This window comes from Prosopis cineraria, unplaced genomic scaffold (assembly GCF_029017545.1).
Source record: "Prosopis cineraria cultivar Desert tree isolate PC_DT_omini unplaced genomic scaffold, ASM2901754v1 PC2, whole genome shotgun sequence".
NCBI lineage: Eukaryota > Viridiplantae > Streptophyta > Magnoliopsida > Fabales > Fabaceae > Prosopis > Prosopis cineraria.
The window spans coordinates 44933169-45005257 of record NW_026555333.1 but is presented as its reverse complement, the minus strand read 5'-3'; the positions used below and the strand labels follow the sequence as shown (position 1 = coordinate 45005257).

Below are 72089 nucleotides of genomic sequence, written 5' to 3'. Positions count from 1 at the left end.
TAATGGGTTCCACAGTCCACGCTCATAATTATTTATCACGTGCCTTGTAAATGAAAGTTGACAAATAATTCATATTATACATATATAGTTTGTGGATATAATTGTATATTCTTATTTTTTTTTTATCAGAATTTGACTATGTCAAATTTTAACATTGTCAAATTTAATTAAAATAACTCTTCATGTTTTCTAAATATACATGGACTCAAACTTAAAATATCATGTTTAAGCCACCATATTCCCTTTATTAAACTAAAACCATCTATATTAGTTTAATTTAATAAGCTGGCCAGTGAACACAATGATTTGTTATGAAAACATGCCAATAGCGTGTAAGAATGTTCTGTGATGCTTTATCAAATATTAATATTATATAAACAAAACGAAACAAAAGGAATCTCGCATCTCTGACAAGAACATCACATTTTTAGTTTGGCCAACAATAGAAAGCTTGTTGACCGTACAGTGGGGCATACATGGCATCATCGCACTTGAGTAAAACGGCGGCGTATTGGATTCTCTCGGAGGCATCTCTTCTTGAGAAGATCATTCAGAATTTCAGAACCTTATAGGAAGGACACTGTGTGTGTGTTCGTTGTTGAGCAAAACAGAGAGAGGAAAGCAAAGCAAGAGAAGAGAAGAGAACAATGGGCAGAAAGAAGTACAAAGACCGAAGATTTGCCCTTATACAAACCGAGAACGACCGCAGTGCCGACTCCACTTCAATCACCATTGCTCCGCCGCTTTCATCGGATAATTGACGGATCTTGGGAGTACTCTTCCTCGGATCCTTCATCATCCGTTTTCCTTCATCCTCGGCACCGACATTGATCGCAACCTAGTAATAAGCAAGAATTAACGTCGACCATGGTAATATGCAGGAAGGGAAAGAAAACATTAGGGCATTACTTATTATTACTTACAGATTCATTGAGATTTATCCGGCGAACCTTTGATGGATCAGTAACTGAGCAATCACCGGTGAGTAGTGGGTCCAGGATTTGATGGAGTTGGGTGATGGTGTGGAACCAGAGGGACCTGAAACTGGCCACTCCGATCATGTCGTTCACTCTGCTCACGAACTCTCTCTTGGATCCCTCCGTCACTCCCAGTTGGTCCAGGTACTCATAGATCACTTGGTTCATCTTCACCACGTCCCACTTCAGAGCCATACTATATAGCTGCAAACTAGAAAAAGCAATCGATGCTGCTCTATAGAAACAAAGTTTGATATATTCTCTCTTCACTTCACAGCCCTTTTTATGGGCGCTCTCCATCCGGCAGGAGACAAATAAATCCAAATAATAATTGGAGTTTGAATCCTCGACAGACCAGATTCTCACATACAGTAGGGCCAGTAATCAGGTTGTCTTAATAAACCTTAACATGCCTTACTTTTTCTGACGTAGCTAGTACTATATCAAGTAAGACATACTTCATGTCAATTGATCACCAGAGCCATCAACTTACAAGGTTGAGAAATTCTTGCATGTGTACCCAGTACTTCATGTTATCTATAGCCTGTCCATGTCATGTGACTGTAAATATAAATTGGTTTTTCTATTGATGATGATAGAAAGACAAAAAAAATTAAAGAAACTGCAAACATTTTTTCAAGAGGTTATATAAATTTATACTCTTTCTATTAAAAAATATAAGATATTTTTTAAAGAATTGAATATTAAAAAATATAAAGTATTTTTAATTTTTTAAATGTAATTATTACCTTTTATTAAAAGTATCCCTATTAATAAATGACTTTATATTTATTGTAGAGTGTTTAATAAGAATAAATATAAATAGATAGGGATAGTTTAAGGGTGTGTTTGGTTGGGGGGAGGGGAGCCCCTCCCCTTCCCTCCTCTCTTTTGGTTAGGAGGAAGTGAGGGAAAATTTTAAAAATTTCCCCTCCCCTCCCCTCTCTCTAAATTGGGGGGGGGGGGGAGTTCCCCTCCCCTCCTTTGGTTAGGAGGAGAGGACTCCCCTCTCCTCCCCTTAAACCAAATAGATCTTAAAAGTAGTTAACTACTTCATTGAGGATAAAATTTAATTAAAAATGTCTTACATTTTTTAACGAAGAAAGTACATACAATAAGTTTATTTTTAGTAATTGAGTAAGTTTTTATAAATACTGTTAATTTTTTCTTCACTTGTAACTTTTAATAGGTTCAACAGCTTAGAATAAAAGAGCTCTTTAAGACCACGAGAGTTGATCAATGGTCTATTGAAAGGAAAAAAAATTTAAGTGGCTCTTGAATCCCACAAATACATACATACTATATGAATTTGTAGAAAATTAAATACTCTCTCTCTCTCTCTCTCTCTCTCTACGTATTGATCATGCACGGATAAGTAAATTAAATTGTGTTTCTTTCTTCATGTTTATAGCTATAGCGCATGAGATGACATTTAAGTTTAGCTTTTATAACTAAACTATAGTTAGAACCATGCATTTGCATGAAATTCGATATATATATATATATATATATAAACAGCACAACTTGCAACATCTTTTTATAGACATACTATGAGTTGCCATTTTTAATACTCTTTTGCTCTTAATTTTCATTGAGTTGATAACTTTAATTTCCCGAATTGGTTTAAATTCGACCATATAACTGCGGCCAGCATGTTTCTTTGTTGGTTTTCTTAATTCATTATTGGGTTTTGACGTTATTAATGGATCTTCTAAAGTGTGAATTATATTGTTTATTTACTTGAGATATATCAATAAAACTAATCAATATACGTAAAAAAATTGATGTCAGCATTAGGACATTCAATCACGTTCAACTCGCATGTCAATTTGTAAACTATTATATTGCATGGCGGTGGAGCAAGAGACAGGAAAGGGACTAAAGGTCTACGTTTAAAAGTGAAAGCTAAAGGTTTAGATCAAACGTCTTCCAACTTTTCTTAATTTTTTTTAATTGTGTACAGATATCCTCTTATTAAAATGTAAAATAAGATCTTTACAAATTTAAAAGAGTGAAAGAGTAAATTGACCATTAAATTATACATCTAGTAATATTAGGTTTCTAAATTTATTGTTTTATGGAATATTTCTCTTCAACTTTTAAAAATAATACAATCTAATTTTTATCATTAATAAAAATTAATTTTAATCATTAATTGATTAAAAAATGATAAAAAACTTTAAAAATTACAAAAAGTAATAAAAAATTACAATAAAAGACCCACAAACTAAAAACAGAGACCCAAAAAGCATGATAGTCTTTGAATAAATGACGAAGCATCAGTCCTCCCCTGTTCTCGTTGGTTATATTTTTTATAATACTCTCTCCATTCAAAAATATAAGGCATTTTTAATCAAATTTCACCTCTCAATAAAGTAATTATCTACTTTCAAACTAACCTTATCTTTTCATATTTATTCTATTAAACACCCTATGATAAATATAAAGTCACTATCAATAGAGACATTTTTGAAACAAAGGCAATAATTACACCTCAAAAGACTAAAAATACCTTACATTTTTTAACATCTAACTCTTTAAAAAATATTTTATATTTTTAAATGGAGGGAGTAATCTTTATTTTTTTAATTAATAAAATTATAATAAATAATTTTTTAATACATATGAAAAATATTTCAAACACGAAAGTAGGGATAAATTTCTCATAATATTAGTTTGACAAAAATGATCACACGCTTTGGGGAAAATGGCGCGCTGAGATGTAAAGTCGCTAAGATCACACTGCTTTCTTATGCTTTGTCGGTGATTTATAATTATATTACGTGATTATGGTTTACAGCTAAAACATGTTTCAAACTGTGATCATGAATGCTGAATTTTAAACATTATAAATAACTTAAAACAGATGCTTAGCCACCAACTGCCACTAGCAGCATAATATGATGAATCAAAATTTAGATTTATGTTAAAAATGTTTATATTTAATACCTGACTGCATGCCTTAGGTTAGACTACCTCTAATAAAAAAAAATATGTAAGCAATTATGATTCATCATATTAAATACTTGAATGTCTATACCATCTAAACTATTAAAATCTAAATTAATGATTATGAATTTGTACTTCACTTAAGATTAATAAATAAGTGAATTTATTTGAATCATTGATTTATATTTTAATAATTTAGATAATATAAATACTCAATGTCTATAATTCAAGCAAATTATATATATGTGCTTAGCCTTAATTTGCCTTACTAGCGTGCGCGCGCGCTTTCCTCGGATCCTATGTATGTCATTTATTATGAGAAATATATAATCTTTTCATGGGTCACTTTGTATGAAAAGGAATATTATTAATTATCTCATTTTAATTTTATTCTTTCACAATTTTTCATTAGTAAGGCAAGGGAGTTTATTCTAAAAAAGAAAAAGGCAAGGGGTTGCATATATATACTTTCTTCATTTAAAAATATAAGACATTTTGTTAAGAGTTGGATGTTCAAAAATGCCTTAATTTTTTAAGGTGTAATCATTATTTTTTAAAAGTGCCCCTATTGATGAATGACTTTATATTTATTGTAAGGTATTTAATAGAAAATAAATATGAAAAGATACGGTTAGTTTGAAAATAGGCAACTACACTATTGGGAGATGAGATTTGATTAAAAATACCTTATATTTTTAAATGGAGAGAGTATATATATGAGGGATGAATGTTTTAAAATATGATACATCTAATAAAAGCCAAATGATATAATTTTTTTTCAAACAATATCAATGATTTACCTACTTCTCTTAGACTTTGGTAAGTATTTTCAAGTGATATATATAGCTAGGCAAGACTTATATATTTAATCTTATATATTCAATATATTTTTATCCAATCAAGTTAAAATATATGGATCTTAATATGTTAACAATATTGATACCAAGAATTTATTACAAAATACATGATCTATAAAAAAACATACCTGTTTTAATTTAATTTAAAATATAAATTTTTCTTATATACATATGATCAGCTGTAATGCTTTCGACCTTTCCGGCTTCGTGCAAATTAAGAGCATGTTTGGATTACATCTCAACCTAAGTTGAGATGTCTTTAACCAAGGTTGAGATGTCAAAAGCCTTAAAAGTTATGTTTGGATTAAAAAAAAAATCCAACTAACGTTAGGTCCCAATGAGCGTTTTTGTGAAAGCCAACTGCTCAAGCTTTTGCAGTCGCGTTTCTGAAAGCCAACGCTCAATGCTTTTCTCTTTTTTATTATCTTCACCTTACTGATTCTCTTCTTGTTCTGCTTCTCACCTTCTTTCTTCATGTTGTCATCATCCCTTGCTTGCCCTTCACCTCCTTCTCCTCTATTGGATCTAACCAAAGGTCGCCACTGCCGCCGTCGCAGTCGCCCAATCTCGACTATGTGTTGCTTGCGTTCATGGCCATTGGTAACAATCTTGAGCACGCAACTAGTGAATGCAAGCAAGCCTTTGTTGTTGTCATCATCTCTGCAATCGCCACTGTCATCGTCCATGAGGTTTGCCATCTTGCCAGTTCTGCAACTTGCCAGTTTGATGGTTCGAGGAAGAAGGGGATGACCGGGTAGGCAAGGAGGAATAATTACAAATATAAATATATTATAATATAATTATAATTATAATATTATAATAATTTATCCATTTCTAAATATTCTATTCCAAATTATAATATTATAAGATAATTATAATTATAGTATATAAATATAATGATCCAACAAATAAAATATCAATCAATTTTATAAAATTTAAAATATAAAATATCCTAAATATATGTGAAATTTATGAAAATAAGAAAGAATCTAAAATATCTAGAACAAATAAAGAAAAATCATAACTGAGTCATAGGCGAGTCATAGTTGAAGGATTGAGTCACAGCGAGTCATAATTGAGTGACTGAGTTACAAGTAAATTAAAAGTTGGAGGATTAAAAGATTAATTTTTTTAAAAAATATTTAATTAGTCATAAAAAATATATAACAAAACTTATGTCTATTTTTGTCATTATACATCTCAATTGACTTTTGAATCAAATCATCTAAACAAATTTTAATTTGCCCAACTGACTTTAAAAAAAAAAGTATCCAAACATAAATCACGTTGCATTCACTGATTTTTTTTCTAACCTCAGTTTGCTAACCTTAGTTGAATTCTAACTTCAGTTATAAATTTTTTAATCCAAACACACACTAAGAAAGAAAATTTGAATTGGCTTGTAGCTTTTCATTAGGCAACATCCCACCCTTTTCTTCTTACTGTTTACACAAATCAGACTTTAATGCTTCTTTTGGCCAAAGTAAAAGAAATCATTGTCTCTCTCCCAATTCATAGCATACTTCTGAGACAGATTTGACAATGCATAAGACATTTTAATAAAAATAAAATTTAATTAATGATATTTTTTAATATTATTTTTTGTTATATTCTTTCTCTTTAATATTATTTTATAAATAAATTATTAAATAAATAAAAATTTTTAATGTTTATATTTTTGTCTTAAAAAAATAAATTTATAAAATATATTTAATAAGTTTTATTAAAATATGTATTTTATTTAAGATTGTCTTATAAACTAGGATAGAGGGAATAGTAATTACTTCACAGTCTAAAAAAAATTAGGTCTCTGTCTTAATTTTCTTTTTACTTTTTTCAACTATATCCTCATTAACGGTAAAAAAAAAAAACTGTATCTTCATTAAATGTTTTGTATAAATATCTTAATAATGATCATTAAAATTACAATGCATTATTTTTTTAAGAAAACAAGTAATAAATGAAATAGAGGTATGGTTGGTATAATAATTATAAAAACTACCTGATATCTTATATATATTTTAAACTAAACAAGAGTTCTTGAAAATATCTTATATTGTGATCCTAAAAGAATATTTTATAATCTTTTCGGTTTTGTGCAAATTAAAGGATCGGAACGAGAGGTAACTCATATATGTCTAAGGAAATATATATTGTAGTGTCGGGACAACAAAATATAAAAATGTGAAATTCACATCTCAAAGTGAGTATATATTATACTACTCATAGATCCTCCGATAATTTTAAGAAGCAAAGAGCACTCCACCAGTTCAAGCAAAATAATTGAAATAACGCTAATAAAATTATAATGTCAAGTTGCTATATACTCCGTCAGGTTTCTAGACACCAATCTAACTACCTCGTTAAAATCAAAAGATAGATAGTTAAATTATTAATTTTATTCAAAGTGTAATAAACTTTTAATTTACCTGTATTTAAATAATTTTTTTAAGTTTGCATTATATTCTTTATTCAAAGTGTAATAAACTTGGAAGAGGTCCTGGATTTGAACCCAACATTGACAACTTGTATGTGTACATGGCTACATGTGTCTCCCTTCCTTATAAATAAAGGCTAAGTTAGAAATAATTTTTTTATACACAAAGATAAAATTTAAAACTAGAGGTAATATTGAAAAACTATAATATAATCATTAATACTTCATTAAGTGTCTTATATTAAAACTAAAATTTTTTTTAAAGGACGTCTTATAATGTGAACCAAAGTAAGCAATCATGATCATTGTACCATTGAAATATCATCACCCGAAGCCATTCTATTATTAGTCATCTACGATATCGTGCTGCGTCACGGAGATGATGTTTTAATTGCATTGTAGCATCAGCAAACAGTTTCATGTTAATACAACAGAGATTTTATTGGATATGATTAATATTACTCCTCCGAACTATGATATAAGTTATAATTAATTAATTAATTATTTATAAATAATGTTAATTGAAAATTTAAATTTTTAAAAAGTACACATCTTTTTATTTATATCCTCATTAAATATTCTATATAAGAGCTTTGATAATAGTAATTAAAATTTTAATGCATGATTTTTTTTTTAAATCTAATATCCTAATTTTAAATCAAATAAAATTAAAAAAAATATCTTATATTATAATTCGAAGTATACAGTTTGACTTCAATGTCCTTGTGGGGCCTGGCGGCGAGGGTGTGAAATGGACGACCCGAGTTGGAATTCTGGCAATCCAAAAAGTGACTCTTTTTCTAATTCTTTCTTGTCAGGAAAATTGACGTTGCTCCCAAAATCATCGTCCCTAAATTCGTTAGGTCCTCACATTAACGAACATCAATCAGATATTGTTGGCTCACAAGTGCGAATCTGCTGCTATAAAAGAGCGTACCCACATCTACATGATATTTTGCGTCTTGTGAGGAGATATATAGCTTATATATATAGCGCATATATATATATATATATGGCTCAGGAGAAGGAGGAGAGAGTGGGAGAGATGAATGAAGTGATAGTGGAGTACATGCAGCGTCTGGGAGTTTCTGATGCAGCCAAGACTGAGTTCTGCACCAAAGCCAATACCATGAAAGCAATGGCAGGTTACGAGTCCGTGTGGTTTCACAGACTCATCACCCAACTTCATAACACTCTTTCCAAAATAACAGCACAATCAAAGCCTTTTCACATTGATCTAAGCCTGCCTCTCACTGTAAGCAATCCAACTGCTTCTTGTTCCTCTAATTTCTGTTCTTCATTACGTTGTCCCAACCTCTGTGCCGTTGGATGCTTTTTTAGGAAGCAAGTGATGGTCATTGAGGATGAAGAGCAAGAAATTAGCAGCGAAGCTATGCTGATGATTCGTGTTCTCAACTCATCATCTCCATGATTGCTCACGATTCGCTTGTGTGGAATCAAAAAGTCGCGTGTTGTCTCTATTTGTATTTCGTGTGTCTTGTCAGTGTCCTTTCCATTAAAAGTCTGTGCAGACGAAACCAGATTAATGCATGTTGGTAAAGTTAGAATATATAGTACATCATGGCTTATTGGCTTGCCATTTGTGTTTGTGGGTGGAGAGCTTGTTGGTTTTTATGAATTATGAAGTTTTTTTTAGAAAACATCATTCAAAGACGATTGAGAATATTCGATATTAAAAAAGAACTAAAAGATTATAAAATATTATTGCAGGATTGAGAGACTAATTTGAAAATAATTCTAGATGGAGAAAGACTATGATACCCATATTTTTTTTTTAAGTAACAAATAGTCGTACATTAATTAATAGGTAACCATTCATATTTAATAAAAAGTTATTTATTAATTAATAAGTTTAAAAATATGAAAGAGCTTGGTTGTAGGAAGAAAAAAATGTAAATCATGTTTCAATAAATAATCATTTGATAATTAACAATTATCTATTTGCATTTAATAAGAAATCATTCACTGATTGACATGTTTAAAAATCTGAAAGACTTTGATTGTAGGAAACTAAGGACAAGTATATATTATATTTTAACAAATAGTCATTTATTAATTAATAAGTATTCATTCGCATTTAATAAAAAGTTATTCACTAATTGACAAATTAAAAAATCTGAAAGAAGTTGATTGTAGAAAAAGACAAATGTAGATTATATTTTAACAGTTAATCATTTGTTAATTATTAAATACCCATTTGCATTTAACAAGCTAAATCCATTTACTAATTGACAAGTTTAAAGTGAAAAGAGAAAAGCAAGGAACTCTGGCTTGTTGATAACAAGGAAGAGGTAGGCGATTATAAGACTAGACAGATTTAAAGCAATGAAGAGAGCTGGGATGAATGAGCAGAGACAATGAATGACAACTTGAGACGATGAATCTCGAATGACAAGCTAGGTTGGGACGATGATGAGGACGGTCGAACTTCAAGAAGAGGAAGGCTTAGCCGCAATCGCAAGAGGAGATGGAGATGAACCAATGAACAAAGAGAGCGGAGGCAAATTGAGGATGGGGTTTAGGTTTAGGAATTAGGGTACCTAAGTGTGAGATGTGTGCGATAGCCTCCCTTTTGGTCCCTCCGCATTCTTTAAAAAAAAAAAAAAAAAACACACAAAGCCACGTTGTATTTAGCAAATTGGGGAGAAGGAAAAATAAATAAATGTGAACTACAACCACGTGCCGCTTTTTCTGATTGTCCTCGGTTTAATGCCAGTTTGGATTGCTCACCAGCAATTCTTCCTCCCCCCACTTTTGCCTTGCTTCTAGACTAGCTACCTAGCTGATTCCTAGTTAAACCAATCGGTTTGGTTTTGATAACCTTATTTAAAACAAAAGATGGATGACACTCTACTCTTTGATTTCCAATTTTGCATAAGGCCATACCATAAACCCAACGTGATTCCATTGGTGTAATATTAAACATAATTAATAATCAAATCCCACCAAAAAAATCTCAACTCTCATTTCATTTTCCTAAACTTTTACTCAAATAATGGTCAAATCTATACTTCCTAAGCTTAATTGATCTTCTTAACAAAGCCTCTCATCATTCGCTTTACGAGGGATGGCAGATTGTTTTCCAGCATGCCAAAGCATAGATTATTCCCAACATAGAAAGGCATTTTGGGAAGAGATATTAAGAGCATTTATATTTGTATTCACACTGATTATTGCTACTAATTGAGTCAGATCTCCATTCATCGACCTTGTTATCAGCCATTTATTTTTCATATTCATTATAAATAATTATAGAAAATTTATGAGAGTAAGAGCCGTCTGTTTTTGCCAATTCAATCTCTTGCCATCTATTATCACTCTAGTAGTTTTTTAGTTAGCTGTTTAATTTTTAATAGTTCTCCATTTCTATTTCATTCTGTCTTTTTTATCCATATTACTCGATCTGATCCTGTCCATTACTAGTCCCAAATAAGATAAGAGATGAAACACAAGACGAAAATTTAGGGTTTGTTTGTTTTGCTTCAAAAGTCTATTCAAATTATATTTATGATGTACTTTAACTTTACCAATTCTAATGAATAGTTACTTCTTGAAAATAGATATTTGGCAAATGTAAATTGAAAACCAAATATATACTTAATATTGTTCTTTTTGAGACAAGACATAAAATAGGGTTCTGGCCTGATCCGGTTCCATTCTATCCCATTTCATGAACACCCCAAATTATGATCACATGAGAGAAAATAAAGAAAGAGAGTGGATGCTCTAGAAGATAGGTTAAAGATTTCAATTAGAGCTTTTGAATTTTTTTTTTTTTGGTGTAAGGAGAGCAAAAGCGCGTACATTGGAATAAATAAGGCTTTTTAAATTTATCATAGCATAATGGCAGGTATCTTTATTGGTTTTTTTCTTAATATTAAAAATACTATCAGATACAAGACTGATTTTAAAGAAACTCTAAGATAATTTGAAATATATTAAAATCTAACCATATTTTATTTTATTGTATATTTATATCGTTTTATTTTATCTTCTATTCTAAATGTATATATTTTTACCTAAATTTATGGATTTTATTTTCTATTTAATTTATCTTCAAATTTCTCCGTGTTTTCTCTCATCTTTCATCTGGTAAGGTAATTTAAGTTCTACTGACATAATATTTGGGTTTACAGGAATCAGTACACACTACGAGGAAAATGGCGCTGTGAAATGTAAATTAAAGTCGCAAAGATCACACGGTACTTTCTTTTGCTTTGTCGGTGATTATGGTACTTACTAAAACGTGTTTCAAACCGTAATCATGATCGTGAATAGTTTACTAAATATAATTAAGCTTCAGCTTGAGTGACATACATGCATGCATGTATAGGCAAAGCGATGAGTAATTGATATGACTCCATATGAAGTGAAGATCAATAGCGCCACCGCCAATAAAGTAATTAAGGAATTAATTAAGTAAGAAAATTTTGAATTGGTTTGTAGCTTTTAATGTGTTTGACCTATGTTCTTATCTGGCCACACATTTAGCACGTTGTCTTACTACTGTTTACACAAATCATACAAGTGTTCCTTGAAAGATAGGTTGCTAATATCATTCACACAATTACAAATCAATTATCGTCTGAAAGTTATACAATTTAAAAATTTAAATATCTTGTCTGCAATATAAATGGACCTATTATTATTCATTCAATATATCATTTGAGATTTAACAACGGTCCTTCTGACAAGAAAATAACAAGGAAATATAATATATACACACAGACACACACATGGTAGTGATCATCCAACAAAATATAAAAATCTTATACTCATAGCATGGTAATAAATAATACTCACAGATCATCCGATTATTTATATTTTGAAAAGTAAAGAGCACTCCAGTTCAAGCAAAGTAGGATCAAATGCTAATAAAATAATAAGGTCAAGCTACTATTTATATCACGCAATCATTATCTATCATCCCATTGCAATATCATCATTCGAATCAATTCTACTTTTAGTTATCTAAGACATATCGGATTGTGTCACCTGAACTTTTGGCTCTTTGTTCGAAAAGAAGATGGTAAAATGGATTGAAAATAAATAGATAATAAATATAAAAAGAAGATGAGTCAATCATGTTTACAAAAAAAAAAAATTTAATTTATAAGAATTGTTAAGAGTGTGATGATTCTCATATTTATAATATATGATATCAAATTTTATCATATTTATCACAAGTTAGATGATAATCTAGTTCATTTTTATTTGTATTTTTTAATTCATTTCATTTATTTTTTTTTAGCAACCAAATAATCCACAGCTGTATGCCTGCATTATGGCATTCACGCATCCGAGCACAGTTTATAATGCAAGGGACTAGCGAGTTTATAATAGTCTTGTGGTTGTGGGACCTGGCAGCGAGAGTGTGAAATGGACGATGTGAAGTTGGAATTATAACTCATGAAGTTACTTTTTTTGGATTCTTGTGTCAGAAAAATTGGCATTATTATATTATTCCCCCGACAGGCCATCATCTCTAAACTCAAAACGCTGCAAGCGTACGTTAGCAAACATCAATGAAGTCTGGTTGCCTCGGCTGCTATAAAAGGGGCACTCAAACTAACGTTAATCAAATCCTGAATGTAAGTTTCGCGTCTTGTGACCTCAGAAGCACCGACACGCCAAAATGGCTGGCGTGTCCGTGTCGGATACGTATCCGACACGGACACGCGTTCAGGACGGGGGAACGGCGTGTCCCTTTTCCTGGTTTCCGGCGGACGCGGGCAGATGCGGGTTGACACGGGCGAACGCGGGTCGGACACGGGCGGACGCGAAACTCTGCGTTTTTCACTTCTTTTAACTCAGTCCCAGCTCCAGAAATCCGATGCCCTAACATTTTCAGCTCCAATCGACCCCCTTCTCGTGTTTTCTGCTCTGTAACTTCACTGCCTATGTTGGTCGTTCTCGTTCTTCATCTCTCACGTTTATTCACGCTGCCTCGCCGTCTGCTCCGCCTCAGTCTTCATATTCGACTGTCTGCTCTGCCTCAGCGTCTTCGACCGTCTGCTCTGCCTCTGCCTCACCGTCGTTCTTCAGCTTCAATCTTGGTAATTTGTTCAGTTCTTCATGTATGGTCATTCTTCGATGCGCTGCCTCTCGTTCTTTATGTATCTATCAGATTTGGCTGCTGATTTCGAATTTCTTATTATTGCATTGTTGGATAATTTGCTCAATGCTGAACCGAGAGAGAGCCAGAGCAATTGATTAGTTTTCAAATTTAATACTGAATTACTAATTTAATTTTTTTTTATTTAGATAGATTATTTTGTTGAATTAAACATTGATTTATTTTAAATTTTTATTAGCTCTCTTTTTGTTAAAATTGCAGGATATTGTTTAAAATTAAACCTTCAATGGCTTCTAATTCTAGACCCGGTAGTAGTTCAGGAAGTGTGAATTCTCAATTTCAATCTAGTAATAAAAGACAGAAAGAGAGTACTCCTTTATGGGCTTATGTAACTTTGGTTTCTCAAGAAAATGGAGGGGATGGTGGAAATAGAAGTTGGAAGTGTAACTATTGTAATAACCAATATAATGGCTCTTATTCTAGAGTTAAATTTCATTTGTTGAGGATCTCTGGAAAGGGTATTGCTATATGCCCGAAAGTTGATGATAGTTGTTTAGGTGAAATGCGAAAAGCTCAAGAGGAGGCTGAGAATAGAACAAAACCAAGACATGTGCCATTGCCAACTCCAACTGAGAGCTTGTCTCCTTTATGTCAAAGGGGTTCTACCCCTATTCAAAGTGAACACAATCAGGGAAAAAGGAGGGCAATAAATACAATAGAAAGAGCTTTCCAACAAGGAGCTAGAGATAACTTAACTGCTGAAATTGCTAGAATGTTCTATTCGGCTGGTTTGTCTTTCAATTTGGCACGTAACCCATATTTTATTAGTGCATTTCAATATGCTGCCAACAATGTAATTCCTGGTTTTAAACCTCCTGGTTATAATGCACTAAGGTCTACTTTGTTGCAAAAAGAAAGGGCCAATGTTGAAAAGCAACTTGAATCAATTAAAGGGACTTGGAATCATAAGGGGGTAAGTATAGTTACAGATGGTTGGACAGATGTACAAAGAAGGCCATTAATTAATTTTATGGCTGTAAGTGATGGAAGTCCCATGTTTTTGAAGGCAATTGATGCAACTAGTGAGTATAAAGATAGATTTTACATGGCTGACTTGATAAAGAAAGTGGTTGAAGAAGTGGGGCCTCATAAAGTTGTTCAAGTAATTACTGATAATGCACCTGTTTGTAAATCTGCTGGTAAGATGGTGGAAGATGAATATCCTCACATCTTTTGGACACCATGTGTGGTGCATACACTTAATCTTGCCTTGAAAAATATATGTGCAGCAAAAAATACAGAGGCAAATGAAATTGTTTATGGAGAATGCTGTTGGATCACTGAGGTGAGGGATGATGCAGTCTTTATCCGAACATTTATCATGAATCATTCTATGAGATTGGCCATGTTTAATGAATTCGTGCCATTAAAATTGCTTGCAATAGCCGAAACAAGATTTGCATCAACAATTGTGATGTTGAAGAGATTCAAACTTATCAAAACTTCTCTTCGTACACTGGTTATTAGTGAAGAATGGAATGCTTATAGAGATGATGATGTTGGAAAGGCTGCTACTGTGAAGGACATAATTCTTAATGATCTTTGGTGGGAGAAGGTTGATTATATTCTCTCTTTCACTAAACCAAATTATGATATGTTGAGATTTGCTGACACAGATAGACCCACACTTCATTTGATTTATGAGATGTGGGATTCAATGATAGAGCAAATCAAGGAATCAATTTATAAGCATGAGAGAAAATCACTTTCTGAGTACTCTTCATTTTATGAAGTTGTTTATAACATCATCATTGATCGATGGACAAAGAGTGCCACTCCACTACATTGTCTTGCCCACTCACTGAATCCTAGGTGTGTTATTCTTATTTTTGATCATGAAATTCTTTTCTTTATCATTTTTACATCACAACTCCAATTAATGTTATTATATTATTGTAGGTATTATACAACACAATGGCTTGAAGGTGGACTAAATAGAGTCTCTCCACATAGAGATGCTGAAATATCAACTGAGAGGAAAAAGTGCATTAGAAGGATGTTTCCAGATGAAGAAGAGAGGAAATTGGTTATGAATGAATTTTCAAAATGTTCTGGATGTTCAGATGAGTTCTCTTTTGTTGATTCCATACAAGATAGATGGGTATTAGAGCCTAAGGCTTGGTGGAGCAATCATGGTGCTGATGCTCCTAAACTTCAAGGGACTGCATTGAAACTTCTCAATCAACCATGCTCATCATCTTGTTGTGAAAGAAATTGGAGCACTTATTCTTTTGTTCATTCACTAAAGAGAAATAAGATGCTTCCAAAAAGAACAGAGAACTTAGTTTTTGTTCATTCAAATCTTCGTCTTCTTTCAAGAAAGAGTGAGAAGTATTCTACTGGAGAAAGTAAATTGTGGGATATTAGTGGAGATTGTTGGGAAATAGATGATGTTGAAAATCTTGAAGTTGCAAGTTTATCTATAGATGAGCCAATTTTGGAGAGAGAACTTATAGGAGAAAGTGGTGGTGTCAATGAAGATGAGGAAGATTAGAATTACTTTAAGTTGATAATTATCTTTTGACACTTGATAGTGTTTAAGTGCTTGACTATTTATTGTATTATATTTTGTTATGGCATTAGACATCTTGAAATTGTGTTTTTAGACATCCAAATATTTAATATTTAATTATTTATATAGCCGTACCCGTATCCTAAAATTCTGGAAAATAGCCGTGTCCGCGTATCGTATCGTATCGTACCCGATACTCGTACCCGTATCGGTGCTTCTTAGCTTGTGACACACACACGAGCGCGCGCGCGCGCGGGGGGGGGTCATCAGGAGAGAGAGGAGAGAGTGGGAGAGATGGATGAAGTGATAGTGGAGTACATGCAGCGTCTGGGAGTTTCCGAAGCAGCCAAGACTGAGTTCTCCTGCAGAGCCAGTGCCATGAAAGCAATGGCAGGTTACGAGTCCGTGTGGTTTCACACACTCATCACCCAACTTCGTCACACTCTCTCCCAAATATTAATAACGCAATCAAAGCCTCTTCACATCGATCTCAACATCCCTCCTGTGACTGTAAGCAATCCAAACGCTTCTTGTTCCTTTAATTTCTTCTCTTAATTAATTAAGTACTCCAACCTACGCACTAAGCTTGATACATGTACTGTTTGATGCATGCTTATTAGGAAGCGAGTGATGACGCCATTGAGGATGAAGAGCAAGAACTCAACATGGGCGAAGCTGTGCTGATGATTCGTGTTCTCAACTCATTATCCCCATGATTCTTTTTCATGCAAGCCACGCACCCTTGAATCAAAAAGTCTGGTGGTGTCCCTATTGTTGATTCTTCTTCAAGCCGTACGCACAAGATTCATGTGTGTTCCCCCCCTTTTTCAGCTTTGTTTTCTCCAAATGATGAACTTGATCATTCTTTGATGCCATTCACCTGTAATCCAGGTCGTGTCGTGATTCCGTGTGGGGGCCCCAAGTTATCAAATTCTAGTCGTTTGTTCGCTCTTGCCTTTGAATGTCAACCACTAATTCCCCTGCCCTGGGTCCCATTTAATTAATTGGCGTCCGAATATAACATCTATTCACAATCTCTTTGATTGTAAGAGCGCATAACTGTACAAACTTTAGTGCTTCATAGGAGTGTTGGGATGTGCTTGGCCGGAATAAAGTAGGGTGGCAAGGATCCTAGAGGAGATACAGGCGGTTTGCGAATATTGTGTCTTGATAATATCTGCTATTTCAAGCTTGTTCTAGTCATCTAACACTTTTTTATATGTTACTTATCAACCTCTATTCATCATTCAAGCCTCTGAACTTCTCTATTGGATGAAGATTATGTAAGATGACACTGAGTTAAAAGGTTTTTTCTGTGTTGAATGGGCAGGCCAACCATTTTTATAGAGATAATTCAGAGAGTTGGGTGCATGCTGAAGGATGAGGAGGGGAAGGTATATCAAAAGGGTGGATGTGGAGGCTTTGGAAAAAGAAACTTCTCTGAACTGTTCAAGTCCATCGAAGAATATGAAAAGACACTTGAACTTAAAAAGAGTAGCAGAACAAACTCCTGCTTGAAAGCTCATAGTGATTTCAGGACGAGGTATTTCTTGAAGCTGTAATCACCCTGTTACTGTATAAACAATTGGCTTAAGGAAGAATAAATACTATATGAGCACTGTCTTCACTTCTAGAAATGATGAAATATGAATATATGATATTCTGTGTTAAGAGACAGTTATTGCATTTCTTGCAATGTTTATGAAGAAATATACGAACTGCCCACCTTACTATATTTATATATAAACAAGTACTGCAATTTGGACTGTATGATAGGAGTCACGAGAGATTGGGAAATAAATTAATCTGACGTGCTACTTAATTAGCACTAGTCCGCAAGTTGCTTAGAATAGTTGATGGGGTACATGCTGTTTGCCTTTGGAGTATATTCTGGTAGCACCATGTGAATTTTTTTTTTTTTTTTTGGGGTGGGGTACACACAATATGTAGAAGTTTTTACTTGTTCCATAGTGTTTCTAATCTTATTTCCGATAAACATAGCTAACGCATAACAGACCTTTTCCATCTTCCTTACAATCAACCGGAAAAAGTCTGAGCGGAATGCCTCAAGAGTCTTGAGATTTTACATTCATAAACTTCTAGCTTGTGAGGGAGACCAAAACATTATGGAAGAGTTTCTGGAACAAAATTGCGACATTGGAGTGAAAACACCAGAATCGGTAAAATTGCCAGAAAAATCGAAGAAAAGCAGTAACTTTGGGTTGCATTGATATGTTGTCCGTCAACAAGGAAATTATTTGAAAGTCAGCTTTGTCAATCAACATAATTTATAGCTGTTGATATTACAAGACTAGAATTTTACCTTAATGGTTTAAAATTTGCGAGTGAAAATAGTCCTTGACGTGGTCAAGAATTCAATCCTCACCAATCTCATTGAGTGTGGTGAGCTTGTTCTATTCACGTGTTTTAACAGATAAAGCTTGTGTTGAAAGTTGAAATTTTTTTATAAAAACATTCACGTGCCTTTACTCAACATATAAATTGTGTTGAATCTTAGAATGGTCATCAACAATGCCCTACCTAGAGTTTTATTTTCATCATTTGTATGCATCCCTAACCTTTTCTTCTGCTGACTACGGCTGCTTCTAAGATCACATCATATTCTCTAGCTTTTGCCTGCTCGGATCACCACATGTTAGTCCCCTTAAATCTGAACAGCAGCGTGTCTCTGCTTAACTGGTCCCTTTCTTTACTTAAGCCCACAATCTTTTCTTCAGACTCTTTTAGCTACCAAAATTATTGAAGACAAAATGGACACGTCAGAGAATTTCAGTGTCTGGCTGAGGGTTTGTCATCCATAATTTGTTACTGAAAATCGTTCAAGTTTACACCATTCAATACACTAAAAAATTTTACGCCATTCAATGCACTCACGGTGAAATCTTTAAGGTGCACCATGGTAGCATATCTTCTGCTTGGAAATCTGAAGTTGCATCTCTGATTCTCTTTTTTTTTCTCCACCAAAAAACGTTTTCCATTTCCACACATGCAATTTGCCTATGCTCATCCATGGTATGAGCCGCAGATGCTACTCTTCAGCAGTGTCAGATGGTTTCTCTGCTGTCTCTGTTACTGCAGAATCACATGCTCGAATGCCACAAGCCAAATTCTGCGGTTCCTCATCCTTAACCTTCCTGTACAAAGTGTAGCTCCATGAAAACCGAGTCCAATGCTATACAGAGCAACATAGACACAAGAAGAATAAGACGTCCATATGCACACTTAAACAACTTTTCTTGGTTTATATACCTAATCCCCCATTCTTCCTTACCATCTTCAGCACTAGGTTTGTTTTCCTTTCTAGTTACCTTGAGCAGCACAAATATACAGAGCCGTGTCTCAGACTACTTTAGCAAGTACAAAATTCTCAGGCATCATTTGGATTGATAGATTTGGATTTGAATTTTAAGTTTAAAATTTCACATTTCAAAAGAAGAAGAGAGATGAGTTGAGACTTGAAGTGAAAATGGAAAATTAAGAGTGATGGGTTTAACTCTAATTTTCAATTGGAAGAGAGACAAGAACATGAGCTAAGAGAAGGTGGAAGCACCAACAATGAGAATACAAAGAAAACAATATATTTGAAATGACTGAAATTTTGGTATTAAAAAAAATTAAAATTACAAATAAATTTTAATAAGAAATGGATTTGAACGGAGGGAGGGAATGTAGGCTAAGAAACAGCAATAGTCAGAGAAGGAACTGATCAGGGCCTCACTGTATAACGTGAATGATGATGAATGACTCAGTATAACAGAGGGAAAGAGGGAAAGAAAAACAGGACTCAATTATAATTTATACCTTTATGACCGATAAATCATCCATAGGACCATCAGCTCGCGCATTTCTAAGAGTGCTTTACGTTGCTGCTTCATTTTCTTTAGAGCAATCCAAAGTTGCAACAGCTCCTAGCTTGGCAGAACCATTTTACCTCAAAGAATTCACAACCTCTTTATGCGCTTTGAGAACCAGCTGAGTTGCACTAATGTCGGAGGAGACAAACATATAGTTACAATTTACATTTACATATGGGAAAATTTTACTGTGGCCCTCTTGACTAAACTTACCGACAGTCAAACCTTCTAAAATTTTGAAATATCAATTTAGTCCCTGTGGATTCTACTTGGGTTAAATTGAAATTTAGTTTTTAAGGAAAATAACACAAACAATCCCAATCCCAATCTCAATCCGTTAGATCAATTGTTTATTCACACAATATTTGTTCATTTTCTTTATGCAAGTTATTTATGTGCCTTACTTCACTTATTTATATTCATAGTGATATTATGCTATTAACAAGAGTTATAAATTTTATTTACTTTAGTTGTTTTTTTTTCATACATTAGTTGTTTTTTTTATTTACTTGAGTTATTTATATGCCTAGTTTCACTTGTTTATATTTATGTTGGTGTTATGCTGTTAATGATAGCTAAAAATTTCCCTTATGTTAGTTATTAATTTTCCATACATCAATTGTTCATGTTTCTTGCACGAGTTATTTATGCGCTTAGCTTTACTTGTTTATATATATATTCATGTTATACTGTTAATGAGAGTTATAAATTTCCTCTATACTAATTGTTTCATTTTCTATACATTAGTTGTTTATTTTTCTTTCCCACCTAGTGGGATAAGGCTTCTTGTTGTTTTTTTTTCTTATGTCAGTTACTTTTATTTGAGAGGATTGGGGTCATTTGTATCATTTTTCTCAAAAAATTAATTTCAATTTAACTTAAGTGGAACTCATAGGGACTAAATTGATGTTTTAGGATTTTATAGGATTTGACTATCAATAAGTTTGCTTAAGGGGTTATAGTAAAATTTTTTCTTTACATATCGTTATAATGACGACAATATGAGATAGAGGTGTATATGGGCCAAATAGGGGTTCACCCTAGCCTAAAGCCCGACCCTATGTACATATTGAGGTATTCGGCCACCCAAATGCTTAGATCGGGTTTTTAAATATAAAAAAATTTATTAAACAATATAAAATTTAATTGAAATTATTTAAAATTGACTATTTATAAAAATAATGTTAGAATTTAAAGTAATAATTTTTTAAATTGTATATAATTAAAAATTATTTATTATTTTCACATGATATAAAGTAAAACAATCAATTTTAAATATTTAAATGATTAAAAATTAAAATTATAAAACATATTCATGATGAACATAAAAAATAATATAATGAATAAGAAAATTAAATAAAAAATATTATAAAATAATTAACTTTTGACAAAAAATTGAAAAAATAATATAATATAGGTACATATTTTGGGCTTGGTAGGGTTGAACCTAGCCTGGTGCCTGGCCTGGTTAGCCCAACTGGCTCGAGCAAAACTAAGTTGACTGGCCTTTTGAGCCACCTGAACAGCCCAAATGAAATGCCTGTGAATAATAAGAAAAAAAAAATATTGACAAACTGGCTTGGCCCGTTTGTTTGTTAAAATTGATGGGTTGGGCTGACAAAAAGCAGGTTATTTTATTTTTAAAAAATGGGATAAGTTAGCCTGTATGTTCTATTGCAAAAAAAAAAAAAAATGAGGTTTAGCTTTTTTGTAAAACATATATATATATATATATTTTATTACCTATTGTTTATTAGCACTTTTTTTTTTGGGGTGAAACTCTTATTTTTAAACAAATGAAAGAAACTATTTAGAATCAAAAAGTTATTACCTTCCCTCAGGTTTGTTTCCTTTGACCAAAAAAAGATTATCAGTAGAGCTTCCCGTCATGGATTGAACAAACCTTTCTAACTTTGACAATCTAAGAAATGAAGTAAAGCTTTTCCTTACACTGTTAATATAGAATGACGTTTCTGCTTCACAGTAATATATTAAAGTTAAACATGATGTAAAATTAGTTAAACTTTGCCCATAAAAAGGTTATTATTTTTTAAATCGTTTTAGTTATTGATGAAACCAAGCTTACAAGTACTTCTGTCAAATTTATAAACCATATAAAATTAAATTTTAAAGGGATACTAAAGTAATTTTACACAAAAATTTAATATCAAAGAAATTCTTTAGGATTGTCATTATCACAATTTGCAGGACTAAATTGTTATTATTTTTATTTTAGAAGGATTTAGCTGTCATTCTCCCTAAAATCAGTGTCCAATACAATAGAATTTGGATAAAATTGATTTATAAATATGATTTTCCACAAATTTGATTAATCAAACCGCAGAAGTATGCGGGAGCTGCTTGTGAGATGACGGGGTTGAGGGTCTCATAATTAATTTAATCAAAACAAGAGTGTCTGAACAATTTTTTTTTTTTAAAAAAACAAACACTGTGCTTCTATATATGATTTTTTTAAGAACATCCAAGAGTCACTAAGAAGTTGCAATGGCAAAATAAAACAAGTAAATAAATTATAACAATAAAAAGGACTTTAATAAACACTACAAAATATAGTTTCTTTTTTTTCGTTACGCAACAGTGTCTTTCTATTAGTGGCATAGTTAGTACTAAATAAAGTCCTTTCAGTGAGAATTTGAAACTCATCACAATTAGATTAGTGCTTTTCACTAGTTCCCATCTACATTGTTAATATCATTTTGTATTTAATAAAAAAAAACAGTATACAAACCTCTCCTAATATGAATAGCTACAAAATACAAACATCTCCTACATTTCTATTGTTAAAACTTAAAATAATATTTCAAACATGCAAATCAAAAATTTAATGAAGTAAGAATTTCTTGGCCAAAAATAAAATAAGTAGTTAATATATTAAATTACTTAATATAATTGATGTTTATTTTTTTTAATTTCATTAATTTTGACAAGAAATTTTAAATTATATTTTTAAAAATCCATGTACTTAATTAAAATTTTTATAAATTGTAGGAGAGAATATACAGTTAAATTTTAAGAGAAAATTAATAATTTAAAATTTTGAAAAAATTAAATTTTTGATCATTGTAGTTTTGACTTAGTTGTAATTCAATTTTTGAACTATGACTCACTATAATTTAGTCTTTAAAGTTTTAATTTGATTGTAACTCAATCTTTAAATTTTAACCATTTAAAATATTAGTCCCTATAATTTAAAAAATAAAATTAAAAAGATTAATTATTTATCAAATTAATAGTGTTAGTAATTTTAAATTAGTCCCTAAATGTGAACATAATTTTAGTTTTTAGAATTTTATTTTTAAGATATAATTTTAATTTTAACTTTTGAGCATTTACTTTCTCATTCTATTCTACCACCCCGCCGCTCTATATTAGCAGACCACAATGACAACCATAACTAACATCCGGAAAAATCAATGTACGACATTGATTAGTATTAATTAGAAAAAAAGTTACATTCCAGTTAAGTCTCTACGTAGGATTATGGACCCATTTGGTTTGCTTGCATTTTATATGTAAAAAATAAAATTTTATTTTTAAAAAGTTGAAAGTTGTTTGGATAAAATATTTTACAAAAAAATACATTTAAACAGTGCCTGAAAACAGATTTGAAAGACATTACTTTTTGAAACTTTTGAAAAGTGAATTTAAAAGGGAAGATATTATTTAACCATACTGTCCTAAGTTTAATCTCTTATTTTTTTTTTAAAATATAGTTAATTCATAAAAAATATAATTATCATTTCAATAATAATAATTAGGTATTAAGTTTTTAACATTATAAATTGAATAAGTAATCATTTTAATTTTTAGCATTAATGTCTAATAAAAATTATAAATTTTTATCACATTTTCTAAAATTACAGATTAAAAAAGTACAAATAACAAGAGATCAATTTTTTAGCATTATAAATCAAATTTTATGTTATTTTAAATCTTGATCATTTTTTTAAATATTTCAAATATATTACATTTGTATAACAAAATTGACAAATCATTATAAATTAATGTCCTTTTTTATAATTATACATTTAAAAGTATATTTCAATATCATAATTCAAACAACTTTTAATGTACCAAACTTACTTTTAAAAAAATATATCTAAATATAAATTTCATTACAACAATTAATTTTTATTAAATTGACTTTTATTAAATAAATTTTTTACTAAATGAACTTTTGATAAACTAAAAATCAAACATACACTACATATAAATAGACTCTATGATCTTAATTTGGATTATATTGTGCTCGCGATATGCAAAACATTTTAGTTTTACTTGTTCCATAGTGTTTTGAGTGCTTCCAGTCTTCACCATCACTGAAGTTAACACCACTTTATAATTATTTTTTCCTTTTGAATTACAAGAACAAAACAATAGTAGCTTAGGTTACAAGTATAGGATTAAACCCAATAATTATCAAATTGTACGTATGGCCTTATATGTGTGTGCATGGATTTGTTAGAACGCCCATGTGGATTTGTTACCACAAGCTATGGACCGTATATCAATATTTTTGAGAGAACTACATACAGGTTTTAAATAAGAAAAATAATTACTCATTATCTCACAACCACTGCTAATACAGAAGTTTGACTTGAAAATAAGACTAAAAAATAATTAATTTTTTTTTTTTATTTAGAACCTGTTTGTAATTCTTCCTAGGCTTTTTTGGGTGGTTTCAAAGTGACACTTTATGGATTCCCTCCTTACTCATCATATGAAGTTCTTAAGTAATATATATATATAGAAATATTTTGAAGTAAAATCGTAATACAAATATATATGGAAATATAAAGATATATTCTTTAATTTTATTCACTCACAATAATATTGAACTGTGATGTGTGTGATGCGACCGATATCATGTCTAAATGAATTGAAGACGTGTAATTGGTGTTTCCGGCTGGTGCTTTTGTTTTATCCAGACAGAGCTTTGATGAAAACTTTTATCTGCTTGAAACAAAAGAGAACATGAAGTGGCGCCAACATCTCGAGTTTGTTTGCCGTACGTCAATTTATTCTAATTTATGAAACAATTAAAAAACTTGTGTGTCCTGAAAAGATTAAAAAGGACGATGCTGTAGCTGCCATGCAACAAAGGCTCAAATTCTCACTTGCTTTCGCATCCTTCCCTTTTTAGCTTCTTATAGCAACTTCAATAAAAGCGAACAACCGTTGTGGTGTTCATTAAAGCTTAGAAAGTTCGTTACATTATGTCAATTATTTTACTAACAAATAACAAAATAACTTTCTTAATTTCTCGATCTTGGACTATTCTTGGAGTTATCTTGAATGATTGATTTTAACTTGACCGACGCAACAGAACTAAGTGCCATAGGGGCAAAAAAAAAAAAAAACTGTTTAACTGCTTCATTCCCGGCGCTTTTAATTAATTAATTATTGGTTTTACAAATATGGTGTTTTTTCTTTAAATTAAAAGTGACTTGGGCGAATTATAGAAAGTAGACGTTGTTATCAAAGTTCCAACCACTTAAGATAATATTGCGGAAAGAGGAGAGAAGACTTCCAGCAACTTGACCTTATTATCTGATCTCCCTCTATTTGTTTGGTGTGCTGCAAGTGTATTTTATTAAAATATATATCCCAAATATATCTTCTTTCTTAATTCTCACGCTAATAATAATAATAATAAAAGAATATATAATACACAATATATTAATCTTTTTTAGATTAAGGTGCAAAAATATTCATCAAGTGGTCGACCAGGAGAATCTAATAGTCTAAAAGTGAGAAAAATAGTAAAAATACTCATAATGTTATTAGAGTTGGTGTAAAAATGACCAAACCGTTAACTTTACCTAACACCTTTAGTTTTTAGTGTTAAATGCTAACTGTGCTGTGAACTATGACATATCCCACCAAATCTCATTTTTTCGTTGACACATCCTACCCCCTTCCTTTATTCCTTTTCGCTCATTTTTCTTGTTTGCAAAACTTAAGATTCAACACTATAAGATGGGTTATACACAATTAAAGATTGAAACTAAGTACATCTCTTATATCGTCTACCTTAAGAATATTGTCACAACTTTAAGCAATTTCACTCATAATAGTTTCAAAAATTTTAAATGGCTTTCGCTACCACTGCAAGGAAGTGAATGATTTAACTTGATAGATGTTCGATCAAAATGATATTTTCCTACAAGACATTCATATGATAACCGATCAACCTCCACAGGATTTCACTCTGGAATATTTTTTTTTGTCCACATTAATAAAAAAATGGTCAAGTTCTGCTTAGCTGTTAGGTAAATAGTTAATATTTAAGGGATTTGATGGATTGATAACTTTTGCACTAACTTTGATAACGTTTTGGTTATTTTTGTTCTTTTTCTTATTTTAGGCTATTGGATGCTCCTAATTGATAACTTTGTAGATATTTTTACCCCTTTGTTAGTTCATGTCAACAAAGATTGACACATGACAAACATGGTCCACAGTATAGTTAGCATTTAACATCAAAAACTAACAACGTTAGGGCAAAGTTAATAGTTTGATTACTTTTGCACCAACTCTAGTAACATTACACATATTTTTATCCTTTTCTCACTTTAAACTACTGAATGTTCTTGGCCAACCACTTGATAAGTATTTTTGCATTTTAACCCATCTTTCTTTGCAGGTTAGGGTTTTTATTATTCCTTAAATCCCAAGCTAACAAGACTCTATATACTCTATACCTTCTGCTTGGAAATTTGAAGTTGCATCTCTGACTCTTTGTTTTTTTTCCTCCTCCAAGAAACGTTCAATTTCCATTTCCACACATACAACTTGCCTTTGCTCACCCATGGTATGAGCTTTTTTGTTTGAGAAAAGCTCCTGTAGGATACATAAAAGAGCTTTTCTTACTAGAAACGCTCTTGTAGGTTATCTTTATAAGAGCATTTATCAAACACTCTCATATATACGAGAGCACATATTTTCGGAGTGTTTGCAAAATGCTCTGAAAGCATAAAAAGAAACACTCCAAAAAATTATTTTTGTTGTAGTGAGATGAGAGAATATGTGAGAGTAATAGAAGCATTAACAGTGAGAACGCAATGAGTACAAAAGGTTTGAAATAATTGAAATTTCAAATCACTAGTGATAGAGGAAATTTCAAATTTCAAATAAATTATAAAAAAATGAATTTAGATCATAATTTTGTGTGTCCAAATGGGAGATATGGTCTTAGTTTAAATCTTCATTGATCCAAACACAACATCTAATTTTTCTTATGGTGGAATAATCCAACTGCATGGTATTAATATTTTTCTATGGCAACATGATAATCATTCGCTTTTCCACTTTAGAACTTGTAGATGTATATATGGAGTGTAGGAGGCCAGATTTTAAAAGAAAATATAGGCCAGGCTAAGCAACAGCAACAAATCAGAAAAGAAGAAACTGATCATGACTTCACCGTATAATCGTGAAAGATGATGATTCACTCAATAGAACAGGGGGAAAAGGGGGAAGAAAACAAGGATTCAATTATAATTTATACCTTCATGATCGGTAAATCATCCATAGGACTATCAGTAATTTTATTTATCATTCATAGTGCATTTCTAAGAGAGATTGGCATTGCAGCTTCATTTTCTGTAGTGCATTATTTAACTCGAGGAATTCAGTCTTTTTATATGCTTTCAAGAACCAGCTGAGTTGCACCAATGTCAGATGAGGCAAGCATATAATAATAATTTAATAGGTTTTTTTATTAGCCATATATATTCTTTTATTGGAGGCAATTATGTTCAAAACATTGTCGAGTATTAAATATAAGCACATGTCCCATGAGAAATTTAATATTAGTACATCATGTTGTGAGGAACTAGCCTCTTTCGCCAGACCCAACACTTGATATAGGTTTTTCCCTCAGTGTATAATAAAAAGGGTGCATTAGATAATCATATTATTCCTTTTTTTGTTAAAAAAAAATTTAGGTGAGTAGATTCATGGAGCTCATCATGGCCAAGGTATGCTTCTAGGTTCAAAGAAATACTTATAGATCATCCATAAACAAAATTTTCACATTGACAATAAGATTTGAACTCACAACTTTTATGGGCCAAATCCTTATTAATTGGATCAACCTTTGTTGATAATCAAATCATTCTTAAGGAGCTCAATTTTTTCTCTTTAGATGAATTTGAAGCATAAGTTGGGGGGGTTCAAAATGAATAAAAATAAAATAGATTAAAAAACCAATAATAAAAATAATTAAATTATCTTTTCTTTCATAATAAGCATGGTAAGCAATATTAACAATAAAACAATTTCACTTTTAACTTCCATTAGCTTTTTTAATTATCATTAAGCTTAGCTAACACCTATAACCTTTTGCAGAATTGGGTTTTAAAATTGTATCTTGCAAGCCATAGTGAATTACAGTGTTCATGGCAGTGAACAGCCCAAAAATGGGCAGCTATATTTAAGCCCAAATTTTTGGGCCCAACTCGGCCCCATAATCTTTCAAATCGTACTCTTAACCTTTTAGGGGGTCCAACAGGCTTTAATGGCCATCCAAACCCAATTGTTACTAATTACCTGAATGAATTATTAGACTGCTCAATTAATAAATTTAACCTTTAAATTAATTTTGAAATGTTACATAGAAGAGTCTTAGAATTTCTGCTTTGCCGACCCCTATGTAAGAATGAGCTGAAAATAAACATTGATGGTTCTTATACAAGTAAATATGGTATTGCAGGGATTAGTTTACTTTGCAGGGATGAGCAAGGGGAGTTTGTGTTTGGCTATGGTGAAGCAGCGGAGGTCTCCTTTGCTTTCATGGCGGAGGCGACTGCTATGAGGAAAGCAGTGGAGTTGGTGGCTGAACATTGTGCAAAGAAGATGTGCGTTGAGCTTGGCTGTGAAGTGCGTTTTAATGCTTTAATTTCCAGAGACGAAATGTGGGTGCGTGTGATTGGAAGAGTGCAGGTATTATATTATAAGAGACGTCTTGAACCTCTCTTTGTCTGGATTTTTTTGTTCTTTTTCTCTTATCAAGAGGGAATGCAATAAGGCTGATGATTTTTTAGCAGACTCCGCTAAAAGAGAAATGGAGCCGTTGGGCTTGCTGTTGTCACCTCTACTTTCCTTGCTTGGGTTAATTTCTACGGATAGAGTGAGATTGGTAAAAGCTAGTATTTTGAGTATTGCATGGTGAGTTGGCCTTAAAAAAAAAAAAAAATTGTATTGCATGGTGTGGAAAAGCACAGAGCAGGTATTGGTTAATGACTGTTGTTATTGTGTAGTTCTGTTGTCAGTTTGGTTTTTTGGTTGTGTTTTTGTTTGTTTTTAGGTTAATTAAATGTGTGTTAGGTTGTATAGTTAGTTTTTTTTTTTTGAACGTTTTTTCTTCAACTATTAGTATGTGTAATAATTTTTCTTGTGATTAATAAAATTTTGATTTTTCTAATAAAAATGTCCACTTAATGTAAAATGCTACCTCTTTTGGTATTTTGCTTGTAGTATCCTAAAAAATAACAATTGTTATCAACAATCGTCGTTTTTAATCCCCGTAAATGGCGGAATGACATATTTAGAGTAAAAAATGACGGATGTTGATAACAACCCTCATTTTGTTTGTTTCCATGAAGGACAAGTTTTATGAATGTGTATAAGATGGCTATTATTGATAACAACTGTCATTGTTTTTTTTTTCTTTTAATAGAAAGGCTCCGCATGGCAACTCCTTACAGCACAACAACAATTCCAAATATACCACGTTCAGTAACACAATTGAATTAGGATACAAATTTAATAGCATAATTATTAAATAAATATAAGTCAATCCAAATTAACATTTCTTTCAACTAAAAATAAATAAATTGTCCACCAATCCATATATATCAAAATTAATGTAATGAACATCAACTCAAATCTAAAATAATCTAAGTGCAACTAGCTAAACGTCAACACTCTACCTTTGAATTTTGCAACCTTCACACTCTATTTGCACTAAACCCGCAACTTAGGCACTGCTCACCAAAGATCACAATGACCACATTAAATTCATTAGCATTTTATTCTTGTCTGTTAACTTCTCACGACTCTGTTTTCATTCCTTAATTATTGTATCATTCACACAATTAATGTTCCCCCATGATATCTTGTGATGGAATTTTTTAAAGAGTCTAAATTTTCACCAACACAAGATGACAAGATTAATGGTCTTAAAGTGGAGATATCCTTATTGTTTAATTTGAGGGGAGGGAAAAAGAAGGGAGGAGAGGTGAGGGAGGATCTTCTAATTTAGGGCCTGTTGGGATGATAAAAGGGGAGGGGAGGGGGCTTCCCTCCCCTTGTTTGGTAAGGTGGAGGGGAGGGGAGGTTTTTTTAAAATTTTCCCTCCCCTCCCCTCCAAAACCTTTCCCCCAATTTAGGGGGATGCCCCCCTCCCCTCCCCTCCCCTCTTCTCTCCTTCCCTCTCCTCCTCTCCCCTCACCTCTCTTCTCCTCCATTTCCTCCCCTTCTCTCCCTTTCCATCCCCTTGAACTAAACAGAGCCTTAGGGGAAGAAGGGCTCTACCTTATCAAACCCTCCACTCTCCTTGTTTGGTAAGGTGGTGAGGAGGAAATTTTTTATGATTTTGAAGTAGAGATAATCAATTTAGGTAATCAACAGTTGAACATTTAGATTTAAAATTTATATTTATTAATATAAAAATTATAAAATTTTTAATAAATCTACTTTATAACCATCAAGATTAAATTTAAAATGTTCAAAATACATTTAAATAATTAATTAATAAAAATTATAAAAAATTTTAATACCAGAATTATCCAGATTAAATTTATGTTTTACAGATTGACAATAAGATAAATTTATTAATTTTTTTATAATTTATAATTTTTATTTTAATTAATATAAACTAAAACCTGTTAATAAAACATGCAGATACTCATAACATGATGAGCATCATGATGATGACAAACGCAACCCTCACTTACTTGAAGCGGCACTTCTTTCCCTTCCATGACACTAAATATTTAAGGTTTAAGCATTTCCTTTTTCATTCTATCTCCTCCCGGCTGTGCTTGAAGCTCCGTTCTACATTTGCAGACCATAATGACAACAGTCTCTAACAGTCAAACTGGTGTTCCTGTGATATTGACGTTGCTGACCGGTTATCTCTACTTCAAGACAATCCAAACAAGGGGAGGGGAGGGGCTCCCGTGCCCCTTGTCGCCACATTCGACCTTTCCACCGGCAACCTCACTCATGCTTCCTATCTCCTTAATTCTGGCAACCTTTCTTTCATCTTCACTACTTCTTACTCTCCCTTCATTGCTACTGCTGAACGCCTGAAATCCAGCTCCACAACCTCTATCCCTACCTTTGACTGCAAGTCCTGCCACGCCTTTGTCGCTTCCCTCGGTCAAGTAGTTTGGGCCATTGCACTTAAAGTCGAGAATACAGAAGTTGCATTTAACACTAGCATCGCCCATGGCGCCAAGCCAACGGCCTCCCCTGTTCTTCTCAATAACAGAGTCACTTTCACGGAAGTTCTCCTTCACGACGACGTCATCTTAAGCCTCCAACTCAAACCCCAGCTATTGGTTCTTACCCAACTTCGAACATGTGAATGACCTCTCATCCTACCCTTCATTGGACTATGGGATTCGTGGGCTTGACCCTGCCTTCGGTAGCATGCCGGAGCTTGCTGCGGCTGTGAATTACTTGTATGGATTTATTGGTTTTCATGAGTTTGCCGAGTTCACGGTGGAAGACGTGGATAACACCGAGGAGTGGGTTGAACCTGATAGTATTAGCGAACAATGACGAAACTGTATTGCTGCCACTTTGTGAACTAGTGTTCGGGATGAAGCGGAAGAGTCAGATTCTATTGGATATTTTAAAAAAATATAAATTGAATAAATATTTTTATGAATAATATTAAACACTATTTAAGGCTATCAAAATTGAAAATTGATTTCTTTAATTATCTTCAAATGCAACATTTAGAAACCGCCAGAATGAATTAGTGTAATGAGCTATAATATTCATGAAACTAGTAATTAAATCATACTTTCAAGTTGTTCAAAGGTTGTCTAATCTTATCTATAAATACCAAGGAGTATTGTAAGTCCAGTACCATGCTCTTCAGTTTTTGGGCCAATTATTTCCTCCACTTCTATACTATGTTATGCTGACTAAGTATTATTCTGCTAGTGTTTGTTGTTTTGTGTTTCTATTTATTTTTATAGGACAAGTTTGTTTAATCTTTGGGAGCTACTGCTCAATCATTTGGTGTGGTAGAATAGCTCTTAAAGATAGTGTCTTTAGGCATGACTCAGATTATAGTTTTACCTGCTAGTACTAATAGATACAGACATTCTTGGAGCACAATGAAGGAGCTGGAATGGTGCATCTAGCTTTGGCAAGCGAAGACATATTCAGGACTTTGAGAGAAATGAGATAGCGAAGTTCAGTTGGTGGATTCGAGTTCATGCCTTCAGTACCTCCAACGTATTACAAGAATCTAAAGAACCGAGCTGGTGATGTATTGACGGATGAACAAATTCAGCAATGTAAGGATCTGGGGATTCTAGTAGACAGAGACGATCAAGGAACATTGCTTCAAATTTTCACTAAGCCTGTTGGAGACACAGCATTGTTTTTATGTTAAATTATATTTGATCATGAAGTTCTTGAATGACACAACATTTAGTTTAGATATGAATTAAAAAGTGTTTGGTGTGTTGAATTTGAGTAGGCCAACCATGTTCGTGGAGATAATACAGAGAATAGGTTGCAAGGTGAAGGCTAAGGAAGGGAAGGTATGTCAGAAGCGTGGCTGTGGAGGCTTTGGGAATGGCAACATATCAGAGCTGTTCAAATCTGTGGAAGGATGTGAGAAGATGCTGGGCCTTAAAACACTTGCAGAGCCAACAGATAATAATGCTTGATTCACAAATCATATTATGATCATAAGATGCGACTGATCCTGCTACTGTGTTAGCGTTTGGCTGAAATGACAAGAAATTATGCTTACATGGGCAGCGTGTGCATATATGTATGTATAGCATTAATATGGGACTCATATGTCCTTTTCCCCTCTTTTTTCTTTTTTTAACTATAATTTTAAACTATTCAATTTAAATTCTAGTAGTTTGAATTTGATTGTTTATTTTTTATTATTTAACATTTTAATAATAATTTTATAAGAGATTAAATTTGAAATATTTAAATTTTGATCTAATGATTAAACAAGAAAAAATAGAGGAAGAGGATGAGAATAGAAGAGGAGGTCCTTACCTCCCAACAATTTCACTCTACGACAAATAAAAATATCTTAATCTATTAAAAAGAGAACTCTTTATATTTATAAATCATAATTTTATTTTTAAAGCATGCTTTACATGGTATCCATAACACTCAAACGATCTTAATCCATTGAAAAGAGAACTATCTTTATATTTACAAACCATACTTTTATTTGCAAAGTATCTTTCACGTACATAGTCCCCATAACACTCAATTCACTGTCGTGATCGCTAAGCTATTGTGATGGAGATTCGAGAGACTTTATAGTTTATATTCAAGAAATTCTTGCATGCGCTTGGTACACCTAGTCATTTATAAATTTTTCTAATAAAATTATATCAATTTAATTAAATAAAATTTTATATACCATTATATTTTTAATAAATTTTTTAAATAAAATATATTTTTTATTTATTACTTTTTTTTTCTATCATCATCAATGTTAAGATTAATCTATATTTATAATGATTTAACATGATATATTTTTATTAAACAAAATATGAATAATGTGGTGCACTACGTAAAATTCCTGATTTGTGATTTTTTTTAATTGATTTAACAACTAATGATAGGGGATTAACAAATAATACTAGGGCTCTCTTGGCAAAAAATGCTCTCGTCTCTGTTGGCTGGGTTGTACTTCGACGGAGTGTCTCTGGTGTTGGCTGCGTCACCTGAGGAATTAGATGCTTTAGAAAGAAGTAGGAAGAAGGAGAGAAAGGGGAGTCAAGCTTTCACTGGAGATGTTTTGAGGGTTCCCTGAGTTGAGGAGTGGATAGTTAAGAGATCAAAAGGGCAGAAATTGTACAGGGATTCACTTTTGGGTGTGGATTTAGAGAATCTTTCTTAGTTTGAGGCAACTAAGGATGAGGATGCATTGATCAATTTCTTCAATGGAGATACTCGATTTGATGGGATTCCCGACCTAAAATAGGGGATTACAGTGGATTGGAGCAATCTAGTGCGGCTGAGTTTTGTCTTGAATGAGAAGGAGAGGGAAAGATTACAGAAGCCCTTTAATCATGCTCTCCTAGTTAAAGTGTTAGGGGATCGAGTGCCATTAGAGAGAATGAAGTTGTGACTAGAGTAGTTATAGGCGAGAGATAGAGCGATTAAAGTGATAGACCTTGAGAATGATTTTCAAGTGGTCTTCTTCCAATCGAAGGTGCATTTTGAGGAGGCTTTCACTGAAAGGCCATGGACTGTTTTTGATAATTACTTGAGTATGATGTGATGGTCTCTAAGTTTCGATCCTAAGAAGCAGGTAATTGATTGAATTGCTGCTTGGATTAGATTTACTGATTTGCCTTTTGATTGCTTTGATAAGAAGATTTTATTTAATTTAGGAAGTACTATTGGGAGAGTGATTAAATTGGACATTCCTACTACTAAGAAAATGAGAGGCAAATTTGCGAGAGTGTGTGTTGAGTTAGACTTGACTAAACCTTTGTTGCCTGAATATTGTATTGATGGGGTAATAAAATCTATAGAATATAAATCAATGGATTTGTTGTACTTGAGTTGTTGCAAATTTGGTCATTTGAGGGATGTTTGTATGGAGGAAAAAATAGATTGTGTTAGGGGTAGTTCTGTAAATAAGGAGGTAAGGGTAGAGAGGAAGGAAGATGATTCTGGTGAGTTTTTTGAGGGTATGGTAGAAGTGGGTAGTCCTTGGCTTATGGTTCAAAAACCGTAGCAATGGAGGAGAAATAGGGCTAATCAAGTAAATATAAAGGCTAACAATCATTTTGGGGTTCTTGTTAATGATGATGGGGAGGATATGGTTATGGAGGAAAACTCCTTGTGTGATATCTCTAATTCGGTTTAAGGAAGGACTAATAATGGTGTGAAGAATTTTAGAGCAGGTGTAGGGAGGATGCGTGAGGATGGGAAGAAAAGTACCAAGAATGTTACAATTTCTGTTTCTAATATTAGCAAGGTGGTAAAGGAGGGTTGTCATTGAAACTAGTACTGGTATTGTTGTAACAGGGGAGACTTATAAGGTTAGAAAGGAAGCTTCTGATCTTGGTTTTTTAAAGGGTGACTGTAATGAGATGAGAGTGGAGGCATACAGCCAAACATGAATTATGTTGTACTTGATATTGATGAAATGGAAGGGAGGAGAGGGAGCTGGCAAGAAAATCTAGCTTTTCTTTTAGAGAAGCCAAATAGTAATCCTTCTTTGCCCTTGAATCTGAGGGATGTGGGATTTTTTAGTAGAGACGACATGTTACAGGGAGAAAGATGATGATATTGATGATGTTTATTTTGATGAGGTTGAGAATTAGTTTGGCAAGAATTCTGTGGTAATGGTAGCGGATGCCACTAATTGGCTTCTTTTTCTTTGTGTTTAATGAAGCTAGTTGTTTGGAATAGCAGAGGAAGAGCAGGAAAAGGATTTGTTTATGCTCTAAGAAACATGTGTAAGGACAATATACCTGAGTTGGTGGGCATTCTTGAACCACAAATTAGTGGCACTACTGTTAAGCATGCCATTAAAAGGATGGGTTTTAAATATAGTAAAGTACTAGAGTTTGAGGGCACTATAAGGGGGTATTTGGTTGATGTGGAATGATGAGAAGTTGAGTATTGATGTTTTATTTAAGCATGAGCAATTTCTTTATTATAATGTAAGATATGGTTTTAAACAAAGATGGTGTCTCATTGTGATCTATGCAAATCCATATGAACAGAAGAGAAGAGTGTTATGGGAGCTTTTGATAGAAATTTATGATCGTATGACATATCAATAGATGTTAATTGGAGATTTCAATGAGATAGCTTTAGAACTGGAATAGAGAGGAGGCGCATGTTTTAATTTATGAATCATTGTAATATGTTTTGTGATTGGATTCATTATTGTAGATTGATTGACTTAGAGGCCAAAGGTTCTCTTTTTACTTGGAAGGCACCTTATTGGCAAGGTTATGATAGGGTGTTCAAGAGGTTAGATAGGGCTTTATGTAATGAAGCGTGGCTCAATAGATTTCCTAATATAGAGGGAGGTGTATTACTTGTGTTTGTTCATATCACTATCCTCTTTTTGTGGATATGTGTCCTATGGTGAAAAGGTCTATTAATAGACCATTTCACTTTAAGGCAACTTGGTTGCTGCATAAAGATTTTAACAGTTTTTTAAAGCATAACTGGTATAGGGAGGATGAGGCACATGCTGCACTTGGCAAATTCTAAAATTCTATAATTGATTGGAATAGAGATGTGTTTATGAGAATTGATTAAAGGAAGTGGATTCTTAATCAAAGACTTTTTGGTATTTAACATTGTTTGACTAGAAAGGATAACCTGTTCTTGTTGAAGCTAGAAAAAGAATTTGAATCAGAGTTGTTAGACACTTTGAAGTAGGAGGAGATTTTATGCTTTCAAAAATCTAGAGGGAGGTGGTTAGATCATGGTGTTCACAATAAGTTTCTTTCTTTAAAAAATGATAAGGGTGAGTGGGTGTGGGATGAGAATGTTATTTATAGTATGATATAAAATTATTATCAGAATTTGTTTAAGGAAGACTGTTTTAATAGAAGATGGGTAATTACTCGATAACGTTAAGGATTGGTGGGAGAGGAGGACTTGAAAAAAGTGGGTTGGAACGTGACAAGTGATGAAATTAGGGATGCTTTCTTTGATATTGGTAGCTTTAAAGCTCCTAGTGGGGATGGTTTTTTAGCAATATTCTATCAGAAAAATTAGAGTATAGTGGGGGAAAGTGTGGTGAAGTTTTTTGAAGACTTTGTGGAATGATCCTGAAAGAATTAGTGAAGTTAATTAGACCTTGCTTGTCATAATTACTAAGCTGGATAGTCTAGAGGTTGTTACACACTTCAGACCCATTGCTTTACGTAATGTCCTTTATAGAGAACTGTCTAAGTTGATAATAAAGATGATGAAGCCTCTTATAGATAAATTGGTTTCACCCTACCAAGCTAGCTTTGTTCTTGGTAGAAATATCTAGGATAATAATATTATAGATAAGGAGATGGCTCATACCATGTTTAGAATGAGGGAAGGGATGGGGTACATGGCGATTAAAATTGACTTGGAAAAGACTTATGATAGAATGGTTTGGAGCTTTCTTACCATGGCACTTCTTGAAATTAAGCTTCCTCTTCATGTGGTGAATGTGATTAGGCACTGTTTTTGCTCATCAAGTATGTCTATTTGTGGAATGGTGAGAGGAAGGATGATTTTAAGCCCTCAAGGGGAATTAGACAAGGAGAACCTTTATCTCCTTACTTGTTTGTGTTGGGGATGGAGAAGTTGTCTTACCAAAAACCTCTATTTTCTCTAAATAGGTTGATGTGCTAGTAATTATACATTTCAACTTGACAAATTGATAACATGATCATCTTCAACATCTATAAAAAATGTGTAGATAATCATCAATATGAGATTTTTGGACCTTTTAAACATGATGATAACATTTGTTTCACTCAAAACTAACTAAAAGTGGGTATTCAACAATGGCAGTTGTAAACTAACCTCTATTAACCTCACTTTTCCAAGCTAGAGTCATACCTTCTCATCTCTTAATTACTTCTTATCAGGCTTGAGACCCTACTATGATACCAAATTGGTATAGAAATCAATTGGAAAAAAATTTTGCTTTATTACTTCAATCTAATATGCCTTATAAGGAAATAAAGGTTCTATTATACTACTATGGAGGAGACAGAAGTTTAACTTGAAATGGAGAAGTTATAATTGTTTAATTAAGGGGTTGTGGAGGTTATTGTTAAAGTTATGGATGGAAAGAGTTACAGATACGTTTAATGCTCAACATCCATTTTACTTAAATGCACCTCCACCGCCTTTATCCTCATACTTCACCAAGAATCCTACCTCACCTTTATCGCCTCCTATGACTTAACAGTTGAGGCCATTGCGCTTGTAGTCAAGAATGCAGAGGTTGCATTGAATGCTAGCATCGGCAATGGTGCCAAGCTTACAGCGTCCCCTATTTTTCTTGAAAATTGAGTCATGTTCATTGAAGTTCTTCTCTATAGCAATGTCATGTTACGATATATCAGCTATAACAATTTGTCTGAAGCATTCAACCCAAACCTCAACTAGTTTCTTCCCAAATTTGAAGCCGTAGAGGAGCTGTCTTTTGACCTTTCATTGGATTACAGGATTTATTGGCTTGACCATGCCATTAGTTGCGTGTCGGAGCTAGCTACAAGTGTAAATTACATCCAAGGATTTATTGCGTTTCACGAGTTCACTATGAAGGACGTGGGTACGAGTGAGAGTGACTTGAACTTGATTATGTTAGTGAACAATGATGAAACAGTTCTCCTGGAACTGTGTGAACATGGGTTTAGGACAAAAATAAAGAGTCGGATATAGACATTTTTGGAGCACAATGAAGGTTACAACATCTATTTCTAGTGAGTGAAGATATATTCTGACTTTGAAAGAGCTGAGGAAGATTAGTGTAGTAGGTGGGTTTGAGTTTATAGGTTCACCACCTCCAACATATTAGAAGAATATGAAGAATCGAGCTGGTGATGTATTGACGGATGAGCAGATTCAATAGTGTGAGGAGCTGGGGATTCTGGTGGATAGTAATGATCACAGAACTTAACTTTAAATTTTCACCAAGCCTATTATAGATAGGTAAGTAATCGTATCTTTCTGTCTGCAATGAGAATAATATATGGCAATGCGTTAATACTTTACATCAGGTGGTGATGATGAATAGTTAAGAGTTTTGAGATCTACTAATTATAATTAAAAAGCACTAAGACTAACAGTATGAAGACATCATCTTGACACCATATATACATTGAATTGTTTAAATACATTATTGAACCCTTTAACTTACACTATTAGCCGATGTGTATATTAGAATTTGAAGCATTCGCGCATTTTATACTCTGGTGCTATCTTGTTGGAAATTTATGTGTGGGCTCATAGTAATTATTCTATGATTTGTTAAAACGGGTTAATTTTTGGCCCTTGAAATATTAAAGCCCAATTATATTATGCAATCATATACTTAATGGGCTTGACATGCAATCTATCAAGTCTGATTAGCAGCCAAAGTGTGGCTATTAACCTCACTAAAGCTTGTAGTAGGTGGGCCAAATAAGGATTATTAAATAGGTTAGGTCCGCTCTCTAATCCAATAATCCTAACTCTATGTTTGCTTCCCTACCAAAAGCCACATAACTTAAAGAGCATAGAGAGGGAGACCTAGTTGGAGTACGCTAGTGAGTACTATGGTCAAAGTAGGTACACAATATTATCTTATATTTTGTTTAGTTTGTTATCACATACACTAGATTCTTATCTAATGTGTTAACTATATCTTACATATCTCTTTTAAAATGCAGATATACATAAGTCAGTGTCTTGTATAACTAATATTTGCTACACCAAGCTCATTCTAATCATATATTTATAGGTATTAATTATAAGATTATAGAACATAGCTTTAGTGTGAGTAAGCAAAGTATTATTTGTGATGTAGTGAATGGGCTGGCCAACCATATTTGTGGAGATAATTCAGAGAGTAGGGTGCATAATGAAAGATGAGGAAGGGAAGGTATATTAGAAGGGTGGCTGTGGAGGCTTTAATTTAGGAAAGGAAACTTCCCTGAACTGTTCAAGTCCATTGAAGAATATGAAAAGACACTTCAACTTCAAAGGGTCACAGAACCAACCACATGTACTGATTGAAAGAAGTGATTTCAAGAAATGGCGCATTTCTTGAATCTATGAAGTTTATCCTGTGTATGTTATTGTAAAAGCAATTGGTTGAGAAGCACAATAATAATGAATACTTTGTGAGCTTTGTCTTTACTTGCAGAGAGTAATGAATTTATTACATTCTGACTCAATTATAAAATAATGTTGCATTTCTCATACTATGTTTATCAAAATGAAACCGCATGCATATGGTTATGGATTGGATCATAAGAGAGATAGGAAGTTGAATAAAATCTCACGTGCTACTTAATTAATAATTAGGATCATTCATGTTCATGCAATTAATTAACTCAAAATATTTTATGTATGTAAACGCTATTTGCTTTTGAAGTATGTTTTGGAAGAAATGTCTAATTAAGTTTTTATACTTGTTCCCTGCTGTTTCTGGTATATTCATCTCTAAAAAAACATATGGCTATATAACAACCATTTTCCATCTTCTTGATTTCAATCAACGGACGAGTAGAAATAAGCTGAAAGTTTAAGTTAGATGGTATTGGATGGATTAATAAAAAAACAAAATAGACTAAAATAAAATTATATATCAATAGAGGTTAAAATAATAGAATTATGATCGTATGTAAGAAATCTCTCTTAAATCCATTTTTAGTGCTCATTGTAACATCTCAATTTTTAATTCCCTAATTAATTAAACCTAATTAAGGTAATTAAGTAAGTTGATGTGGTGTGTGACCAGGAAGGTCTAATAATCATGTTTGATTGTATTCCAGCCCTAATTATGGGTTCGGTATCAAGTCGAGCTACTTGGACATCAAAAGGAGAAGAAAATGAAGAGTTGGTGTTGCTGTGCCACACGTTGCGGCATGGAGATCATCCGCTATGGCGCACAAACACTTATGATGCAGTGAGGACCTCTCTGTGCCATTTTTTGTAGATATCAGTTGCAAAAATGAGACAGAAATAGAAAGAAAGAAAGAGAAAGCGAAGGGGACAAAATAAGTAGTGCTGGGAAAATGGGCTGGGCTTGTAAGGTTAGCCCATTTAAGCCCAATAATTATTAGGGTCAAGCTTGAGTTTTAGAGTCTCAAAATAAAATACGGGCTTATAAGGGTCAGCCCTAGTAGGCCGAAGGCCTAAATGAGTTGGCCCTATACGGCCAAGGGCCAACCCATTTAGGCCCATTTATTTATTTATATTTTAAAATATTATTTATTATGACAATATTATTGATATTTTTAATAATGTTTCAACTATTTAGTTGTTATAGTAGTTTTTTTAGAATCAAAATTTACATAATACTTTAATTTGTTTAATATTTTTTGGATAAAGTTTGGTTTGTTTAATTCTAGATAATGATATATCTAGACAAAAAAAGTAATTTTTTGATCTAGTTTAGATTTTAGGCAATAATTTGATTCATGTTACATATGTGTGTTAATATTTTTAAATTATATTTTTTAATAATAGATTATTTTTATATTCATATAATTTTATATTGTATGACTTGAATTAGGAATTTATAAATTTTAATGTTTTATTGTTTGAAATAAGGGAATTTTCGTATAATCAAGATGTTGTTAATATTAAGAATTAAAATGCTGTCTATGTAATATAACATTGAAGTAAGATTTAATATTGTAATGCAATGAATGAATTATTTTTAGTTTTAAAAAATGAAAATAAAAGTAAAAGGGCTCGAAGCCCGCAGGGTTGGCCCTAAGCCCATTATGTTTAGGGCCAAGCTTTAGATATAAGGCCTTCAAAGGAAAGTCGGGCTTAAATGGGCTGGCCCTTTTAGGCTTAAGCCCGTTAAGGGCTGGCCCTTTAGGGTCAGATCAGCCCGTATTTCCAACTCTAGAAATAAGCTCTGCTAGGGTTCACTTATGGACGATATTGGAAGTATTTTAAAGGCTACAAACATTCAAAGTAAGTATCACACCCATTAATCTCTCTATTTCTTCCACATTTATGAGTTTATAGTTAGGGTTTGATAGTGGAAGTGAATTTTCAGTTTATATAAATTATAGGTCTAAATTTATCGACTCAAATGGAGTTAATGGGAGTAGATTAGAGTATTTAAACCTAAGTATAATAAATTTTGGTATCTTGGGTTATTAGGTACCATTAATATTTGAAATTTGCATTTAATATAAGTAGTTGGAAGAATGTGATGCCATTAATGAGAGTTTAATGGCTCATTAATGCTACTGGGGGATTGAAGATAGATAATAAATATAATGGATAGGCTAAAATTCATGTAGAGTAGGCATTGGGAAATTTAAAAATGGAGATTGAGGGTTTAATACTTGAGTTAGTAATGTTGATGAAATTCAACTTGGTTAATTGTAGTTTTGGCTCTTGGTCACCTATTTGGCTTGGAAATTCAAGCTTAGAAGCTAGTAGATTAATGGGTAAGCCTTTGACCTCTTAAAGGTTTAAGGTAACTGAGGAAACTTTACTTTGGGTAGTTATATGTTAATTGATTGTTAAATGTGAACTATGAATGTTACATGTATGGGATTGATTTTCAATGTAAAACCATGTATTAGTTTCAACGAGTGTATGAAAATTTGGATGTGCATAATGTTATTTTTGGCTGGAAATGCAAAATGTAAAGTCAAGAGGGTTTTTAAACTATAAACATGCTTATGCTTTTAAAAAATGAATGTGATGTTGAGTAAAGGTAAATGTGTGTTAATGAGAAGTGAATTTTGAGATAAGTGAGAATAATGTTGAGAAAATGATGAGAATACATATTTGGGTAGCACACAGTCGTGAGCTCAACGTGATTTTTGTGATAATGACTAAATGAAAATAAAAATGTGAAAACGAGTGAGAATTGATTATGGCATGATTAGTGGTGGGAGTTCACCTAGAGATTGGGAGTAGAGAAAAAAAAATCTATATGGTATTTAGGCTACCCTCTAGTGTATGGGGATATAGCCTTGTCTTACAGTTTGTAGAGGGATTGTTCCATAGTTTTTCGAAGGACTAGAACTTAACTATCTCCATCGGTTCAATGAGAAGAATAGCCTAGGGTATGAGACACCCTGAGATTCAAGAATGGGGGAAGCCATGGTCTGAGAGTGAGTCATGTGATCTTTGATCGAGTCACACCTCACGATTGGTGAGCTTGAGTAGTCTAGTCATATGGACGAAGCCCTATTCGATATTATAGCTCACAGTTTTAGTTTGAGGAAATAAGGAGGATATAAAGTTAGTTGATCATTGCCTAAATAAATATATGATGTGTCACACGTGTTAAGTTGTGGCAAGTCACGTGAATAATGGGTTATGGTCATATATTTGAGAATATGGTGACAATGCACCTAGTATATGTGAGATAAAGATGTTATTGAATGAGAAATGACAAGTTATGATATGTGTGAGCATATTTTACATACTTAGATTCATATGCATGTGCTTAGTTTATAATTTTTTTATATAATTACATAGGGTAGGTTTTACCTTGGTTACTAAGTGGCTAGACTTATCCTTTCATTTAACACTTTTTAGGTTCTAGCTCTAGTGTTGAGAGGAAGAAGACTCAAGAGGTTAAGAATTAGTATATTTCTATTGTATGCTTCTAGTTTAGATTTATTTTGTATAATAGTATATGATTGTTAATTCTAGGTTACATGCCATCACACTTGCACCATGTTGTTATTACAAATGTCTGATTGATGTTTTAGGCCCTAAGAATTTTTGTATGTTGTAATATATATATATGTTAATAGGGCCAAAATACTAGTGCAAGTGTAGAAATGCAGATTTGAACATGTTTTGTTTGATTTAGGTGCAATACAATGGAAAATTGCCTCCCCTTCTGTTTTTGGTAAAAATGAGTTGAGGAGTGAAATTTTATTCTATTATTGTTTAAGTGTGTGTGACATACTGTGTTGGTACTCCTAAGTCCAATAAATATGGTCCAAGTGTTAGGAAAGGCTTTTGGTATTTGTTGAGAGTTTTGGACACCCTTTTTGTGTGAAAGTTGTGAAAAGTAGTCACATTATGTTTGGGTGTTCAACTTTTTGATGTAACTTTTTTTGAAGTGAAATCCATTTCATTAGCTAGTTCGTGTAAAAAGCTTTTTATAGACACCTAAATCACGTCATTCGGACGTCGGACAGAGAATTAGGGTGCGTTGGAAGTTTCCCCAATTCTACTGTCAAATGACAGCAGAATTTACTGATTTTTCATGCAACATGTCACAGCGCATGGCACTAGATCCATGGCAGGTGGCATAAAGAACAACACGCCACAGCGTAGCGTGCACAAGCCATGGCACATTACCCTGTGTCACAACACATGTTTTATTTTTTAACTGTTTTTGAGTTCTTTCACTCCTTTGAGGTATCTCATGCTTCTGTAACTTGTTTTTACTCTGATTTAAGGGGTTATGACTATTTTGAACTTATTTTGATTATGAAAACTTAAGATCCCTTAATTTTTTAAATTTTTTGATTACCATAAGTTTAATGGTTAATTGTATTTAGTAGAATGAGATACTACACTCATCACCTTAATGCTCATTAGAGGTGATGAAATTTGAACTGTTTAGATTTAATTTGAACAGTCCAAGTTTAACTTTTTTATTTTTATTTATTAAAATAAAAATTTATAAAAAAATATAACACTTTTAATAAATCTACTTATGATGGCATGTGAGAAAATAAAGAAAATGTGTGGAAAGTTGGACACTGAATGTGGCCACCTCTTTTAAAAGGTATTCAAACCTTGATCTATTACATTGTTAAGAACTAGGTTTTTTTGTTAAAACCAACCCATCGTAGTGATTGATAGGCTTAAATTTTCAATTAAAGCTTTTAAAGTTTTTTTTGGAAGCCCATACATTAGAATAAATAAAGCTTTTAAAGTTAATCAAAATATGTAACTTAGTTATCTTTTCTCTCTCTTTTATGGTTATTATTTTCAATTTAATGTACTTTATTTTAAGTCTCTCTAGTTTCTTTCGTCTTTCATAATCTATATATGATTACAGGTTTAAGATCACATTACTTTCTTACGCTTCGTCAATGATTACGCTATTGCTATATAGTTAGTTGTCACGACACGACACAAGTAAAAACACGGCGTTTGAAGCTGTAAAATAAGGGAGAGTCACATATAAAGCTCTCATAATCAAGATAATTACCCTTACATCCCAATAAATTCTGAAAATGCTTTATAAGCCCAGAAACCTTATATGCAATTAATTGCACATAAGGCCTTCGGGCTTGCAGAGTACTTAAAAATCTATTGAATCTTAATAATAATTATTTATTTGTGGGGACCTGTTATGCAATTCTCTCACAAAGTAATGGGTGTTTGCAATTTCTCATGTGCTTATACCTATAGTCAAAAGTCAAAACACGCGCAAGTGGTGAACATATATAAGAAAGTCACTTTTTGTATTCCCCTAATAGAATGGCGAGTTTGTTGGCGATTGAATGATTGATTATTAAATGGAAGAAAATTCGGAATTGGTTTGTGGCTTTTGATGAAAATTACGAGTATTCTTGCTAGACATTTAACACTGTTCTCTCTATCAATCCAACGTGTCTTTCTTATCTTTTTTTCTTTTTTACTGTTTACAGAACCCACAGCTATGATCCCCCTTTTCTCTCTCACTTTGTTGAATTTTTTAGAAACAGTCCTAAATTCTATTTTTACCCTTATTGATTATAAGAATGTAATCATCATCATTATCATCAATCCCTGAGGCAATTTACGAAAAGGCTCATTTAAAAGACTCCAGCAAACATGTCAAGCCATTACATAATATTGCATGACACTTAATCCTCTGAATTTTCATGAACATATTGTTACGATATATTATTAAATGAAATTCGATTGAGATTTGTAGATATTATTATGATATATTATTTATTAAGATTCAAAGAATATTTTATATTCATTAGTTATGATTAAAATTGATTTATACACACACACAGAGATTGATGGTAAGCCTTTCGTGTCAATAGTAAATGGTATTTTTTCAAGTCTTATTTCTTTCTTTTCTGATTTCTTTCATACATGAGTCATTGATTAAGTGAACTTTTATGATTATATCAACCTTTAAATAATGTTACATTACACTTAATTAATCCTCTGAACTTGCATCCTCAATGACGCCATTACCTGCTTTCTAATAAGCATCAAGAGTACAGAGGTTGTATAATGAGTACGTATAATGAAGAGAAGAAATTAAAGGAACAAGAAGCGTTTAGATTGCTTACTGTGAGAGGTAGGTTGAGATCGATGTGAAGAGGCTTTGATTGTGCAGTTATTTTGGAGAGAGTGTGATGAAGTTGGGTGATGAATGCGTGAAACCACACAGCCGACTCGTGACCGGCCATTGCTTTCATGGCATTGGCTTTGGTGGAGAACTCAGTCTTGGCTGCATCAGAAACTCCCAGACGCTGCATGTACTCCACTATCACTTCATTCATCTCTCCCACTCTCTCCTCCATCTCCTGAGCCATGAATGCTTATATGCTATTATCTCCTAGCTTGCAAGACGCCACACATGTGGGTTGCTCCTTTTATAGCAATGATTTTAAAATTGGATCAGACCGGATAGTTAGACCAGTCTGACCATCGATCGGTCTGGATTTCAGTTCGATTGATATATGAAAACTGTTTTGGAGGTTGAGCCGTTTTGAATCGGGAACTGGATCCGATTTTCAAGAACTGGATTGTTAAAATTTTTTTATTTTTAATTTAATTTTTTTTAAGAAATGGCCAATTTTTTTAATCATTTGATATTATGTTGTATTATGTAACTTGTTAAGTCATGATAAACTTAAAAATATTTAATTTTTTTTAAATTAGGTAGTAATTTCATATTTATTTCTTATATTTAGAATATTATATACATATATATCACTAATTTAACTATTGATTCAACCCGATTGAACTATGTAAACTATGAATCACTAACTTTTTTAATTCAATATCTGATTCAATTCTAAAAACATTATTTTATAGTAGCAGGGAGCCATAGATTTTTGGCATTTGTGAGCCAACAACACCTGATTGACGTTTGTTAATGTGAGGACCCTATAAATTTAGGGACGATGATTAGGGGAGCAATGCCAATTTTTAAGAGACAAAAAGAAATCAAAGTCGGTCTATTAATTATATAACGACTTTGAAGCGCAGAAGAAAAAATGATGGATTGAAAGGGTTCGTTTTTAGAAATTAATAATAATAAATTAAACCCCTGCTTTACGGTTCGATGGAAAGTTTTGTGAAGCTAGCTGTATGATATTTGAAATTGGATTTGGATTCGTTGTGCGACATAAATCTACTCACTTAATAAGCAAACTAATTATAGTTATAAATTTTTATCAACATTTAAAAATTATTAAGATACATCTTTCTTCAAAAAATTTAAAATAACTTTTACAATAAAAACATATGAACTATATCTCCTTCAAAACTTTACCAAAATCTATGAGAACTATTTGATTAAAATTGATGGTTATTATCTTATCATGCGAGACAGTCATTGAAAAAATGATTTTGTACTACTCATTATTAGATCCAAATCTTGTAAATCACCTTGATAAAAGTGAGGGACTTTTGAATATAGGACATTTTTATTTTATAGAACATTTTTTATAAAATTACGAGTACTAATTAAATGAATTAAATGTAGTTTTAAAATTTGAACTTTTAAATATAAACTTTTAAAAACGCTCTTCATTTAATGGAGAGAAAGAAAAATATGTAAAAAGTTAAAAAAAATGGAAGGTTTATTCTCCATCATTTTGATAACTAGTGCAATTTTCAATACCTTACTTATTCACTCTGATAAATGAATCTGGTGTAGTATGATATTTAAATTAAAAGAAAATTATTCATATTATCTCTATAATTTATATTCAATTAAATTTCAGTATTTAAATTTTAACTCGATATAATTAAGTCTTTATAATTTTAATCATTTAAAATAATAGTCCATATATCTTAAAAAATAAATTTATAAGAACTAAAATCAGTCATCTCACCCACCCTCACGTCTCTCTCCTGAGCCATATATATATATATCTATATCTATGGGCTATATGGTATTGCTTTTATGTTTGTGCCCTTACAAGACGCAAGACATTTATGTCTGCGCCCCTTTTCTAGCAGCAGATCAGGCAACAAGACCTGATTGATGCTTGTTAACGTAAGAGATTTCGAGTTTGAATTAAGTACCAAGAGTGATCGTGTCTAGACAACTCATGCATTTTCGTCGTTAGGTGGGGACCCAAATGGATTAGCCGACGTGATTCTAAGAGCAACCCAATTTTTCTGACACAAGAATCCAAAATAAACACTTCTTATGAATTATAATTCCAACTTTGAATCCCCGTCTCACACTCACCGCCTGGGAAAGACATGTTGCATTGATACGTAGAGTAAACGTGTTAAATGTGTTGTCAGATGACAATTAATCCACTGCTCAAAATCATCAAAGGCTACAAACCAATTCAATATTCTCATTCCTTAATTAATTAATTAATTAATTAGCGGTGGCGCTATGGTCTTCACTTCACATCGGAGCTGTATCGATTACTCATCGCTTTGCCTATACATGGATGGATGCCACTCAAGGCTAAGCTAATATATATATATATATATATATTATAAAGCAACTGTTCATACACACGTTTTGGAAAGTACCACAATGACCGACAAAGCAAAAGAAATCACTGTGATCTTTGTGACTCTACATTTCAGAGGGCCATTTTCCTCCAAGTGTGCCATGATTCCTGTAAAACCAATATCAGTAGAAATTAAACCAATATTAGGTTTACCTTACCAGATAAAGTTGAGAGAAATCACTCAGAAATTTAAAAATAAATTAAATAGAACATAATAACCATAAATTTAGGTAAACCTATAAACACTTAGAATAGAAGATAAAATAAAACGACACACAAACGCGCACACGGTTTGATTTGATAAACTATTAGTTAACGATATATATAGATTAATAAAACAACATATGGTTAGACTTTAAAATATTTCAAATAGCTGCTATAAGATAAGCTATGTCATATGGTTGTAAATATTGAGTTTTACTAGAATAGCAAGAATATAAAACTGTAGTAGCAGATATGAAAATATTAAGATGAATGTATAAGCATACACATAAAATAAAATCTAAAATAAGCACATATAAAAAAAAGGTGAGCATAGCACCTATTGAGGAAAAATTTGAGATGGTTTGAATATATAAAAAAAACTGTGGAAAGTGCTAGTGAGTAGAGTTAAATGGATAATTTTGATCTTTGTAAAATGAGATAGAGGAAGACTAAAGAAAACATTTATAGAAGTTGTTGACTGAGATTTTTTAGTTAATAACATTTCTAAAAGCATAGTGAATAATAAAGTATAATGATGTCGTACAAGCCACTTAGTCAACCCCACATAGTAGTATCGATAGATGATAATGCTTGTCATTTTGAAATCAGTTTTAAAACTGATAGGATTTTCAATATTAAAAAAAGAAAATAAAAGATAAAAGACATTGGCATATGCTATGGTTAAATTAGCAACCCTTATTTATTCTAACGGACACACTTTGGTTCTCCTTACACCGAACAATCTTTAAAAGTTTTAATGGAAATCTTAAAATGAGATTGAATTTTTGTTTTATGTTTCATCCAATCCTATTTAGGATTGGGGTGTGACAAGATGAGATCAAGAGATACGAATACAAAAGACAAAGGGTAACATAAAGATTGAGAAATAAAAATTAAACAACTAACTTTCTATATATGATATTTATTTTTATCTCATCTCTAATTTATTTCAATTGTTTTTGACACATTCATCCTACTTTTTATCTATTTGTCCAGAACAAAACTTTTTATCTACTTCCCTTTTTCACAAATTGAATTATATATTTTGAAGTTAAATAACGTCTTAACTTTTAAAACATTTGCGTTGGACATATTGATAGTATGATACTTAGCAGTGAATTGAGGTTTAATTTGAATAATTCATTATTAGTCAGATTTTAATTTTGGTTTTATAGCCAACATGTTTGGCAGCAACATGATTATTCTTCTCTCTCACCTTCGGACTTTAATAACTATCTCTCCCTCTATGCAATTTGAATGTCAAACATTTACAATATTTTTTAAAAAATATCAATAAGTAACTTAAAGAGAAGACGAGTCAGAGAGAACAACATATAAAGAGTTGTCTAGTCTCCATATACAGTAAGATGATTGAATAAAAACTAACAGTTTTTAAATCAATAAAATTAAAAGAACTTAATTGCTGGCTTGTTAACTCACTCATTGATACTTATTCTTCAAAAGCTTTAAAATATTTCTTTGTGAGGACGAAAATATTCATTGCTTATTCAAATATGGCCTTCAATTCGCTTGAGGTTGAGGAATACATTGAAGACTATCATTTTTAAAAATTCAAGTGGTTTTTGAAGGAGATTGAAAATATACAAGAGTTCAGCTTGTTGTGCCAGTGTTCTAACTCCTATCAGATGGACCATCACAAGTGAAAGAAGCATTTGAAGAGTATGAGCAGAACAATAAGAAGCAACAGGTTTACCAAGCAGCGACAAGCTCTTACTTAAGCTTTCAATTTATATAACTATTACTATAAAATAAACACGTTAGGGTAAACATGAAAATTTAGCTACAGATTACATATTAGGGTAAACACGAAAATACCTACCATTGAGCATTCTATACTGATGCAAAAAAAATCATCAACTATAGAAAACGAAACAATTCTACCCAAATAAAAACAGACGTTATTGACCATTTAACAATATGCTTTTGACTGAAACTGCTTTGATGGAAATCTTCCCTTCAAGTCTTCAACCTTCCTTATCTTCTTTCTCCATTCTTCGTCGAAGATAGAGAACGACAATTATTCCAGCGCCATGGGAAATTCCGAGAAAAGTTCGTTCGTTCGTTCTTCTTCTTCTTTACTTGATCTTCAATTCCTCCCTTCATTCCCCTCCTTCTTCTTCTTGACGCTCTTAGGATTGTATAGAAGCAACGATCATCATCCATTCAACAACATTAACTCGTAACAAATTCAATTTACACGGTAACAAGGCATATATACACCCAAGTCATAGGAAGCAACAAGCACATAACATGTTATCAGAAGAAAGATCATATACAAGTTAATTAAGTAATTCATTTTAGAACTTAAGACACCAAAATTATATGATCAAGATCTAAAATCCTACTTCATGAAACATAGAAGTGGAAGATCCCATCAGTGGGATGTTGTAGAGTTGTCTTTTCTGATGCAGGGAGGCTGGAAAAGCACCACGAGAGGGGAAGCAGACGTATGGGATCTCTACTACTAAAGACTGAATCAGATGGTGATGATGATAATGAAGGAGAAGAAGATGATGAACTTGAAGTTGGGTTCTGAGGAATACATCAAGAACCAAAGGAAACGACATTACGTTTTATTACCTGAAGAGGACAAGGAGCTCACTTTTGCAGGCGATTCATACACTTGATGAATTGAAACTCAACCCTTTGACTTTAAGTCTAAAAGCAGAGGGAAGAGTGGAGGCTGGAGAGGGAAGGAAGAAGATGCATAGAGGTGGAACTCCAGAATGTTGAAGTTGAGGGGCACGCCTCCGATGAAGATGATTGAGGTACTGAAAATTTGTGGGTCTCACCAATTTGGGTTGAATAAACAGATGTTACTACCAAATGGATAGAAGGTATGCTAAATGCCATGTTTTCTATAGTTGACACCTCATAGCATAGGATATTAATGATTATGAAAAAATAGGTCACGATTAAATTTGTCACTTTCACCCAATATATTATAATCAATTTTTGAACATCACTATTCTGATATATACTGAACAAGCTTATCTCTCTTTGAGCATCTTATGATACTAAAGAAAGCTATTTATTTGAATCTACATAACTGAAATACAAATAGGGATCGACAACACGCGACTTTTTATTTTATCCCACACAAGTGAATCATCATCGAACAATCATGGAGATAATGAGTTGAGAACACGAATCATCAGCACAGATTCGCCGACGTTGAGGGGCTGATCATCTACAATGGCGCCATCACTTGCTTCCTAATAAGCATCAAACAGTACAGTACAGATCATGAGGTTAGGAGTGCGTAACTAAAGAGCAGAAATTAAAGGAACAAGAAGCGTACGTTTGGATTGCTTACAACGACAGGCAGGTTGAGATCGATCTGAAGAGGCTTTGATTGCGTTGTTATTTGGGAGAGAGTGTTATGAAGTTTGGTGGTCATCCTCTGAAACCACACAGACTCGTAACCAGCCATTGCTTTGATGGCGTTTGCTTTGGCGGAGAACTCAGTCTTGGCTGCATCAGAAACTCCCAGATGCTGCATGTATTGCACTATAATTTCGTTCATCTCACCCACTCTCTCCTCCTTCTCCACAGCCATATATATATATATATATATAAAAGCTATAGAAGCTATCCTCACAAGACGCTAGATATCATGAAGATGTAGGTATGCCCCTTTTATAGCAGCAGAGCCATAAAATTTTTTGGCATTTGCGAGACATCGACACATTCGATTGATGTTTGCCCATGTGAGGTTCCAGACAATTTACAGACGACGATTGGGGGCGCAAGGGCCAATTTTTGAGAGAGAAAAAGGAACACAGAATCACTTTGTTAGATATTGACTAAGAATTTAGACTCGGTGACGGGCCAAATTCACTTATTCAATCAAAGAGTGTCTCAATTATTACATTTTATAAATATTTAAAACTTAGCAAGGATATATTTCCTTCCGAAAACAATTGTCATTATCAAAACACTCCTCAATCACATACACTATGGTTCCTTTCAAAAATTCAAGATTTAATACTTTTTGAATAATATAAATGATAGAATCTTTGATAGCGGTTTGATTAAATTGAACAATATCATGTCACATGAAATACTTGTTGAATGTTCAGACTTAAATTACTTATAAGATCCAAATCCATAAACATGAAGGATTGAATAAGCTCAGTTTTAAAAATTAATGATAAAAAATTAAACCTCTTATTTACTGTTTCTTGGAAATTTTGTGTAGTTAGCTGTATCCTAGTAGTAACATGGGGAAAACTGCGCTCTTTTTCTCATTTATTTTTTATTAAAATAAATATTTATAAATATAAATATTTTATAATATTACTATGGTGGAGTAAACTGCCTTCTTTTCCTTTTATAAAAACATTTTTCATATAATTACGAATGCCAATTATTAAATAAATTAGATATAGCTTAAAACTTTAATTTTCTTTCAATATAAAATTTTAAAAATACTATTCATCCAATAGATTTTGAAAAAAGATATTTAAAGAGTGAAATAATGAGGGTTAATGTTATTCAGTTCAACAAAAGTTTTCAATACCTTACTCATTCTCCCTGATAAATGAATTTTATGCAGTATGATATTTAAATTAAGAGAAAATTAATCATTTTATCCCTATTTAACTCAATCAAAATTCAGCCTCTAAATTCTAACTCAATACAACTTAGTACTTATAGTATCAATCATCTAAAACATTAGCTAGCCAATGTATTTTAAAAAATAAAATTATAAAAACTAAATGTATTTCTTGAAATTTAAGGATGGATAAATTCTAAAATTATTAAGATTGAGTTGCATTGAATTAAATTTTAGAAAGATTGAATTTCAACCTAGTCAAAATTATAAAGATTGACTTGTACTAAATTAAAATTCTTGGAGGTATATATGGAAAGCATCATTTGGAAGAGAACAACATCTTAAATAATACTTGATTTTGTTAAGGAATTAGTTTCATAATTACCTGCTGAAAGATGCCTTCGAAAACAAAAAAAAAAATTAAAGACAATAAGTTGCAATCAATGAAAAATCACGTCATCTACAATTTTGTCTTAAAGTAATATTAATTGCCACAAGTAAAATAAAAATGCTGACGGTATGTTTTAAAAAATCATGGAACTTGAAATCAGATATTAACACTATTCAAACAATGACGTAGGCATGCAAGTGTAATTTATTATTTGTTATTATAACAATAATTTAGAGGCATTAAAAGTATGTTGTATTTTTAAATTATTTATTGTATTTTTTAATTTGTTTGCAACAATCTTAAAAATAAATATAATGAAACGGAAAGGAGGAGTATCAAGTCTATCATTAAAATTTTCTTTCATCTCTTTTATAAAAAAATTAAGATAATAAATTGTAATTAATAAACTTTATTAATATATGTAATTTAAAAAATTATAAATTAGGATAGAGAGTACTCCCTCCAGTCCACTTTAAAGGTCACATTCTAGAAAGATAAAGTGATTTATTTTAGAAGTTATTGAATTGATAGTAATGTTTTATTTTAAATGAAATGCCTAAACTATTCTTAAAAAGTATGTGAGAGAGAGACAGAAAAATAATATTATATAATTTATTTACTTTTTGAGGATTATGTTTGTAATTTTATAAAATTTTATTCTTTATACTTTTATTGTATTGGTATTTATAAAGTTGATAGAAATGACTTATAAATAAGATAGAAGGGAGAGAGTATATTAGACGTACCAAGACTATATATAGACTTTTGCAGTCAACGATAATAACCGACAAATCATAAAAAGTAATGTGAACTTAGAGACTTTACTCGAGCCGCAGCATCACATTTTCCTCCAAGTGTTCTAGTGCAATGTTTCTTGTCAAATCATTACCGACTTCGATTTAAAAGTATAAAATAATTGTAACTAAATTATATTTTTTCATTAAATAAATTAATTATGAATTCTTGTGATGTCTCCTATTATATTTTAATTAAAAAACATAAGCCTACTCCTAAATTCTAAGTGCTCTCTAGCAGTGCATTCTTTGTCCTTCTTTTCTCTTTCTTCTTTAAAAAAACTCGGTTGTTGATGACTCAAAATTTGGAGTCATCTAAGTGAAAATTATAACATGGTTGGCTAGAATGGAAGCCCTATGTAAAGCTGGAATTCAGGCCTCATGTTTAAATCCATTTGCATAAGAGTTTAGGCTTAAGAAATTTGTCATTTTTTGGCAAAATTAGGCTTCAAGCTTGGTCATTAAAAATAGAATTCTACTACGGACGGCCCTCCAAGCTTGTTTTCTCTTTTTTTTTTCCTTGCCCCTTCAAAACCCAACATTTTGGCACCTGAGAAGGAAAAAAGCCCTACTTGACTCTGCTCATTGCTCTCTATCTCTATCTCCCTCTCCCTCTCGGCCATTCCTCACTACTCTCCCTCTTAACCTCTCCTCTACTCACCACATGGGTTATCACTCCTCATTCTGGTCACTATCACGCTGTGGGTTGCTTGGTCGTGAACTCACAGTGCTCTCCCTCTCTAGTCACGATAGCCGCTACTCAGTCATGATGCTCTTCCTCTCAATCTTTGATTCTTGGCCTCTCCTCTATCTTTTATCTCCTTTCACAACCTCACCTCTCACTCAACTAATGACTAGCCTCTCGATCTCACCTCTATGATCCATCTCTATCTCCTCACAACCTCGCTTTTGCTCAATCTCAATCTCACTTAGTCACTGTGGCTCTGGAGTATGGATCTCAATCTCGCCTCTACCAATTTTTCATCTGCCTCTCTCTCAATCATGCTATTATGGTGTTGACTTCAATGATTCAACCTCTACTCACTATTTTGGGTTTTTGATTCTTTTAATGTTCTGGTTTTTTTTCTTGGTTGATAGTATTCTAGTTTTATTTCTGAGTCTCATTCCTCATTGGCATATTGTTCTCTAATTCTATTTTTCAGAGCTGGTAATTTGGATTAAGCTCGAACCTATTCAAAAAAGATTAGAGCTAGGCTTGAATATATATATATATATATATGAAGTTTTTTTTAAAAATGGTAGATACTTCAAATCAAATTTGAATAAACTTGATTGCCAAAATTACTAGCTCTATATGTATTTAAAGCCTGTAATTCAGGCCAAAACCAACAAGTTAACTTAAATTCACTTGAAAAAAGTTAGGCTCCAGTTTGACTATATAGTTTTGTTTAAAAGATATGCTTGATCTGAATAAGCCTAGCCTAAACAAGCTTGACCTACTCAAATTCTAGCTCTACTATTTTTTATTTTGTTTATTATTTCTTGTGGTTCCAAAAAATATATATGGGTTTGTGTTCTTATGATTTGTGTCCTTGATCTAAGATTTTATTTTTGATTTTGAATATGTGATTTATGCTTTTGTTTGCTGCTTGAGGTTCATGACCTAGATGATGAAGATCTTGATTTGTCTAATTTATTTTTAAATTTAAAATATTTCAATCAATATATATTGTTATAATGATAAATTTTATTTTATTATATATTTTTTTAAAATGAGCTTACAGGCCCTACTCTGAGTTCTAAGAATAAGGGTTGGGCCTCATAAAATGGAAAGTTTTTGAAAAATGAGCTTAAGGACTTAAGCCCATATGGGCACAACCCACATTTCCCAACTCTAGACCTCTAGTTAAATTTCAAGAGGAAATTCAAATTATGAATTTGCAAGAAAACAATGAAATCATGGATTATAGTAAAAATTAAAAAGCTCAAAATATATATTAACTTTGCAAAAAAATATTAAAATAATAAAATTCAACCATAATTATATCCTCATACTAATTTCTTAGGATATACATGTAGTAAAGGTGTGTTTGGATTTTAATCGGGTAAAGTTGATTGCGAAACAAAGTTGATTATCAAAATGAAATTTCAAAATATTTGATTATTTGATGAATCTTCAAATAACTTCTTCCACAATGAAATTTCAGAGCCTAAATAGAGTTTATGAAAAATAGAATTTTTTGAAATTTTAAATAATTAAGGTAATATAAATCCATAGACTTTTATGTATCTAAATGGGGAATCTGATTCAAATCCAAATCTAATCATCCATCCAAAGCCATCATTAATAAATTTTGATTTAAGATAATGCATGGCTTTTATCACTATTGTAGGAAGAATTTTATAGATTAGTTATTGGGGGAAAATTAAAAAGATCGAAGTGAAAAAGTCCACTTTCCACACTGATGTTAAATGTTTTTTTTAAATATTTTTTCTTATTGCAATCCAAAAAAAAATCCCTATTATTCAAAATAAAAAACTAACTCACAAAAATATAAAAAATATTTACAAAATCCAAAACGCAATAAGTTTTACAATTATTCAGAGCAACATAGAATCACTACAAAAAAAATGACTTTTAACGGCAACTCTAAAAAGTTATCGCTAAAAATGAACAATCTATAGTGACAGTAAAAGTCGCCGCTAAAAGTGTGACTTTCTGTGGCAACAAGATATAGTCGCTGTCGAAGGTCTAAGTTTTAGCAGTGACATATGTCACTGCTAAAAGTTAACAATCAGAAGTGACTTTTTAGAGTCACCACTGATTGTCAACATGTTTTAAAATATGTTATAATTTTTTAAAAAAACTTATGTTATAAGTTTCAACGGTGACATATAAGTCGCTATTAAAAGTTGACAATCAGTGGCGACTTTTTAGAATCGCCACCAATTATCAACATATTTTAAAATATATTATAATTTTAAAAAAAACTTATGTTATAAGTTTCAGCGATGACTTTTTAGTGTCATCGCTGAAAATGAGACTTTTTGCAACGACTTTGAATGTCGCCGCTAAAAATTTAATTTTATATTATCATCATAATTTTTTATTTTTATTTATCTAATATTTAATTTTTTTGTATTATTATAATTTTATAATGAATATATAAAATAACATAATGAGTTTTTATTTAATATATTTCATGGTTAAATTGTAACTTGAAGATAAGGTTAAGGTATTATTTAATGTTAATGAGCTAGAGTAAAGAATTAAGCCAAATCATATTATTTTACATGTGTATTTGGATTAAAAAAATTACAACTAAGATTAAGATTCAACTGAAATTAGCAAATTAAGATTAGAAGAAAAGTCAGTAAATGTAATATGATTTATGTTTGGATATATTTTTTTTTAGAAGTTAATTAGATAAACTAAAATTTGTTTGGATAATTTTATTCAAAAGCCAGTTGAGAATTTTAATGGCCAAAATAAGCATGAAATTTTTAATATATATTTTTTTGACTAATTAATAACTAAAAAAATTAAATTTAAAATTATAACTAATAAGTGAAAAATCATAAATATTCAAGATAGAAGAGAAAAGAGAGAAAGCATAAGCCATCAGATTAACATAGAACTCAATAACACTACTTGTTTATAATAATTAAAAATGTGATACTTAAATTTATTCATTCATAAAATGATATTTCATCTAATCTAATTTTTCAATTCAAATTCTACATTTAACATCAATAACTTTAAAACTTGATGTCAGTTTAAAAATATAAATAATTATAAACTAATGTATAATCATCAATATTTTTACTATTTATTCTTAAATATTGTTTATATTATAATTATAAATATAAATATTAAAATAAATAATATAACAACCTTAAGAAGTAAAAAAATTAAAATAAATAATACAAATGATATTGTATCAATTATATTTATAGTTTACTTTTGAACAAAATAAATAATATAATTTTCATTTTTATGAATTAAAAGAATTAAATTAAAGTATCTAAGGATAGTAATGATATTTTATAATATTTAATATTTAATATATATGTATGTTTGTATAGTATAATAATATATATATATATATTTAATTATGTAATAATAAATTGCAGGATCATTCTAACTTAGTGGCAAAGTGATGAGACACAAAAGGAGGAGGGCAACTTTTAAAATGAAAATATAAATTGATGATATGATAGCACGTGACATGTGGTGAGAACGAACGTGCAGAGTGACATGGCGCCATGTGGCGTGAGGTGGGGGCGACATGGCACCACATGGTGCGAGGTGGGGTGCTATGTGAAGGGTGATGTGGCACCATGTGTGTAAGTGAACCAACATTACTCTTTAGCGATGATAAAAAAATCATCACTAATTGATAGTTTACACGGTAACAAATGTCGCCACTGATACTTAACATTCAACGGTGATAAAATAGTCGCCGTTGATGTGTAGTTTTTGCGGCGACAAAATGTCACCATTGATTTTTAACTTTCAATGGCAACTATCTTTTGGCGGCAACCAATTTTCTTTTCTGCGGCGACAATTGATTCTCAACTTTCAGCGGAAACTTTTATTGTCACTGCAGATTGAATCAGCGACAAAAGCTTTCACGGGAATATTGTGGAGACTTTTTGTCGCCGCTGAAAGTCAATGCTTTTGTAGTGAACCTAATCATGATATTCAAGGCAAAAGGCTAATGAAAAAAGCTCTATTTCTTGAAAGATGCATTGATAAAGTAGCAGCAACAAGAAATCAAGATAAAATAAATACTTGAATAAGATCATTTAAATAAAAGCAAGAAATAAATTGTATGACTCATGTATACCTTTTTCCAACTATAAACTGAACATGTGTGCTTCGAAGAGGTGTGGTCTGAAACTCTTCTATTCATATAAAATGGAGATTAGAATGAAAAATAATCAAAACAAATTTAAAATCATATAAAATGGAGATAGAAGTAACAGATGTAAAGAGTACCTACTTAAGGGTTTATTCATACTATTTGAAAATCTAATGATATATACTTACATTTGGGTAAACACAACTAATCGCATTTTGATCCTTGCATGTCCCATTCATCATATAATTTGACTAAAATCAACAACAATCAAGTTCAACTTAAATCTTAAACAATTTTAAAATTTAAATAAACCCAAGAATATTTTAAACATATAACAATTCAAAAGGAAGAAACACAGGAATAAAAATTTTGACCAAATTATATACTTTCTTATCTCAAGCATATTTGTTCTTCAATTTATAAAAATCAGAAAAAACATTTGGCAAAGTTTCCTTTTAAAATAAGACATCTCAATATTTCAACAATTACGGAATTTTATTTAGCTACAATTGAATGTGTATATATATATATATATTGGAAACATAATAATTCTCAAACCTTAACTATCAAAATTACACAACAAAATTTATCATAATAATTTTAATTCATTATAAAATATAAATATCATTTTATAAAAAACTCAACAAAAAACCAAAGAATTTCAATTTCTCCCCTTACATAAGCAACATATCAGAAAAAGAAAAAAATAATAAACAAATTACAAAGAATAAAAATAAAAATGTGAAGACAATAATTTAAATCCAATTACTATAATTTTCATAAATCAATAAAACATAGAAAAATAATAGACAGTGAATAGAGCTTCTCAGCAACGGGAAATGGGCAAAAGTCAAAGCTTTGAAGGTTAGGTGAGTTCGACAAGAAAGAACTTGAAAAGAAAGAGGAAGAGGAAGAAAAAGAAATGGGCTGGAAGTGGAGATGTAGAGGAATTATTTTTAAAGAAAAACAACATTAATTTTTTGAAAAACCAACGTTGTTTTTCTTTACAACATCAAAATTATCAAAACCAATGTTAAAAATTTTCAAATTTTATTTTTAAAATTTTTTTTCAACTTTTTCATGTCAATTATTTGAATAACTGATGTGAAAAATACTTGTAATATTAATTATTTATATAATTGATGTTAAAACTCTTGACCTTATTTATAAAACTACTATTGCCTTTTTTTCATTTTACAATAAATTTTTGCTAAACCGACGTTAAAAAGTGATATAAAAAGTATTTTTTTTAATAGTGTATTTTATCGATTCCTTTTTTATAGAAGCAAGGCAAGGTTTGAGAGCCTATTGGGTCGGTTTAGCCTCTTGAAATGTAGGAAGGTGGCATTTAATAGTGTTTTCAAGTACTAAGTGACTTTTGTCTTTGTGGTTCATTGCTTTACAGTGAAACACTTTGAACACAAGTTTATCATAGCAGGATCCATGGGTTCCAAATTCCAATCAATTTATAATTACACTACATGAGATGAGGATACACCTGCATGACTCCAAAAGGTTGGTTGCTTCTGATATAATAATTGTTAATAGAATATGGTACATAAATTGATAGTCTTAGTCGGCCAAAAAAAAAAATATTGATAGTCTTAACTTGTCTAGGGAAGTCAAGCCAAGCTAGGAAGCTACTCGGAGTATAAAGTTGCCTAATTTTGATCTCAAATTGAGATAATCTTGTGTGTGGGGATTAGGAGTTTCAATGGTACTTTCACCTTAAAAAATATAATGTATTTTTTAAGAGTTAGATATTCAAAAGTATAATAAGGCATAATTTTTAAAATTTCAATGTATAATTAATGTCTTTTTTTTTTTAAAAATGTCTTTAATAAATAAATTATTTTATATTTATTTTTAAGTAAAACATTCTATAAAATAAGTGTAACTATAAAAAGAGGATATTAATTTGAAAACAATTAATTAATTTATTGATGAGTGAAGTTTGATTAAAAACATTTTTAAACAGAGAAAATATGTAATGTTTTGTTAAGGAGGTGAATAGTTAGCTACAACATAGTGAAAATAAAGGGAGGAGGGTCTCTCCTTGTTCCTTCATTTCTCAAATCTTCACCATTCATTATCATCTTATTAAATAATTTTTTAAAATTATAGAATGAATGAAGGATAAAGATTAGGGAAGTGGAGAAGAAAAGGAGAGGAAGAAAAGGACTCCTCTCTCGAAAATAAGGCATGTCCATTATTAACACTTCTCATTTATACATCGAAGGAGCTTGGGATGCTTATTTGGTCTTTAAGGATGCAACTTAAGGTTAGACATTTTCTTGAAATTAAAGGATATGTTGTCCATGTTGGGATTCCCATACCCCACCTATTCTTTTATTATTATTATTATTATTATTATTATTATTATTATTATTTGCACAAAAACTGTTGTAAGCGGGGGTTGGATAACCTTGTTTATGTCTTGCTGTGAATAAAATAATACATACTTTTGACCCCAAAAAGGCCAAAAAGGAGGGGGGAGAAAAAACTCTGAATGATCTGTATATATATATGGATTCCCATTGCACCAAATGAGTGATCTTGCCCTTCACTTCCATTCAAATCCATATTTACCGTTGATTTTAAATTAATTTTTAAATAATCTAAATATTATATTTGTTGAAATGAAAATTATACAAATTTTAAATATTAAATATGGACTGTCTTCAATATTCAATAGATGATGGGTACTATGATATCCGTCACCTCTGTTGGAATCTGGACATTCCAGATTTAAGTATTTATTTTTATTTTAATTTTATATTTATTAAAATAAAAATGTGTAAAAAAATGTCAAATTTTAATAAACATATTCATAATCTTTTTTTTTTGGTTATCCAAGATATTCTCACAGTCAGTAGCTGTGAGACTAATCCTCCAAAGAATTTGAAGTCATTTAAGGGATTGTTCTCTCTCAAGTATTTTCATAATTAATTTTATCAGTATATATTTAAATTTAGATGATTCAATTTAATATAAATTTTTTTTATAATTTTTACAAATTAACTATTCAAATATACATACTCTGGACAATACATACAGATAACAATCTAATTTAATATTAAAATTTTTTATAATTTTTACAAATTAACTATTTAAATATAATTAGGATTGTTAAAATTTAATATTAATCTTTTTATTTTAACAAATATAATATTTAAAATATTTAAAAATTAATTTAGAATCAACAATAGAGATGATTTTGAGTTGAAATGAAAGGCAAAGATAACTCACTTGCGTGATGAGCATCTGATGAGCACCGAACGCGAATCTGTATATATGTGTGTGTATGGCCAATGCCCAATGTTATAAATTGCCACAGCTGACGTGTCAATTTTTAAGCCATTGCTAATTGGGTTCCACAGTCCACGCTTATAATTATTTATCACGTGCCTTGTAAATGAAAGTTGAGAAATAATTCATATTCTTTACTTATACATATATAGTTTGGATACAATTGTATATTCTTATAATTTTTTTATATCAGAATTTAACTATGTCAAATTTAAACATTGTCAAATTTAATTAAAATAACTCTTCATGTTTTCTAAATGTACATGGACTCAAACTTAAAATATCATGTTTAAGCCACCATATTCCCTTTATTAAACTTAAAACCATCTATATTAGTTTAATTTAATAAGCTGGCCAGTGAACTCAATGATTTGTTATGAAAACACGCCAATAGCGTATAAGAATGTTCTGTGATCCTTTATCAAAATATTAATATTATATAAACAAAACGAAACAAAAGGAATCTCGCATCTCTGACAAGAATATCACATTTTTAGTTTGGCCAACAATAGAAAGCTTGTTGACCGTACGGTGGAGCGTACATAGCATCGTAGCACTTGAGAGTAAAACGGCGGCGTATTGGATTCCCTCGGAGGCATCTCTTCTTGAGAAGATCATTCAGAATTTCAGAACCTTATAGGAAGGACACTGTGTGTGTGTTCGTTGTTGAGCAAAACAGAGAGAGGAAAGCAAAGCAAGAGAAGAGAGGAGAACAATGGGCAGAAAGAAGTACAAAGACCGAGGATTTGCCCTTATACAAACCGAGAACGACCGCAGTGCCGACTCCACTTCAATCACCATTGCTCCGCCGCTTTCATCGGATAATTGACGGATCTTGGGAGTACTCTTCCTCGGATCCTTCATCATCCGTTTTCCTTCATCCTCGGCACCGACATTGATCGCAACCTAGTAATAAGCAAGAATTAACGTCGACCATAGTAATATGCAGGAAGGGAAAGAAAACATTAGTGCATTACTTACTATTACTTACAGATTCATTGAGATTTATGCGGCGAACCTTTGATGGATCAGTAACTGAGCAATCACCGATGAGTGGTGGGTCCAGGATTTGATGGAGTTGGGTGGTGAAGGTGTGGAACCAGAGGGACCTGAAACTGGCCATTCCGATCATGTCGTCGTTCACTCTGCTCACGAACTCTCTCTTGGATCCCTCCGTCACTCCCAGTTGGTCCAGGTACTCATAGATCACTTGGTTCATCTTCACCACGTCCCACTCCAGAGCCATACTATATAGCTGCAAACTAGAAAAAGCAATCGATGCTGCTCTATAGAAACAAAGTTTGATGTATTCTCTCTTCACTTCACAGCCCCTTTTATAGGCGCTCTCCATCCGGCAGGAGACAAATAAATCCAAATAATAATTGGAGTTTGAATCCTCGACAGACCAGATTCTCACATACAGTAGGACCAGTAATCAGGTTGTCTTAATAAACCTTAACATGCCTTACTTTTTCTGACGTAGCTAGTACTGTATCAAGTAAGACATACTTCATGTCAATTGATCACCAGAGCCATCAACTTACAAGGTTGAGAAATTCTTGCATGTGTACCCAGTACTTCATGTCATCTATAGGCTGTCCATGCCATGTGACTGTAAATATAAATTGGTTTTTCTATTGATGATGATAGAAAGAAAAAAAAATAAAGAAACTGCAAACATTTTTCCAAAAGATTATATAAATTTATACTCCTTTTGTTAAAAAATGTAAAGTATTTTTTGAGGAATTAAATATTAAAAAATGTAAGATATTTTTAATTTTTTGAAATATAATCGTTATCTTTTTATCAAAATATCCCTATTGATAAATAATTTTATATTTATTGTAAGGTATTTAATATGAATAAAAATAGAAAGATAGGCTTAGTTTAAAAGTAAGTAACTACTTTGTTAAGAGTAAGATTCAGTTAAAAATACTTTATATTTTTTAACGGAGAGAGTACATACAATAAGTTTATTTTTAGTAATTGAGTAAGTTTTTATAAATATCGTTAATTTTTTCTTCACTTGTAACTTTTAACAAGATCAACAGCTTTAGAATAAAAGAGCTCTTTAAGACTACGAGAGTTGATCAATGGTCTACTGAAAGGGAAAACAAATTTAAGTGGCTCTTGAATCCCACAAATACATACATAGTATATGAATTTATAGAAAATTAAATCCTCTCTCTCACGTATTGATCATGCACGGATAATTAAATTAAATTGTGTTTCTTTCTTCATGTTTATAGCTATAGCGCATGAGATGACATTTAAGTTTAGCTTTTATAACTAAACTATAGTTGGAACCATGCATTTGCATGAAATTCGATATACATATATATATATATATAAACGGCACAACTTGCAACATCTTTTTATAGATGTATTATATTGATTGTTTACTATGAGTTGCCATTTTTAATACTCTTTTGCTCTTAATTTTCATTGAGTTGATAACTTTAATCTCCCGAATTCGTTTAAATTCGACCATATAACTGCGGCCAGCATGTTTCTTTGTTGGTTTTTTTAATTAATTATTGGGTTTTGAGGTTATTAATGGATCTTCTAAAGTGTGAATTATACTGTTTATTTACTTGAGATATATCAATAAAACTAATCAATATACATAAAAAAATTGATGTCAGCATTAGGACCTTCAATCACGTTCAACTCGCATGTGAATTTGTAAACTATTATATTGCATGGCGGTGGAGCAAGAGACAGGAAAGGGACTAAAGGTCTACGTATAAAAGTGAAAGCTAAAGGTCTAGATCAAACGTCTTCCAACTTCTCTGAATTTTTTTTAGTTGTGTACAGATATCCTCTTATTAAAATGTAAAATAAGATCTTTACAAATTTAAAAGAATGAAAGAGTAAATTGACCATTAAATTATAGATCTAGTAATATCTAGGTTTCTAAACTTATTATTTTATGGAATATTTCTCTTCAACTTTTAAAAATGATACAATCTCATTTTTATCATTAATAAAAATTAATTATTATCATTAATTGATTAAAAAATGATAAAAAAACTTTAAAAATTACAAAAAGTAATAAAAAATTACAATAAAAGACCCACAAACTAAAGACAGAGACCCAAAAAGCATGATAGTCTTTGAATAAATGACGAAGCATCAGTCCTCCCCTGTTCTCGTTGGTTATATTTTTTTATAATACTTTCTCCATTAAAAAATATAAGGCATTTTTAATCAAATCTCACCTCTCAATAAAATAATTATCTACTTTCAAACTAATCTTATCTTTTCATATTTTTTCCTATTAAACACCCTATAATAAATATAAAGTCACTATCAATAGAGGCACTTTTGAAATAAAGACAATGATTACACCTCGAAAGATTAAAAATACCTTACATTTTTTAACATCTAACTCCTTAAAAAATGTTTTATATTTTTGAATGGAGGGAGTAATATTTATTTCTTTAATTAATAAAACTGTAATAAATAATTTTTTTTAATACATATGAAAAATATTTCAAACACGAAAGTAGGGATAAATTTCTCATAATATTAGTTTGACAAAAATGATCACACGCTTTGGGGAAAATGGCGCGCTGAGATGTAAAGTCGCTAAGATCACACTGCTTTCTTATGCTTTGTCGGTGATTTATAATTATATTACGTGATTATGGTTTACAGCTAAAACATGTTTCAAACTGTAATCATGAATGCTGAATTTTAAACATTATAAATAACTTAAAATAGATGCTTAGCCACCAACTGCCACTAGCAGCATAATACAATAAATCAAAATTTGGATTTATGTCGAGAATGTTTATATTTAATACCCGACTGCATGCCTTAGGTTAGACTACCTCTAATAAGAAAAAAAATATGTAAGCAATTATGATTCATCATATTGAATGCCTGAATGTCTGTACCATCTAAACCATTAAAATTTAAATTAATAGTTACGAATTTGTACTTCACTTAAGATTAATAAATGAGTAAATTTATCTAAATTATTGATTTATATTTTAATGATTGAGATAGTATAAGTACTCAATGTCTGTATTAATTACAGTCATTGAATCTAAATTCAAGCAAATTATATATATGTGCTTAGCCTTAATTTGCCTTACTAGCGTGCGCTTTCCTCGGATCCTATGTATGTCATTCATTATGAGAAATATATAATCCTTTCATGGGTCACTTTGCATGAAAAGGAATATTATTAATTATCTCATTTTAATTTTATTCTTTCACAATTTTTCATTAGTAAGGCAAGGGAGTTTATTCTAAAAAAGAAAAAGGCAAGGGGTTGCATATATATATTTCCTTCATTTAAAAATATAAGGCATTTTGTTAGGAGTTGTATGTTCAAAAATGCCTTAATTTTTGAGATGTAATCATTATTTTTTTAAAAATGCCCCTATTGATGAATGACTTTATATTTATTGTAGGATATTTAATAGAGGATAAATATGAAAAGATAGGGTTAATTTGAAAATAGGTAACTATACTATTAGGAGATGAAATTCGATTAAAAATACCTTATATTTTTAAATGGAGGGAGTATATATATGAGAGATGAATGTTTTAAAATATGATACATCTAATAAAAGCCAAATGATATAATTTTTTTTTCAAACAATATCAATGATTTACCTACTTCTCTTAGACTTTGGTAAGTATTTTCAAGTGATATATATAGCTAGACAAGACTTATACATTTAATCTTATATATTCAATATATTTTTATCTAATCAAGTTAAAATATATGGATCTTAATATCTTAACAATATTGATAACAAGAATTTATTATAAAATAAATAATCTATAAAAAAACATACCTGTTTTAATTTAATTAAAAATATAAATTTTTCTTATATGCATATGATCAGTTGTAATGCTTTCGATCTTTCCGGTTTCGTGCAAATTAAGAAACAAAATTTGAATTGGCTTATAGCTTTTCATCAGACAATATCCCACCCTTTTCTTCTTACTGTTTACACAAATCAGACTTTAATACTTCTTTTGGCCAAAGTAAAAGAAATCATTGTCTCTCTCCCAATTTATACCATTCTTCTGAGACAGATTTGACAATGAATAAGATGTTTTAATAAAAATAAAATTTAATTAATGATATTTTTTAATATTATTTTTTGATTATATTCTTTCTCTTTAATATTATTTTACAAATAAATTATTAAATAAATAGAATTTTTTAATGTTTATATTTTTGTCTTAAAAAAATAAATTTATAAAATATATCTGATAAGTTTTATTAAAATATGTATTTTATTTAAGATTGTCTTATAAACTAGGATAGAGGGAATAGTAATTACTTCACAGTTCTAAAAAATTAGGTCTCTGTCTTAATTTTTTTTTTACTTTTTTCAACTATATCCTCATTAATGGTAAAAAAAACTGTATCCTCATTAAATATTTTATATGAATATTTTAATAATGATCATTAAAATTACAATGCATTATTTTTTTAAGAAAACAAGTAATAAATGAAATAGAGATATGGTTGGTAAAATAATTACAAAAGCTACCTGATATCTTGTATATATTTTAAACCAAACAAGACTTCTTGAAAAATCTTATATTGTGATCCTAAAAGAATATTTTATAATCTTTTCGGTTTTGTGCAAATTAAAGGATCGGAACGAAAGGTAACTCAGGACCTATATGTCCAAGGAAATATATATTGTAGTGTCGGGACAACAAAATATAAAAATGTTAAATTCACATCTCAAAGTGAGTATATATTATACTACTCATAGATCTTCCGATAATTTTAAGAAGCAAAGAGCACTCCACCAGTTCAAGCAAAATAATTGAAATAATGCTAATAAAATTATGATGTCAAGTTACTATATACTCCCTCAGGTTTCTAGACACCAATCTAACTACCTCATTAAAATCAAAAGATAGATAGTTAAATTATTAACTTTATTCAAAGTGTAATAAACTTTTAATTTACCTGTATTTAAATAATTCTTTTAAGTTTGCATTATATTCTTTATTCAAAGTGTAATAAACTTGGAAGAGATCTGGATTTGAACCCAACATTGACAACTTGTATGTGTGCATGGGTACGTGTGTCTCCCTTCCTTACAAATAAAGGCTAAGTTAGAAATAATTTTTTTATACACAAAGATAAAATTTAAAACTAGAGGTAATATTGAAAAACTATAATATAATCATTAATACTTCATTAAGTGTCTTATATTAAAATTAAAATTTTTTTTAAAGGACGTCTTATAATTTGAACCAAAGTAAGCAATCATGATCGATCATTGTACCATTGAAATATCATCACCCGAAGCCATTCTATTATTAGTTATCTACGATATCGTGCTGCGTCACGGAGATGATGTTTTAATTGCATTGTAGCATCAGCAAACAGTTTCATGTTAATACAAGAGAGAGTTTATTGGATATGATTAATATTACTCCTCCAAACTATGATATAAGTTATAATTAATCAATTTATTATTTATAAATAATGTTAATTGAAAACTTAAATTTTTAAAAAGTTCACATCTTTTTATTTATATCCTCATTAAATATTCTATATAAGAGCTTTGATAATAATAATTAAAATTTTAGTATATGATTTTTTAAAAAAAAATATCTAATATCCTAATTTTAAATCAAATAAAATTTTAAAACAAAATGTCTTATATTATAATTCGGAGTAAGTATACAATTTGACTTCAATGTCCTTGTGGGGCCTGGCGGCGAGGGTGTGAAACGGACGACCCAAGTTGGAATTCTGGCAATCCAAAAAGTGACTCTTTTTCTAATTCTTTCTTGTCAGGAAAATTGACATTGCGCCCACAATCATCGTCCCTAAATTCGTTAGGTCCTCACATTAACGAACATCAATCAGATATTGTTGGCTCACAAGTGCGAATCTGCTGCTATAAAAGAGCGTACCCACATCTACATGATATTTTGCGTCTTGTGAGGAGATATATAGCTTATATATATAGCGCATATATATATATATGGCTCAGGAGAAAGAGGAGAGAGTGGGAGAGATGAATGAAGTGATAGTGGAGTACATGCAGCGTCTGGGAGTTTCTGATGCAGCCAAGACTGAGTTCTGCACCAAAGCCACTGCCATGAAAGCAATGGCAGGTTACGAGTCCGTGTGGTTTCACAGACTCATCACCCAACTTAATAACACTCTTTCCAAAATAACAGCACAATCAAAGCCCCTTCACATTGATCTCAACCTGCCTCTCACTGTAAGCAATCCAACCGCTTCTTGTTCCTTTAATTTCTGTTCTTCATTACGTTGTCCCAACCTCTGTACTGTTGGATGCTTTTTTAGGAAGCAAGTGATGGCGCCATTGAGGATGAAGAGCAAGAAATTAGCGGCGAAGCTATGCTGATGATTCGTGTTCTCAACTCATCTTCTCCATGATTGCTCACGATTCGCTTGTGTGGAATCAAAAAGTCGCGTGTTGTCTCTATTTGTATTTCGTGTGTCTTGTCAGTGCCCTTTCCATTAAAAGTCTGTGCAGACGAAACCAGATTAATGCATGTTGGTAAAAGTTAGAATATATAGTACATCATGGCTCATTGGCTTGCCATTTGTGTTTGTCGGTGGAGAGCTTGTTGGTTTTTATGAATTATAAAGTTTTTTTTTTTTTGAAAATATCATTCAAAGACGATTGAGAATATTTGATATTAAAAAAGAATCAAAAGATTATAAAATATTGTTGCAGGATTAAGAGACTAATTTGAAAATAATTCTAGATGGAGAAAGACTATGATACCCATGTTTTTCTTTTCTTTTCTTTTTAAGTAACAAATTGTCATACATTAATTAACAAGTAACCATTCATATTTAACAAAAAGTCATTTATTAATTAACAAATTTAAAAATATGAAAGAGCTTGGTTGTAGGAAGAAAAAAAATGTAGATCATGTTTCAATAAATAATCATTTAATAATTAACAATTATCTATTTACATTTAATAAGAAATCATTCACTGATTGACATGTTCAAAAATCTGAAAGAGTTTGGTTGTAGGAAACTAAGGACAAGTATATGTTATATTTTAACAAATATTTATTATTAATTAACAAGTATTCATTCGCATTTAACAAAAAGCTATTCACTAATTGACAAATTTAAAAATTTGAAAGAAGTTGATTGTAGAAAAAGACAAATGTAGATTATATTTTAACAGTTAATCATTCGTTAATTATTAAATACCCATTTGCATTTAACAAGCTAAATCCATTCACTAATTGACAAGTTTAAAGTGAAAAGAGAAAAGCAAGGAACTTTGGCGTGTTGATAACAAGGAAGAGGTAGGCGATTATGAGACTAGACAGATTCAGAGCAATGAAGAGAGCTAGGATGAATGAGCAGAGACAATGAATGACAACTTGAGACGATGAATCTCGAATGACAAGCTAGGTTGGGACGATGATGAGGACGGTCAAACTTCAAAAAGAGGAAGGCTTAGCTGCAATCGCAAGAGGAGATGGAGATGAACCAATGCACAAAGAGAGCAGAGGCAAATTGAGGATGGGGTTTAGGTTTAGGAATTAGGGTACCTAAGTGTGAGATGTGTGCGATAGCCTCCCTTTTGGTCCCTTCGCATTCTTTAAAAAAAAACAAAAAAAAACACACAAAGCCATATTGTTTTTAGAAAATTGGGGAGAAGGAAAAATAAATAAATGTGAACCACCTGGATCATTAAAACGATCTGCCGCTTCTTCTGGTTGTCCTCGGTTTAGTGCCAGTTTGGATTGCTCACCAGCAATTCTTCCTCCCCCCACTTTTGCCTTGCTTCTAGACTGGCTACCTTGCCGATTCCTGGTTAAACCAATTGGTTTGGTTTTGATAACCTTATTTAAAACAAAAGATGGATGACACTCTACCCTTTGATTTCCAATTTTGCATAAGGCCATACCATAAACCCAACGTGATTCCATTGGTGTAATATTAAACATAATTTTAATGATCAAATCCCACCAAAAAAATCTCAACTCTCATTTCATTTTCTTAAACTTTTACTCAAATAATGGTCAAATCTATACTTCCTAAGCTTAATTGATCTTCTTAAGAAAGTCTCTCATCATTCGCTTCGCGAGGGATGGCAGATTGTTTTCCAACATGCCAAAGCATAGATTATTCCCAACATAGAAAGGCATTTTGGGAAGAGATATTAAGAGCATTTATATTTGTATTCACGCTGATTATTGCTACTAATTGAGTCAGATCTCCATTCATCGACCTTGTTATCAGCCATTTATTTTTCATATTCATTATAAATAATTATAGAAAATTTGCGAGAGCAAGAGCTGTCTGTTTTTGCCAATTCAATCTCTTGTCATTTATTATCACTCTAGTAGTTTCTTAGTTAGCTGTTTAATTTTTTATAGTTCTCCATTTCCATTTCATTCTGTCTTTTTTATCCATATTACTTGATCTGATCCTGTCCATTACTAGTCCCAAATAAGATAAGAGATAAAACACATGACGAAAATTTAGGGTTTGTTTGTTTTGCTTCAAAAGTCTATTCAAATTATATTTACGATGTACTTTAACTTTACCAATTCTAACGAATAGTTACTTCTTAA

At 31.5% G+C, this 72089-nt stretch overlaps 1 protein-coding gene and 2 pseudogenes across 1 annotated transcript; all 3 read left to right on the top strand.

The window, feature by feature from the left end:
* The first annotated feature begins 13603 nt into the window (after nucleotides 1-13603).
* Nucleotides 13604-15871, top strand: LOC129302810 (putative transcriptional regulator tpeD). The gene is made up of 2 exons (XM_054941684.1): nucleotides 13604-15189; nucleotides 15277-15871. The coding sequence occupies exons 1-2, from the start codon at nucleotides 13604-13606 to the stop codon at nucleotides 15869-15871; spliced, it is 2181 nt and encodes a 726-aa protein (XP_054797659.1).
* A 12524-nt stretch (nucleotides 15872-28395) lies between these two features.
* Nucleotides 28396-32843, top strand: LOC129302809 (4-hydroxyphenylpyruvate dioxygenase-like; annotated as a pseudogene).
* Nucleotides 32844-37096: 4253 nt separating this feature from the next.
* LOC129302808 (4-hydroxyphenylpyruvate dioxygenase-like) lies at nucleotides 37097-39759 on the top strand (annotated as a pseudogene).
* The last annotated feature ends 32330 nt before the right edge of the window (nucleotides 39760-72089 follow it).

Bases quoted from the DNA above. Each gene is read 5' to 3' on its own strand.
- LOC129302810 (XM_054941684.1), top strand. From the start codon at position 13,604: ATGGCTTCTAATTCTAGACCCGGTAGTAGTTCAGGAAGTGTGAATTCT. The intron at 15,190-15,276 runs GTGTGTTATTCT...ATATTATTGTAG, and splicing joins GCCCACTCACTGAATCCTAG to GTATTATACAACACAATGGC.